Raw genomic sequence first — 70,559 nt, 5'->3', positions numbered from 1 at the left:
CTTTTGGGCCTCAGCGTATGCAAATGACCCAAAAGGAAAAGTTCTACTCAAGATGGTAATGATGAGTACGCAGAGCCCGTAAAACTATGTGGCCTGTGCCACCAAAATGAGTAAATAAAAGGAATACGCTTGTCCTGATGTGTTTCGCAACACTGCTGGCCGGAGGACAACTATTTTTTGTTTAATGATTTATATTTCATAAAGCGGTTTTAGCCAGCAAGGACTCCGCTGACTAGGCTGGGCGATGCTGACAATAAATGTGAATAAAAACGTACGACGGCTGACGTATGGGGACCTTGCGCTTTCGGTGGATATCACTGTTCACTGTTTGTGCACTCGACCAAGCATCCTGTGCTGTTTCTCCAAAACGTACTGCAAACCTCTTGCTTAAACCATGACAGTTCTCAATGAAGCACGCTGTACCTATGATAGTCTGAGTCGTCACGCGCTCGTGGGGCCGATTTGGTCTGATTTGGTGTAAGCCATCGCGTGGTGCTCACTGCATCTGTTCTCGTCGGAGCCATCCGGACAGTCCTGTCGCCCATCGCAGATGTAGTCCGCGTTGATGCAGGTGCCGTCCCCGCACGTGGCCTCGTCTAGACCGCAGCGCCGACTGGGCCGACCATCTGCCGGCAACCGAAGGTCACGCTGCTGACAGAAGGCTAGGTATGTACACAAATGTGAGTCGGCGCTTAACGGCCAGATGACATGGTGTAAGCCGCTCAAACCTGTGCTGAAAACACTGACAACACGAAAGCAGCTGTCGCATGCTAATTCTGCATAAATGTCAAACTTAGAATATGTTTAACCATTCGCTCAACTGATAGTTGTAATTTTTCGGGCAGAGGTTTTGAAATACACAGCACATAGTTGAGGTGGATGATGAGGTTTTTTGGACTAAAATGAATAGGGGCATCTCAGAGCACGGTGTTTGCATAAATCCCAGTTACCCTATTGGTCTCAGATTTATTGTTATTGGACTAGCAATCTCGCCGCATGCTAGATGGGTTTGGACGGCATTTACGCATGGCGTGGCTGGCTTTCGGGGCGCCTTTTCACCTGTCGTGGTAAAATAATGCTCGATTATTTGACAAGAAGGCGGTGACTTACGTTCCGTTAGCGGCAACCAATTCTGCCATGCTGCTTATGAGCAGACCAGAATGGCTGGTCGGGCTGTCAGATATGAGCACAAGTCTGCTTTAATGGACAGGGTAGTTGCCGGATGTGATCCATTGGAAGGGCATGGACATGTCACAGAGATATGTACTTATAACCTCAGAAATCCATTGGTTAGGTAGCAGGAACGGAGGGGTCACGGCTGGTCTAAAGTCAATAATCGTAACCAATAGGTATGAAACATGTGCCAACATGTGCCAACTATTACATTTAGATGCGCCCATAGGTGTAAAATGTAGCCAGATATGTGACTTCACTGCTCCTCAGAAACAGCTAATTATTCACTTCCGGTAATATTTAATTTTGTGTTGTAAGGCGAAATCATGTGTGTTTCACCCACAGTAATGGAAAAGTGAGGCACTAACGCTGATGCATAGTAACTATTTGCATCATCAAAAGTGAACAAATGAGTTGCACTGCATCTAAAGCCGACATCACCTAGGGTATCACACATCCACGACCGCCCGGATGGTTAAAAGTAACCCGCTGGTATCTTAAGATCCATTCATTGGACCGGAAGAACTAAAACGGCGATCGAAAGCTCTGGTTATCTGCGCTCCGGAACACTGTATTACAACATGGACAAAAATTAACAAAATCTTTGAATAAAACATTCAGGTCACGTACTGTCGCTCTCAGAGCTTTGCACAGGACACAAAAAGGCATGGTTTGTCTAGCAAAATCTTGCCGTGCCGTGTAGAATCGTGCCGTCCCGTGTAGAAGCGTGCCGTGTGGTGCAGAATCGTTCCGTGTCGTGCAGAATCGTGCCGTGTCGTGCAAAATCGTGCTGTCGTGCGGAATCGTGTCATGTCGTGTAGAATCGTGCCTGTAGAATCGTGCCAGCTCACCAACCCATGTCTAGGCCGGCGATAGCCCTTAGGCACCCCAGTAACTATATGGAGTGTCGATGAAGGCTGTTTTGCTTTACCGCGTTGAGGGTATTTGTTTATTGTGCGTCGGTGTGTTTTATCTGCGATTTCCCAAAACGCTTCAGCGCATTATTTGGTTTAGAGCCATCCCGTCGCTTTCCAGTTACATTCACGCAACGGTGAAGTGTGTGCGGTATTAGGCCGTCCGTAAGTCGATGTGTGACAACATCAGAGCAGGAGCATGTTTAATAAGCGTTGGCACTGAAGTCCATCGCCGTCAGGCACGGTAGTTTCTGCTTTGCCAAGAATAAACACCGACCTGACTGGTCGTGATTTCATCGGGTGATTTCACGAGGCTCGTGTGACGTCCCCCGCTGGAGCACACGTCAGACGACCGGGATCGTCTGCGGCGTACCCAGCCGTTCGGCAGCCCAGTGCGGCGTCGAACGGTGCGAGCTCCTCTGATGACTGGACATCGCCAACGTGTTTGTCGGCGTGACGCATCACAGGCTGGATTCCCACCAGGAAACCAGATAAAACTGTGGCAATCGTTAGTGTTGCCGTCATGTGCGTGAAATATTCATTTCAGTCAGGAGCTCAGCCTGGTTCTGTATAACCCATTTAAGATACGCTCTGATGGAAGATCTGGTTGTAGCGCTGGTGCTTTCCTGTTCGTATTGTACGTCCTACCCGATGACTGGTCACAGCGCATGTACCGGCCCGTTTATGTTTTATCACGTCGCTTTAGGCCCTGCTTGTAGCGGACATCACACCTACCCTAGGCGCGTGTCGTGCCAAGTCGTTCGTTGGTCCTGGTTGAGGTGGTCTGACCAAGCAGCCGAACCGACTTTAGTTCCTACTCCAGACTAATAGCACCAAAATCCGCTGGTCGCCTACTACCATATGCCAGGAACCTGCTGGGTTCGCGAGCCATCACGGCGAAAGGAACCTGATTGGTTCGCGAGCCATCACGGCGAGATGAGCCTGACTGGTTCCCGAGGCATCACGGCGGAATGAACCTGATTGGTTCGCAAGCCATCACGGCGGAATGAACATGATTGGTTCGCGAGCCATCACGGCGAAAGGAACCTGCTGGGTTCGCGAGCCATCACGGCGAAATGAACCTGATTGGTTCCCGAGGCATGATGGCGAAAGACAATCGATTGCCATTACTCAGTACAGTCAATAACTGCTCCCACGTTGTCAGCAGCTCTAGTGGCTTGTAGAGTACCGTGACGTATGAAAAAAGAATATTGCCTTGTGAGGGGACTCTTGCCTTATTAAAAGAGAATCTTGCCTTATGGAAGGACGATCTTGCCTTATGAAATGAGAATCTGGTCTCATGAAAAGAAAATCTTGCATTATGAAAAGACAGTCTTGCCTTTTTAGTGGGTCAGCCCCTCGTCAGACGTAGCGCAGGGTCGAATCGAGATTTTGGTAGGTTTCCATGCAACGCCAGAGGAACAATGGCAAATTCGGCAAAAGTTGGGGATTTATCTGTTGTGCCCCATTTACAAAGCTAATGCAGTGCATGCCTACTGTGGTTGTGTGTTAAGCCCCTCGAACTTGGTCCTACCACCCGAACCAGCGCTTTCTTAACGCTTGTATCAGCAGAATATCCTGTTTGTTGATAGCCAATTTGTATGCATTCAACAGTAAAACTTGAGGCTGTTCATTCGACTTCATGTTTTGGGGTCAAATGAACGATACGAGCTTTGCAGGGGGTGTTCCACATTTATATGGGGGCTTGAACTGAAATAACCGTCTTGAAGACCTTTCAGTGCTCTCCCCAATCTTGCTCTACTTAAGACCTAAGCGTCTGTAGTTTCTGAGCTATACGCCCGCGAAAATCGGGAAAGGTATATCGGAGAGAGTATTTCAAAGTCACCTTGGCATTCACAACGTCGTAATAATGTCATTCAAACCCTACCATTCCATAAGCCATGCAGCGATCAAGGCCAAAAAGTGTAATCGTCGAAGCGTTCATATTTGGCTTTCGTGAACGCCATTGCCAGGTATGACGGCCGTCAGTTGGCTTTCAATCAATGTCGTACAAGGTAGGACGATGCAATAAAAAACATAGCGCATTGAGGAGCATATGCACTACACAAAGAACTGTGCTGCCTAGAGTAGTCTTTTCCATTTAAAAAGTATACCAATAATTACCATAGTTATGAGTATACCAGTATATAAGCGAGCTTGTTGCATCATATCTGACACTTGCTTCAGCATCTTCAAATGTGAAACATTCCCTTTAAATTCAATTATTCGCTACAACTGCTATCGCCACCATACTGGCGCCATCCTAGATGCACAGGCTACAGGGGAGAGGCAAGTTGGCGGATGTCGGCAAATGTGCCAGCTTTCATTTTATCCAAAACAGGAAAGTAACAGGCCACCGGGGAGATGCAAGTCGGCGGATGTCGGTAAATGTACCAGCTTTCATTATGTCCAAACAGGCAAGTATTTACCCTTAAATGTGCTTCTAGCTTTACGGCGTTCTACTGCAGACACTGCTCGGGTAGCGCCAGTCATGGGTGGTGGAATACGGTCATGGAATAAGGATGTCCTGTATTGGATCAAAAATTCCCCGATCAAATCAAGCGCTGCTGTTATGGATTACGAATACGATTTTTGTTCTAAGAAGCCCTTTTTGGACTCGAGGCCTTTTTGAGGTGCGAAGGCCCTTTGAAAGGTCGTGAGGACCCTTATCTACATTAAGACACCGCATTTATAGATCAGCGGCCCTTTAATTGATTAGGAGGCTCATGGTTTCAAGTACAAGGTTCTTTATCAGGAAAAGCAAGTCGTTTGCAAAGTCGGGCAAAAGGAGGTCGTTTGCAAAAGCAGTGCCTCCTTTGCGAATTAGGAGGCCCTGCTTTCGACCAGGAGCACCATTTCTCTTCCCTGTGAAATTACTGAAAGTATTTAAGATCACTGACGATTCCTCGGCTGAATTGTAAAAAGGTTCCTGCACCCCAGAACATTCTTCGACAAAATGGCCAAATGGATCCTAGATTCCAGAAAGTACTGAATCCAGAGCTAAGGGAACTGGTCCCAGGATCCTGTTTATCCAAATCAGGCACATGTGTGCTTTTTGGGCACGGAGTCCCTTCTTTAGGAACCGATATGACTAGCGTGCACGGTTTGAACGACTTGGTGTGAGCTGTCCATCTCCACCGATGCCTGTAGGGTGTCACTGGCCCTCCACACCGCGCTCGCCTGACGGTACAGGATTATTCAACCTGTCGGTGCCGGCTTCCGATTCGTGTCGGTTCCACCTGCCCGTCACCCGCTGCGCCTGTCCACCCACCTGCCGCCTGCTGCGCGCCAGCCACCACCGCCAGCACCAGCACCGCCAGCACCGACCTCATGATGGGTCTGCGCGCGAGCACCGCGTCCAGCCGGCTCCGGGGGGCACACGGACGGCGAGTGGGGGAGGGCGTCCGGCTGCGCAGGGCGTGGGCAGCGCTCGAGGCTGCTCGTCCCGCTCCCGGCATACCGGCCGACATAAATAAACACATTGATATGGTTATAGGGTGCCGGACCACTGCAGCACCCGCCCTGACGAGATCGATCCAGTCAAGCCTGAGAAACAGGCACGCTGGCTCCAGGCCGGCGGCGGCTGTCATCGCACGGCTTACTGGTGGTCTCAAAACGCGGCAAACTATCGCCGCACGAAACGCAAAATGTGAAGATGTTCTTTATTGCTGGCATGACCACTGCTGCTGCTGAGAACAACACCCTTGCTGAGACTAGATGCGTTGTTGAAAACGAAGCCGCTGCTGTTGACAGACATTCATGAGAATGACACTGCTGATGACAAAAACTTTAGCCATGGCACTATGCCACAATAATGCGCTTTGCTGATGCCATTAAGCCGTCGCTGATGACAAAATATTGCAACTGCTGAAGACGATACCCAATGATGACGTCTATGGACCGGAGCTGTGGTCCTACGTCGGCCGGCGGGCAAGCACCGTCTCCTGGGCCGACGGGGTGGGGCTGTGGGGGGGACCAGTGGTCCTGCGCCGGCCGGCGGGCTGGCACCGTCTCCTGGGCCGACGGGGTGGGCCTGTGGGGGGGACCAGTGGTCCTGCGCCGGCCGGTGAGGCGGGCTGACGCCCTCTCCTGGGCCGACGGGGTGGGCCTGTGGGCAGGAGCAGCGGTCCTGCGCCGGCCGGTGAGGCGGGCTGGCGCCGTCTCTGCAGCGCCAGCGTCGGGCCGCGCGGCGCCGGGAGACGCAGGCCGTCGACACGGTCCGCCGCCGACCTGATGCCGTCCAGCCGGCCGGCGGGCACCGGTCCTGGCACAGCCCTGGAGGCCGCAGATAGCCGCTGCATTCCGGTCCGGCTGCAGCCAGCTGGAACGACACGTCGGGCGGACCCGGCGCACGCCAGCGATCATCAGCTGAACGGTATATACCTATCTGAAGGGAGATAAAAGTAGGGGCTGAAAGACTTTACCAAATGATTGCTATGAGAGGATTTTTGAGACAGGGCGAACTTTTAGGTGTTCCTATGAGATCATGCATGCTTGATTGCCTTTCAAATAAGCGACGCAAAAGAAGTCGCCGAAGTTCGCGTTTGTCAAAGCTTAGATTCAAGAGACCGGGATGTTTTACAAGGGGCACAAATGTGAGCTGCAGGAAATGATGTTAAACATGATTATCTCCTCTCAAAAGCTAATAAATGTGGTACAGTCCCTTCAGTCTCCATGTTGCAGCTTCTGCGGACGATTTATGTTGCGCATTACGGCTTACATTCATTGAAGCACACAATATCATAAAAACCCATGCTGCCCCTCACTGGTGTTTGTTCCATCTGGTTTCGGTTTTTCAGTTTGATCATCGCAGCAAATTGATTTGCGACTTCAGGGAATAGACAGGTTGTTCATATCCATGAGGCCGCTCAGGATATTAGCCAGGGTGTGGCATGGAACAGGTGCCTACAAGATGATTGAACGAAGCGGGTTTCGTGATTTATGCATTTCGAACCTGTTTTGTATGGAGCCTGGACAAGCCACTAAAGACGTCTTGCACTTTGGGCAGGCATTTACTAGGATTGAACACTGACAAGTTGGATGCGTTATGTACTCATCGGATAATGTCTAGATCTTCTCTAATTCATTGGGGGCTTTGCTTATGCTTGGCGCAATGTGACTGCTGCTGTCGCTTCCGCTCCACATAATACTCACTGCCTGTAGCTACTTGGAAAGAAAGACTTGTCCCGACTCGTCACCATCCTTCGTAAATCTCTCGTAAAGTTTGTACGAATGCCTTTGTTTGGTCAGGATCGCTATGACCGGCTCGTTGTAAACGAAAAAAGTCGTACACTTGTGTGATATTTACATGCATTTTGAACACACACACACACACACACACACACACACACACACACACACACACACACACACACACACACACCACACACACACACACACACACACACACACACACACACACACACACACACACACACACACACACACACACACACACACACACACACACACACACACACACACACACACACACACACACACACACACACACACACACACACACACACACACACACACACACACACACACACACACATTTCAGGAGCGTTTGTACTCTACAATGAACCGGTCATGGCCATCCTGGCCAAACAAAGACACCCGTATAAACTTTATGAAGGATTTATGTTGCGACGAGTCGCCAGTGTGAAATGGTGTGACGGTGTGAATCTCTACTTCTCCACCCATTACGGTGGTGTCAATTTTACTGCATTCAAAACTCTTGCATGCGTACTACACAGTCCTTAAACCATGTTCTTTAGATTGCAACAGAAGCTTCAGTACGTTATGCATTATAGTCGAGTACCTCGTGTAGTTTCGAAATAGTGGCCCTGAGTTAGCTCAAATATTTCCAGTTTCGTCAAGTTTCCAACACCTTGCCGTAAACAACTATTTTGCCGTACAGTGGTCACAAAACCTTAACGCTCGATCATCGTAGTTTATTCCATTCTGCATTTCAAAAAATTAAAGTTACGACACTAGGGTGGACTAAAAACCGTAAGTCTTGTCAAATTCTAAACGTTTTATCTGAAGACAGTACAGTTTTCACGACCGACCCTTGCGATTATCACAAGATCAATAACAATGGATGCACCGATAGCCTTGAATGCAGCCCATAATTATCTGAAACGTCGTCGTTTTATATCCTTTGGGAGGGGGTGGGCGGTCTGATCCCACCGATACTGTCTTTTACCTCTTCCACAATGCTGCTCTGAGCCCCCGCAATACAGGTGGGCACAAATAAGGTGCCCGATTGAATGCTAAACTGCCAAACAAATGCAGAAAATTTCCCAACTATTGATGCACTATATGCCTAGGCTCATCACGATTAGTATCATTCTCATTTTTTTATAAATATTATATTGTAGGTACCCAATATTTCATTATGCGAACACCTTCCTTGGTAAGACCAGTCTGTCTGCAGATGTTTGGTCATTGCTAAATAACCTGTTTTGAGATAACGAGCAATGTAATCCGTGAGCGGCAGTTTTTAAAGATGATTGGCGACAGCAATAGTCGATGTTCGCGCACACTTCAAATCGTGAAAACGAAAGGTGTTCCAGATGGGCCTCCGAGTGGTCCAAGATGCGCAACAGCTGAGGCTGCGGTAGGTACTAGATTGTCCGGTCGATTGCACACGGTGATGCTTTCCATTTGAAATCTGAAGGTGGCGTTAAGTTGTTACGGCATGAAATCCAGGGCCAATAGGTCCGGTGAGTGAGATGCCACAGTACGACAGCCTAAAGCTGATGTGAATTCCAGGGAAATGGTTATTGAATCATTCCATTGAAACCCGTGGCGTATGCGGTGTCGCCCTTCCTGCTGGAGCCACTCCTCATCCCGATGGAGCCCGTGAGGTCGCACCAGCTCAGCTGAGCTGAGGTCCCCTCTAAAAGGATATGAGAAGGGTAACAAAACATACTTCAGGTTCAGTGTTCTTGAGTTGCAATTGACCATCTGATACGTGTTCATCGAAATGGGAATTCGTTGATAGATGCATCTCTGAATATCCGGAGTCAACCGTCGCCAACTTCATGAGCGTCGGCAGTTTCAAAAGTGGTGCACCCAGGAAGAGCCAAAGCTGAACAGTTTCACGTCATTCCAGAATGCGGACAATTAAGCGCTGAAATCCACCGGTGAAATTGTCACAAAACTATCAATACCCGATTCCCCATGGTCGATTATCTCGTTGATTTGCTGTTTTTGGGGGCTCCTTGTTGTTTCATAGGGTAAGCAGTCAGGGGCGGTAAATGGGGTGGGGGGGGGGGAACTCCGGATAACAATTATCATAGGTACGGTATATGAAAAAAGTAAGCGTCACGTTTCGCCACTTCCTACCGTCACAAAGGCTCGGACTACTGCCGGGCCCTAGTCAAGTCAAAGGAAGTCAATTTCACCGAGTTGTGATATTCTTGTTGATCGGAATGTGGTGAAGTTGACGACCTTCGAGTTGACCAAAGGTCAGCATTTATGGAGCGACGCTTGGACCTAACCAAACCGTTCCGAACGGTGAGAGTTCCCTGACAATAACACGGATGAATTGTGAGGACAAAGCCTAGATCGAAAACTGATTTACAAGTTCCCTGTCGTACTTAAGTCCGTATCTTCAACGCCAGGGACCACGGAAAAGTGTGATACAATGAAATAATTCCAAGAAGGAGAATCTTCGTCATCGGACCCTCCAGTGAATTTGGCAAAGGAAATATTTTGAGTCAAAGCAACAGTGTAGCGGTAAATTGGATTCTAGCCTGGGTCTGCAATTGCACTTGAAATATTGCTTTTGGCGCTTTTAACGCATCTTAACTTATATCAAGAAACTATGTAGCCACCGTTCAATCAACTTATTAAAGTCGAGCATTGATTGACGGTTAAGGACAATCAGCGGTATGGTTTTTAGTATATGTATGTCATTTACTAATATCAGTATTTTAGTCCCTCTCCTTGTGACGCGTCATACCGTAAATACTGCGCCATGTAGGCCGCAGTTTATGTAGCCACTTAAGCTCTGATTCCCTACTGGTTGCCGGCTGGGATCCCGCCTAGTGATTTGCCGTGGAAGGGGCGCTGAGCGTGGTGTTTGTTCAGAGTGGATTTTGGATGGTCAAGACTGTTGGGAGGGGCCAGTGTTCAGTATTTGTATTGAACTGAATATAGGCGACTGGTTCGTCGTGAAATAGGCTCCCAGTTGAGTGCCCATCATCTCTTAATCGAGGCCAACATTTGCATCTTGGTTGTTAGTTGTGAACTCAACTAACTTTCAAGATGCGGACTGGACTGCTGGTAAGATTTTTGCGTAGTTATAGTAGTGATAAAATAATTTCCTTGCCGTACATGAGCACGTTGTACTGTACACGGATTGGCAACAACATGCATATTGTGTCTAACTTACATAAACATATTGTACATCAATTGCCCTCTTTAAGACAGAAAACTGCAGCACAGATTAACAGTAATGACTTCAGCAATGGTTTTTGCACTTTTGTCTAGCATATTTTCATCCAACACTAATTTGCTGATGGTTGTTTGGCTTTAAGGGTAACTGGTCCATGTGGTCCTGGCTGTACAAACCTTCATGCACATACAGTTTGATATCTGGGTTGTGTGTGTGTGACATGTGTGCATATTTGTGTGCATGATTGGAGTTTTATTGCGCCTAGCTGTGGATGCTTTACGGTATCACCTGCTTCTCACCCTAGTGGGAGTCAGCCTGTAGTGGATGAAAAATGGATCCACTGTGCAAGATGCCTGCATAACATCAATGTTATTATTGCGTGCACCAAACTCAGGCCAGGATACATTGCACAGAATTTTGGGATTACTTAAGTATGATGTTTTTTGCTCAATTTCATGTAGAATTTCCTCAGCATCACAATTCCTTGAAATATTGATTCTATGTCCAGAAGCTGAAATTGGTGGCTGAACAAGGTGTGTCAAGCTCCCAAGCTCTGAGTGTTGTGTACCTGCACACCTGCACTGAAATGTTGGTTTAATTTGCCCTGCTGAACATGTTCATGTTGGACATGGGACATGTTATGTTTGTTTGGGGTAACATGTTTTGCAGTCCAGGCAGGAAGGGTGGGCACTGAAGGAAATTGACTCTCATACCAGTCATAGTCTCACACCAGTCAATTCAATACCCCTGGTTTCCCAGGCAAGCAGCTTGACATCTGTTGTTTGAGTAGTATGGTAGCCTCAAAGTTCCATGTTTATTATTGCCCATGATTATGATGCACCTGTTTGAGGAAGATGTTCTTGCAAATGCTGGCTGGGTCGTTCAATGACAATTTGCTTGATCGGGGCATTTAAGCCATAGGGTTCCTCCCCATTCAAAGCCTTCATTAAAGCCATGACAAGTGTGGTTGTTCTTATTTGGGATAGGTGCATGTCAATGTGTACATATCCACATCCAGCTATTATTGGGGTCACTTGTATGTGACTGTATAGGAGCATTTCTTCTCAGCTTTGCTAGCTATGACTTGTGGAACAACCTTTATTGAGGTGCCATTTTTCTACTGTGTTCATAAATCAACAGTAAAAAAGTTCACTTCTATTAGCCCTAGCATAGTGTCATTGTCAACAATGGCTGCCAGAAAGTATCATTAAATTGAGACCCTGGATTAAGTGGCCTGATATGAACCCCTTGTGTGAGTGAAGAAAATATGTTGTTTTATGCTAAGATGAATCCCTTTTCCAGGAGCCATCTTTATACAGTGTGAAGGGCATGGCAATTCTGGATAATGATGGCAACAGAATTTTGACAAGATACTATGATACAGAAACATTTCCAAGTGCCAAAGAACAAAAGATGTTTGAAAAGAATCTATTCAACAAGACACACAGAGCAAGTGCTGAAATAATAATGCTGGATGGTCTTACTTGTGTGTACAAAAGCAATGTGGACCTTTTCTTTTATGTGATGGGAAGTTCACATGAAAATGAAGTGAGTACAGTCTTTGGTTATGTGCACTGTTAGATGTATGCTGTATGCTGACTACTCTGTAGTTTGTTTGTTTTCTCAAAAAGACTCATATGAGTGGACTTGGTGTGCTGATTATGTTACTGCTTTGGCAGTGTCCGACTTCCCAGCCATGGGAAAAATGTAAATCAGATTCCGCCATTTCGCCACTATTTGTAACTGGATTGTGGACTGAAGCTGTCTGTGCACCCACAGCTGATTCTGATGTCCGTCCTCAACTGCCTGTACGAGTCTGTCAGCATGATCCTGCGGAAGAACATCGAGAAGCGTGCTCTACTGGACAACATGGACGTCGTCATGCTGGCAATGGACGAGATCTGTGACAATGGGTCCGTAGATGGAGGCTTCTGTTTTTCTGTATTCCTAAAACCCTAAATGGCTGGGCAGGAACCGCTCATCTCGTGTAGCGCGCCACACCCGCACAATCGACCTTGAACGCCGTCCGCCGTCGCGACCTGCGGCCATGCCATGGTGGTTGGATTGAGGGAGAGTAAATGATGGGTTATCCGCCTCTGTCGCGACCCGAGCGTTATCGTTGAGGGCGTTATCTTTCTTACGTACGGTACGTGCGTAACAAGGTATAGTGAGGTACGGCGCGCAGGAGGCACGCCTGCGATCGACTAACATGTGCATGCACTCTGTTTTGCGGCTTCGAGATGACGAGTGAAGCCCATTCGTGTGCTCCGAGATCACAGCTGCCAGGAGCCGTGTTAGTGACCGAGCGCTGGCTGACCGCAGCATCATCATGGAGTCGGACTCTGCGGCCGTGATGCAGCGGGTGGCCGTGCGCACTGACGACATCCCGCTGGGCGAGCAGACGGTGGCGCAGGTGAGACGCGCACGCGCCCCGCACTCTCCCTCAACGGCTGAGTGCGCGCCGAACGGCCGGCGGTCATCCCGATGGGGACGAGCCGGCCTGTGGCTGCCATGTTTTGGTCGCAATATCTAGCCACTTCGTGATGGAAACACTAGGTGATGGAAACTTAAATCGTGTAGAATTGATGTTAACATTTTTCGATTATGCGTGTGCATTTTGTGGTCATGGTTATGAGGCAGCCTTCGTGTATGCCCATGGGCGTAGGCAGGTTTTCGCGATATGGAGAGGCAATGTCTCAAAATTTTCCACTGAAGACCTGTAAGCATGCTGCAGGTGCCTGAACTTTGTTACATGGTGCTCTATGTTAGATGTTAGTAACATCATATTAGATGCATTGACATGTAACAATGTTAGATGATATCAGACATTCTTGATCTCCTTGTTTTAATTGTACCCAGAATTTGTTGGTGTTATTTATTCATGCTCATATGAATGCATGCAATGCATTTTATAAGGGGGGATGTGCCAGTGAGGGTCTCTATGTCCATATGTCCCAGATGGGGGTAATTGTGCTCGTGGACTGTGGTGGCTCTCAAACAGCTGGAGATAGTGTTTAATCGAGGCTTCGCTTGATTTGATCGTTGCCCCTACCGAGACCGCATTGCTCTTTCCCAGCATGACACGGGCTGCAGCAACCCACCCTCTCCTCTGTTATTCATCTGTTTGTGAGGTATCCCTCGAGCTGTTCGTTGCATCGTAATGCAGCTTAGACTAGTTAATGGTGTTCAGTTCCTTGTTACCGCAGCAGCAGTGATCAGTGCAAATCTTTTCTCAGGACCTGGCAGTTTTATTTCTTTTCTAACTGATCTACTGACCTATTACCTTCCTTCCAAGTTGTGCACGGCAATGATACGGAAAAGAACATTCCGAAACGCTTTCTAAGCTGCGCAGGAACCAAATATTGTTGTCAATGGAGGAGAAATGAAGCAAGCGTCATGATGACCTTCGTCAGTCTCGTTACTGTTTCTAAGATAGTTGTAAGTCAATGTTTCTTAATGCCAAATATTGGGATTGGTCGTGGATTTGGACCTGAGCGACGACTGATGCGATAGGTTAGCGTTTCACAAGGTCAAGGTCATGTATGTACGTGTGTCAAGTCGGTGGCACGTTCGTCGCCCCGTCGTCGGCGGTCGTGCGCCGTGGTGTGCGTGTGCGGAGCTGGTGCCGCGGCGGCGCTGACTGGACCCGTCTGCACGCCGCAGGTGAAGGCTAGGGTGTCGGGCCTGACGGGAAGCGTAAGTGGCCGGCGGGACTGGGTGTCTGTGGCCGCGCCGGCTTGTGCGGTGGCGGTGAGGGGCGCGCGCCGGCGGCCAGCCGCTCTCCCTGCACGCTCTGGCCAAGTAGGCCGGAGTCGGGAACGAATCGGTAGCCCCCGCGCAGATGCGACAGACGGCGATCTGGTCTAATTGCTTGGGCCGACAGGGCATGGACAGCGTAACGGGCTGCAGCCGGGAGGCGTCACTAAGTCATCCTGATCCGGTGCGCCGGGTGCGCTGCCGTCGCGGGCTGAGCTGAACAGTACCGTCCCGTGGGCTTGCTTAACAGACGCTGACGACACCAGGGCCTTGGCAGGCACCAGATTAGCAGCAGCGCATCAGCTGCTGAACAGGTTGACTGATACTGAACATGTGTCGCCAAAAGCCGATGCGCATGCTCCATCATCAGTGGGAACCACTGCTTCAGGAATTGGCCGTATCGTTTTACACATCAGTATGGGCAGGGGAGTTTCATGCTGACGTCCGGCGGTCCGTCTTCAGCCAGTCAGTTCGCACAGCCCGTTTGACAAGGTGGCTGCCATTCCGTCTGTGACAGATGAACGACGAAAGGATTGTCAGTTGGGACCTAGTAAATGTATAACCTTGCCGAAACGGACAGTTGTGTAGTGTGTTCCGCACGCTATATAACCCGAAATTGTCAATATGTTTTGCAACCGGGCTGTGAATTGTGATGGGTCGTCTAAGGGCATTTACTGGTGTGCCTCGCACTCGTAAGCTCTCCAGAAGTATTTGCACAAGGATCTTGGTGTTGTCTTGGTCGCTGGCAGAATTTACAGTGATTCGGGCCATGCTGATGTCTGCGACCACGCCTTTTATGTGGGATGAGTTGCGAGTAATTCGTCGAACCGTGCGTTCATGGAAAAGCTCTCCTAAGTGTCCCGTACTAACCCGAATCTTCGAAAAAACAAGTAAATCACTGAAATCACATAGTTTCCAAACGCAGTTTCAAACAGGCTTTCAGAAGTCGCTTTGTTCGCTGGTTACATACCAAACAGCGGTTATCTTTACTGAGCTGTTATTTCCTGTATTTCTCTGTTGGCGTGCCGTACGTAATTCTTTGTTGGCTGCACGCCATGGGTGGGAGCTTCTGGCGTGCCGTGGTCAAGCGTGCACGCGCGTTACAACCGATCGTGACTCACGCCATGGCCAGCAATGAGCACGAGTGGGAGTGTACCCTGTGAGCGCGCGTGCTGTGGCTGCGGTGGCGGCGGGGAGCATGCGGCATGCAGACACTTGCGTTTGTTTGTTGTGTGTATTTGTACAGCTGGGTCACAAGAAACCTTACACTTCTTGAGGTCTTGCGTGTGGTCGGGTTCTAACAAAGAGATGCGGCGGCTTTACCGAAAAAAACTATCGACGCAAAGGCGTTTTGTACAGGATGTGTTGGTATTATATTGTGGGTGGTCATGCTGCTTAAAAGTGGTGCGTGTGCGCAAAATAGAGGAGTTTTGTTATCTTTATCGGAAGCCAACTAAAATATTACTTATTTCGTCTTCACTTTCGTCCCGTTTTCGGCATGAATATGTTGTTTGCCACCAGATGTTAAGCCATGACTGAGTTTGAAATGATACTGGTAGTTGCGTGCTTACCTACGTAGAGCAATTATGAGTATTGTCTTCCATCGCGGTGCTTAGTGGTTCGTTCCATTAACTGGAAAGTAAACAATCAGGCTTAGCAAACCTCGTGAAATCACCCATGTTAGCGTGATAACCGCACAACAGAAATCTCGATTCTTATCACGCTGTGCCAACAGGAACGCAAAGCCCCTCCCCTGTCCCGCTTTGTGTTGGAGTGGCACGAATCTCACGTTTGTCAACTGACTGGGCTAACTGGTACCAGTTTGGGCATTTCTGCGCATGACTTGGCGAAGCTGTGCAGCTCGGCAGCTAAACAGGGTTGAATATACGGGTATATTTGCCCGCTCCTAACGGGTTCGCACACTGTACTGTTGTCGCGGGTGCAATACCTCATGAGTACGTTATTTCAAAGCTGTACTATGCCGGTGCATTTTGCTTTTGAAACTTGCGCTGGTCTTAATTCGATCATACCACCGGTCGCCCGGTAGTCAGAGAGCAGGTGGCGATATTCTCATCCTCTTCTCAAAAACAGTTCGCTCGTAGCCCGAACAATTTGCCCCAGAAAAGGACGTGACCTTTTAGCCCAGTTCCAGTTGGCTGATATCTAACTGGCTGATATCTACTTGTTGCAGGCGTTTTGATTTGTTTTCCCATAAATATGATGACCGGGGAGTGCCACATGTTTACTTGATGTAGATATTTTATTGAATTTAGTGAATCGCTGACCAGTTAGGCTATCCAACTGGGTGGGGCGGGGGAGGGGGAAAATGCGTTTAGTTCTGACTGGCCAGGGCCCAGACGCGTGGCAATCCCCACAAATCGAAAGGTTTTTTTTGCTAGGACGGCGTACACGTCTTGGGGTTTGGCCACCGCGTATTTCGAATGGTCAGTTTTGATGTGGCCTTCCCTCAAATCTATGCGGGTTTGAGTACGCATTACTTGTGAACCCCCATGCATGTTTCCAGCTCGTGCAAAGTATAAAGGCTAACTTTCACGACGTGGTCTCTGCCAGTGTTACGGTGCTGCTGGCTTTTCTACCCCATACGCCTCCTTGCGGCCGTTTTCTTAAGCCGTTATTGCGCAAGTTGTGGGCGGGACCCTGCTGGCCCTCCAGATTTTGTTGCACAAGCTAATGAGCCGCCCATGGCCGATGACAGGTGTTGCAGTCGGCCAAGGAGCAGCTGAAGTGGAGCCTGCTCAAGTAGCGATGATGCTCGTGACAAATCTGGAAGCCGACGGCCGCGATAGGTGGCGCTCTCGACCACCCGCTCGAGTTCACCCCAACGATGACGGCGGACAACGGCGGAGCTGCGGGGGAATGGAGAGGCCCTGCCATTGTGGGGTTGACTGCGGCGCTTTTACGCGCAGTCTTTGAGCGGGCCCCTATTCCGTTTGGCTTGTGATCGTGTTTTGCGCATGTGCACCTGTTTGTTATGGGTCGGATATATTTAACGTAAAGTGGCGAGGGAGGTGAAGCATATGGAAGAAAAATGTCATCGCGAGATTTTGTCTTTTTGTGGTTCAAAATCGATGCTATCGAAATAAATATCGTGCATTGGCCATCGTGTACATAGTTTCTGTTGAAAAGCAGACGTACAAAAATAAATGCTGAGAAATGACAAGAAACCTCACGCCCTCTCAAGAACTGCGGTAAACCCGCCAAGTGGTCGTGTTTCGTTTAGAGATGGTGTGAGTAAAATTAGATGTATATTTTACGCTAGATACGTAAGTGGCCAGCCTTTAATAATTTGGTTTGCTCATGATAATACAGTTCTACTTGAAGTCTGGGTGTGGCAACTGACAGTGACGTTGCTATTCGCCGGATAGCCTAATAGCTGTCACGGTACATTGCGTACACGACACCACCGTACACGGATATCGCGTGCACGGCCCCTCGAAGGCGATGCCACGATACATTTTTGGTGTAAGCATTTTGAAGTTTTTATGACGCTCTGAATGGTATCTTCAATGTGCGATTTTTATAACCGCGCATCCAGCAAGCATGCTCATCACCTTACTAATTTCGTTTCAGCGCGATTGCTTATAATCTGGTGTTGCGTCACTGTCTGCACAAAGTGAATCGAGAACCCATTTCCAGCTGTCGTTTTGAGAACATTTTCCCCAGTCTATGGCTGCCACAATTAAGGCTATCATCTGGTACAAGATTTGGGCCGTCACCTTGACCAGGAAATCTTTAGTTGGGTGCGGCACGAGACATGAATTGAAATGTACGGATGTGTTAAGCGTTTCGGCAAAATCAGAATACCACGAGTTCTTATGCGCACCAATATGGCGCCTTAAGAGAAAATACAAACATCGCGTTTCGTTTAGCCCACATTTCAATTCAGTGAAACGTTCGGATTGACTTAAGGGGCATGAGCAGTTCACCACGAGCAGTCGCGGTCGTTATGCGCGATTCGACACCACTCTAGTCTCGTTGCCTTGGACTGTGTCGGCGTGCCGCTTGAACGCGACGCAAGGTGGTAAACCTGTAGCTAAACTCTGGTTCTGCTGTCTGAGAACCGACCCACGATGGAGCTGAGTGCAGGACGGAGCCGCCGCAGCTCCGTGGTAGCCGGTGGATACGATGAGTTCTTCACGGTAAGACTTGGTGCATGCAGCGCAGCGTACTTCGGTGACTGAGAGCGTCACCAGGCTAGCTTTAACGTTTTCAGGTATGGCTGAGTGCGTGCCAGATCTCTCGGATTGCTCATGACCGGCGTGTTACCAGATCGTCACTAACAACTTTGTATGCAAGGGCTTAATGTGTGAACTTAGTGGTCACTGTGCTCATTATTGCGTGGTGTTTGCGAGGCACAACAGACGCCTAGCGAATGTACTAATATCGTGAGCCCTGGCCGAGTTGATCCCTACTTCCGCTCACTCAGACATGTGCCTAGACCCCAAAGTTGAATCGTAAAGGGTTCCATGTTAATGAGATCCCGGGACCTTTTTTGGGGGGAAGGGTAGGGCATTTTTCAGTGGTCAACACAATCAACTCTTGCTTGGTCCCGGTTCATGCAATTTTGGCTCGCATCGCAACATTCTTTGATGCATTTACGACATCAGCCGACAGATGGCATCACCTCCCAGCCGGATGGTGAGCGCTCGCCAGCCGCCAAACGTCGCGGCTCCGGCAGGGCCACGGAGTTTCGGAACGAGTGAGTCAACAGCGACCCGCTGATCCCGACCCGACTGTCATTCTATCGGGAACGAGATTCGCCTGGTGTGCAGATATCCGGGAGCATATGAGGGCACACATAGCCCGCTTCGTTATCAAACGTCTGGCTTTTTTTTACAGTACAATTTGTCTGGAACCGATCTCGTTGAGATCTCTTGAACAGCATGGACGTAGGAACAGGGGGCCAGGGGGCCATGGTCCCCCACTTTTCAAGGTGCGGGTGGGACAGCAGTGTTAACTGCCCCCCTCCTCCACACACACCATTTATATTAAGGTTGCGTTTAGCTTAATTTTGCACCACATTAAACATACGTGCCAATTTGTCTAGTTCACCAGCCATCTTCCTCTAGGTGCGTCATCTTTTTCGTTTGCTTATTGGTCATCGTTCAGTGTCACAGCCACAGGCCGAAGCCGCGCAGACTATGAAGACTGCAACGCCGGGCGTCGAGGCCGTTGACTTGCGAGCGCGCGTGTTCAAAACCATGTTGCATAGATTTTATCAGCAATCAATTCTAACTGAATGTTGAACATTTTAAGACGAAGATGAATTGGCCATGTAAATACAAACTTGGGGCCCATCTCATCTATCTACGTCCAGGGCGTCCCAAATGTCTCTGAAGAACACAGAAAAACATGAGCCTGTAGTCTATGTGACAATTATTGGACGACCTTCAGCGATCAGGCATGTTGTTGCGTCAATGAGGGTTCCTATGCTGATCCGGAGCCAACTGCGAGGGTCAGAAGACCTCCCGTTTCAGGAAGGGCAACAATATGATATGATATATCCTTCTCATGTCCTCCGGATCGACCAGGAGACCCCACCCCGTTTGGCCAGAATGACAGGCAGAAGACACTTCGCGATGGGACGGAGTGGCCCTTCAGCCCCTGACCGGAACCGGTAATGTGCCTCTAGTGTTCTACTCAAGGGGCCCCTTGCCCGGAAGGAAATAAGGGGTCTCATTATTATTGAGTAGAGTGGGGTTCTCATTATTGTTGAAAAGAGTGGGTCAAAATGAATTTTTTTTTTTTAAACCAACAAGGGCATCCCATGTTTTCCCGAGGAGGCTCATTTTTCATGATGGATGAGTGAAAAATTACATTCAGAAGTTTGAACATGCCCTCCTGCAGTCTCGAGAGCAAGGACAGCGATGGTCTGGGTTGCAGCTTCCGTAAAACCGAACGGCGTCGGCCATTGCAAGTGTCACCAGACGGCGGGAGACACGTTAATCTGTCTTCTGGACAGATTAATAGTTACGGAAACACGAAAAATAGAAAATCTACCTTTACTCTTCCAGTTCCACCACCAGATTTTAGCACCACTTCGCGGTGCTTTAAGAGCGCATCTGCAATCAAAATGTTCACCCTCAATTTTGATCAAACATATGGATCTACAATCTACCTTCGCGATCTCCTTAATGTTTGTAGAACGCAGATAAAATATAATGAAAAAGCTTCTGAGTTATATCTGTTAAGAAGGAGTCCACTAAGTCATGGCAAGTTAAGGACACCGGTAATTAATTCTATGCGGTCGTTAAACGCCTGAGTTCTGCAGTTTATTGACCTTAACATACGCTCGGGTTGGGGGTCAAATTGACTCGCCCCGAAGGGTTTTCCAGAATGGTTTTCGAACGGCGCGGTACAGTCGCGCCATGTTTTGCATAGCCGTAGAAAATTGAATAGCGGATCGCTTAGCATAACACAATTTAGATGTACTTTGTAAGGTCGCTAGCCTATGGCAGGTCAAAGTCAGGGCATGGTTTCAGCGAAGTCAACTTCTAGGGAATCGTTCAATATGATGCAACAATGGAGTGTTAGACGAAGCCATGCATCTCTAAGATGCTTTCTTAGGCAACACAAATATTGCATGAGCAAATTACGTTGACTTGAGGCCAGGTATAGAGGTCAGACCAGGGTCAAAACCAGCTTGTTTTGTTACTCTAGCGCTTGCTGCATGAGATGGCTTCTGGTGCTCATTTCAAATTTATTGATAGCAGCAACCGCATTATACATCTTCCATGAACCTCTTAGAGGTCAGAATAGGTCATTGACCTAGGTCAACATTTTGTTTTTAGAAATACACTGACTGGCGTAATCTTTGTCGCTTATTTAAATGCAAAACTCAGGGCGGTCTTGTATGGATTTGGTCACCATGACCTTCAAAAGGTCAAACAGGTCGCTGATCTTAAATGAAGATGTGATGTTTTGCTTACACACAGTTATCCAGGTTCTGGGTGCAATTTGGCGACCAACCTGGAATTAGACCTTGTTTGACTTTATTTGACCCAAAAGTCGTGACCTAGGAACCTCAAACTTTAACCTAAGTGAGTTCACGTACAGGTCAACACGCCATGTGAATTTGGTGTATCTAGCTTTCTTAGGTCTCGCGATCTCAGGGAAGTCAAATTGACCCCCGACCGAGAGAAGGGTATCTAGCCGGCCACCCGGGCGAGTGTTAAAAATGTAAACAGAATTGATTTCACGGTAACTGCTGGCTTCCGTTCTGGTTGAAACGTAAAAATAACAACGAAACGAAGAAAACTGTATCCTTTGTTAACAAGCAAACTATATCCGGAGATATCTTTTGTGGGGGGCTTTTTCAACATAAAGGGACCTTTTGTCAACCCTGTGTTCCTCTTAGCAAGGCTCCGTCTACCCCCTGCCTACACACAAAAACGGATCAAGTCATCTACGTTGAATGATGGGCAAATGAATGTTCGCTGGGCCAATTCTTACCTAAAGTAGACAGCTTCCCGGCGGCATTTTACTGGGGCGATGTGGTGTTAGGGAAGACAATTCGGAAAAAGGTACTGCCGCAGGTGTCCAACGCATGCTTTGCACCCCAATTAGTAGCAATGCTGATCCAGAAATTGCAACAAAGCAGCCATGACATCAGTTCGCGGTCAGTCATTCGGAGGCAGCCGGGCCAGGACAGTGACCACCGACGGTGGACGGGAGCAGAGCTCAGACAAAGAATATATGACAGAATGGTCTTCATTCTGTGGCTTGGTTTTCGAAGGAGAATCTCCAGCTCTATGGCTTTTGTCACATCGTGTTTGGCAGTTTCATGCTTCCGAATTTGTTTTCGCCTAAAATACCGCGACAAGTCTTATCTCTTGAATAGCAGTCAGTGAAATGAAAGCTCATGTAAAACCTGTTGTTCGGTGAGCCATCGATTTACTTTCAAAATTCTCACCAGGCTAGGCTCAGGCCATATTTTGGCATCCACCCTGTGGAGACAGACGCCTCCTCAACGATCCAAAATGCCTACCCGCTCGTGGAATTTCGGTTCCCCAGGACAGGCAACGTTGAAACGGACGAATTACCTTGGGAAGCTGGAAAGCCTTATTTCTCGAATGACATAGATAAGTCGGATAGGCAAGAGTGTGCACCAATGAGAAACAGCTCTAGGTGCATATCCAGAATAGCAGTCATTATAATAAAGAGCAGTAACCTCCATCTCTACTCCTCCCCCGCCCCCGGTCGTCGGGCTTTTTTCCAGAAAAGAAGTTCCTGAGGTACGCCCTGAACTTGGCCCCCCACTTTTTGAGACGCTCCTACCCCTATGATTACAGAGCAAAAAATATAAGCATATTGCTATGACACTTGTGGTATAAGCCTGTAGTGAAACATCGATGGTCGATCATCGATTTTTGATGGAGGCTTGCACCCTAGATATCATAATATACCTATTTTCATCCAGTCATTCTTCAACGAGGAATAAGGCTTATAGCACTGTTCTATGTTAATGCACTTTGCGGTGCGTACACGGTGTTCTGGCACTTATCGCGGTGAGTTGGTTAACGGGGCTTCATTGAATAAGCTTAGAGCGAGAAATGGGATTTACCCTTGGGACAACTTATAAGTTGTGGGTAAAATATGTGATCCAGGGTGTGAGAATGCAACCTGGGGAACGAGATCTACGGGATGGCATGCTCACCCCACGGTCAGCCCCGCAACCCACCCCCAAAAAAGAAGAAAACGCCCAAAACCCGACACGCAGTGCATCTTAACGAGCGGAACACACTAGTCCCCAAGTGCCTGAGAAATGTAGAAGTTAATTTATTGCCAGATCAGTACCCAATTAAGCACGTGATAGGCTCGCCTGAATCCTCTTGGGTCTGTTTAAGTCAATTATGTGTGTGCCGAATTTCCTCGAAAATGTATGCGAGAATCGGGAGCAGCAGCATCAGGACGCTGCGGCTGTCGAGACGCGCCCCGAGCGTCGGCAGGGAGACTGTGCTTCCGCCAACCCGAGTTACACACTAGGCTGTCGAGGCGCGCCCCGAGCGTCGGCAGGGAGACTGTGCTTCCGCCACCCCTGAGTTACGCACTATTTTGTTCCCACTGCTCCGTGCGCGCCGTTAGTCCGTGTAATCGCAATCCATGCAGGAGACATCAAATGAACACATCCTGTCAACGAAGACTTCTTTGAAAAGGCTGTTTTAAGGAATCTATTGAGGGAGGATCGCCGGGAAATCGATCTATCGAGAAATAGCTTCCAGTGGGATGATATTTTGGGGGCGAGTGGCGAGGTTTTCGAGGGCCTAGAACTATAAAATATCAAGGCAGCCGGTTTGCAGTGTTCTGCTCTGCCGGCTGGCTAGCAGCCGATTCAGCCGCGGCCTGCTCGCTGGGGACTTTCATTGTAGACTTCAGACAGGGCTCCTCCACCCCTGGGAGAAGCGTCAGACTCAACAAAGGCTTGTAAGCTGGAAGTTGTTATTCTGGCAATAATCTAACCTCATTATAGCAGAATATGCTCGTTAAACGACGTTATAAAACAAGTGTTGATTAAATTGACAAAGCTCGACGCTTCCAGATGTGCTTGTGGTCACGCGTGAACAAAGTTAGGCAAAAAATACATTTAAGAACTAAGACGTTGGGCACAGAAAATGGTTTGAATCTGAGCAGACACTACCATTAAATAATCAAAGTAATGCATCATTCGAGGTCCCGCATCCCACCACCCGATTCAAGGTACTACGATAAGGACTGCATGTGGGGAGGAGGATTACAGCGATTCATATGGCTCGATGCGACAACCCATGAGCTCAAAGTTATCATGACGCATAGGCTCAGGGCCTTGCTTGCTTATCTGAACAAGCGATTGTTTGCGGCCAACCGGGACCCAACGCCGGCGGTCCGCACGGTGGGTACGTGGCCGGGGTTGTCGGCCCGTTAGTCCTGAGATTGACGAAGTATAATGAGGACAAGGATTGGGTGGCGCGCGATTGAGAAGGGATCCGAAATCCACCCCCTTCAATCTCCTTCACGCGCTGAGTACCAGCCACAGTATCCTCGGTATCCGTACGGGTGCCCGGCCCGCCGGCCGACAGCTGAAAATGAGCTCTGTGATAGTGAGGAGGCCGCACGGAGAGTCCCGGCGGCGGTAGCACTTCTCCCCTTGATCATTCTCTGGGTCCACGAATTATCGCACTGGGGTCTTTCATTTGTGCAAGCATTTGTGAGAACTACCATCAAGAGCAGCGTCCACGTTTCAGGACCGAATCTAAAACTGTTCTGCAACTACAGGCCGGCTACACAAAAACACTTTTCTGCTATGCTAAACGCAGAGACGGGGCGGCGCCGATGGGTCGCCAGGGGTTAAATCAATCAAAACAATCGCTGGCCTTTTGAGCCGGGCGCCACTTCGCGGACTGAATGGGGCTATTTCCTTCATGATTCTGATTTGTGACAACTTATTTCCAATCAGGGGGCCATAATTTTACAAATAACGTGAACAAACCATGGCGTGTTGGTGCCGAGGCTATTGTTCAGCCCGATGTGGGCAGCAGGCAACGTGCTTAATGCTCTGCAACTCGTAAGCGAAAACCAGCGAAGTTGTGGGTCGTTCCAAATGGTCACCGACGTCTGCCACCTTAATCCCGACGGGGGCTCGCGCTTTACGTGAAAAGACTGCTGCGCTTGTAACTAAACAACAAAATTAAAAGAGTAAGGCACGTTTTGCGTCATTCAGAGGCAAGCCATTGTTAAGGGGATGCTCCACATTTGAAGGCATTGGAGCAAGCATTCTTGTCCGAAGTCAACCCTTGTTTACTTGGGAACGTTCATTCTTTTGTGGGATCAACTAGCACAACAAATTACATCAAAAAGTTTTGAGCCTGTGCGCTCCCAGTCTCAGGAGCGAGAAAAGCGATGGCCGCGGCTGCAGCTTCCGTAAAGCGATGGCCGCGGCTGCAGTTTCCGTAAAGCCGGACGACGCTGGTCACTTTAAATAACACCAGACGGCAGGCGCCGTGTGCGCGAGATCGTCCGTTGTGAAAATTGTTCTGAGAGACTCAAAATATTTATGAACTGTTCAAACATTAGACCGGCGCGTGTCTTTTTATTCTGAGCATGTCGTTTGGACGAACTAATTGCTACAAAAACGCAACAAATGGGGATTTTTCCTCCACTCTCCCAGTTTCACCACCAAGTTTGCTTTCCTGCTTACCGACACTGAAGTTCGCCGCGGGACTAACGCCGAACACCTACAAAGACTGCAACGCCTGGAGTCAAGGTTTCTGTCGCTAAGGTTTGCGAGCATGCATGTTCAGAGCTGCCCTACAAGGCTGGCTGTATCCGGAGATTTTTCTTTTTTGGGGGTCACCATTAGGGGTCCTTTCTCAAACCTGTGCCCCCCCCCCCCCTGCCAAGGCTCTGGCTGAACCCCTGGTCCACGCCAGTGTTCGGGTCATTACGACATATCGCACACCTGGTCTGGGGCGTCTCTGGAGAGATTGCGCTTGTGGGTTGGCCGTGGTCTGAGCGTGGGTTGTCCAGACAGCCAATGTGCCAGGACAGCGGCACGGGTTGTCTTGACAGCCGGTGTGCCAGGACAGCGGTATGGGTTGTCCAGACAGTCAAAATGCCAGGACAGCGGCACGGGTCGTCTTGACAGCCGGTGTGCCAGGACAGCGGCACGGGTCGTCTTGACAGCCGGTGTGCCAGGACAGCGGCACGGGTCGTCTTGACAGCCGGTGTGCCAGGACAGCGGCACGGGTCGTCTTGACAGCCGGTGTGCCAGGACAGCGGCACGGGTCGTCTTGACAGACGGTGTGCCAGGACAGCGGCACGGGTTGTCTTGACAGCCAATGTGCCAGGACAGCGGCACGGGTCGTCTTGACAGCCGGTGTGCCAGGACAGCGGCACGGGTCGTCTTGACAGCCAATGTGCCAGGACAGCGGCACGGGTCGTCTTGACAGCCGGTGTGCCAGGACAGCGGCACGGGTCGTCTTGACAGCCGGTGTGCCAGGACAGCGGCACGGGTCTTGACAGCCGGTGTGCCAGAGCAGGGGCATGGAGCCTGTCTGGCCGCTCTGCGCCGCTGCCCGGCTACCGGGCGTCGTGCTCGACGCATTGTGAGGAACATTGGGGACAGCATTAGGGACAAAGTGTGAACCGCGCACTATTAACTGCGAGCCATGAATGACGCAGTGATTGATGAAGTGTGGCTCCTTTCGTTTTGCAGTGCGGAAAACGGCATTGTGACGGTGGGTGGACAGCGGTGAGGAGCGTTTCAGTTGCCGGGCGTCCCGTTCAGCAAATCTCAAAAAGGACCGATGATCAGGCTGGGATAAAAACAATCTTAAACCCATTAATGAGACGACGCATGATAAGAGATTAGCTTGTTTCGCCAGTTTCTCACGATAAGATAAGGTTCGTTTCATCAGACGCCTTAGGCAGATTAGTGGTGGAATTATTCCGCTACAGTTTGTGTACAAAAATGTATTTGTATGGTCTTTGGCTCGTTAACTAATGCGCAAGATTCTGTGATTAGCGACGTACAGAGCAACACATCGCCCATCAAGGAATGTTTCGTACTCCAGTGATATTGGCCGGGGCCGGATGGAAGCTCTTGTGCTGACACGACCGCGCCATTTTTCCTTTTTCGTACAATGCCAGCGGACTGATAAAACTTTTCTTTTATTGGATACAGCGTTGTGCCCTACAGAGCACAACGAAGAAAAATGGGAGGCGATGATATTCATGGGATGGTCATAGGATATCCGGGAAGAGAACTATGCCTCCGCCGCCATATCTCACCTCACTCTTCTCTCAAGCACGGGTACTGACGTTATTTTCCTCTATTATTTTCTAGTGTGGATGGTACTGGATCCAAAAAGGGCAGTAGAAGAACGAGCAATGATCGGACGATGTCAGTTCGGCGGAAGGCCTCGGCACACGGAAGAGACATCAGGAGGCTGGTACCTGCTGTTAGTCATCACTCACGAATGGCTAGATCGGCACCCAGTGTAACTTATCGCCGACATGGGCAGCTAGATGTTCTTGTACAACATATGGCCGCACCGTATGGCCAACGGCCGGCTGCAATGTGACTCACGAGTGATAAAGTTCCCCGTTCATCGACTGAGTCGTCGCCGTTGCAGTCAGTAGAGCACCGGAGACCTGGCCATCCCCAGTCAGTTGAGCACAGCACACTTGACCACTCTCAGTGAGTAAAGCACCGGACACCTGACCACCCTCAGTCAGTAGAGCACAGCACACCTGACCACCCTCAATCAGTAGAGCACAGGACAACTGATCATGACCACCCTCATTGAGTAGAGCACCGGACACCTGACCACCCTCAGTCAGTAGAGCACAGCACACCTGACCACCCTCATTCAGTAAAGCACCGGACACCTGACCACCCTCAGTCAGTAGAGCACAGGACACCTGACCACCCTCAGTCAGTAGAGCACAGGACAACTGACCATGACCACCCTCATTGAGTAGATCACCGGACACCTGACCGGACACCGGACACCGGACACCTGGGCACCAGATTATGTGAGTTCGCGTAGCAACAAACTACACTGGACTATTGGACTCGTCAAGGGTCAACTGGCTGCTAGTCATGAGCGAATCAGAATGGGGCATGGCGGCCGTGTCGTGACATCACGCGGAACGCTAATTACATCAGCCAAAGCTACCTTTGTACTGGAACGTGCTCGCTGCCTTGTCGGTGTGGCAGAGTCGGGGTAAATGTATCGAGGCATTCTTAGCAGACTCCGACTACAAAGACCTCCCCCCTCCAATTAATCTGCTCGTTCAAATTATTAAATGTATGGCCTATATGTGCGAAGTTACATGCTCCATTCGCACTCTAGATGTGTGCTACACTTCATCTCTCCTGAGGCTAAGCTTATTCTCTTGTGCTGTGTTTTATTTTGCACAAAGCCCTTACCCCGTGTAGTGCAGTAAGATCCATGCAGTATTTGGGTGGTCTTCATCTTCCATAACGTCGGGAGCGTTCCCCTGCAGCAGATGGTCACGTGTATTCCATTCGTGTCATAGAAGCCTAGTCGGCGGCGTTGTGCTGGCTCTGGGACGTCGGAGCGCTCTGCAGAGCGGCCAGTCCGGCCAGTGGCGCTGCGACTGCTGCCCTCCCACAGAGTGGCGCTGGCTCGGCGGACAGCGCGCCGCTGGGCGTCAGGAGCACCGTCAGCGGCTTCCTCGACGGAAACTACTACACGTCCAACGACTCCGTGCCCCTGGTGAGCTCCGCGACTACGAAACTTATTGTCTGGATGAAATCAGTCAGGGCAATCATGTCACTCAATCATTGACAGCAAACCCGTCTGCAACATCAATGTCGGTATATTGTACACTGATTCAACATGCCCCATGCACAGCTGATACAACATGTACCACCTGACACCTTGAAAGAATGTTTGTGACATCCCGAAATCCTTCGCAAGCAGACACTTTTTTGGCATATGTCACACAAGTACTTCCCACAAGTTGATATGGTATTCTGATCATTCTGATGCGTCGTTAGACTTTAAACACATATTTCCATCGGTCGCTAGAGTTCTGAGTGATGTGCAAAAAAAAATATTTACCACGCTCACCTCGAAACGTGTGCACGCGTTTCGAGGTGAGCGTGGCGAATACATATGCAGGCGCTGACAGGTAGCGGGCGCTACCGCACGTCAGTCAAGTGACTCAAAGCCGGCATCTGTCTTGCAGATTTGGAGTAAATGGTCCTGAAACTACGTGGGAATAACGCAATTCATCCCACTCTCCCTTAAATCGCAGTCCGTGGAGATGTCATTTATCATTTAACTTCAACTGGCGAAGCTAAGATGATGGTTAGCAGAAAATTACAGCTTAGAAGTCAAGTTTCATTATTATACATCACAAGGCTTAGAATGTACCGCCAAAAACAATGGACACCCTGTTTGTATGTACTCGTGAAAAGCCGCGAGAGGGGTTTAAGACGATCTGTTGAATGGGCCCAGAATTGGTGTGGAATGCCATTGAGGTGTATGTGAGGCCATTTCAGTAAGTGTCCTTATGCTTTCGTCTGTCAAGACACTGATTTCGGTGTTCGCATAAATGCACTAAATCCAGACGCTTGCTAGAGTAATCGAATATTGCAATTACTTATGCGCCCCCCCCCCCCCCCCCCCCATTCGTCCACGCCGCTCGCGATCTTGGGCTGCGCGGCGGCTGCAGCTAGCCGCAGTCGCGCCAATCACGGACGGAAAAGAGTCCAGCTGGAGCTTTGGCCTCCTGTGATGCGGGGGTCTATACTTGGCCTTTTCATCCGAATCTTGCGACGCGGCAGGTGCATGTGTCGGAGAGCTTCAGCCGGCTGTTCCAACACACGTCCGATGAGGACACGGACAGCGAGGTGGAGGAGTTCATGGATAAGAAGTACGGCACCGAGGCCAAAAACCTCCGGGACGCGCTGAAGCTGAACTTTAATATCCGTAAAACCGCCACTGGTATTCCGCGTATGGAAGGCCACATGCGGGTAAGTCGTCTTGGCCGCCATGAACTACTTTCTTAACGTGGTTCTGTACACAGTACACACAGCAGGCGCGGCCTGACAATCACTATAATTTTGAAAAGTGGTTTTGATTTAGTATGTTTGTTGTAACATGGCATGCAATGCGGCAGATTCTTCTCTGAAACGACGAAGCAAGAACTATATGAAATGTTTCGCATGCTTGTGATGAATGATAAACTCATATGCATATATCCTAAGCACCTGCAAGCTGCAATCACGATCTTCTAGTCTCTTTACTTTCAAATATCGACCTTCTAACTTCGATACAATAGCAACATAGCGCGGAAGAGAGCTGTAAAACTTTGCTGGTGTTGAGAACAAATTGTGATCGATTTCCACTTCTCGTTTTCTCATTTAGGTCATGCTCAATTTCAAATAAGATCACCTTTCTTGTTTGTAGTTTACATGTCATTTACCCTAAAAGCAGTGTTGATAACAATCCTGGAAAAGGTAATAAAGATGATAAAGGTTTATACGTAGGTCGTAAGTAATAAATAGACAATAAATAGGTCCATGGGTAATACAGGTGTGTGCCTACATGGGTTCACAGAGGACTACATAGGATTTAAATATGCAAGATAATTTGATGCTCTCCAAGAATAGCGAACTTCAATATGCCGTCTATGCCATTATTCCTTAAAGTGAATAGTCACTAGCAATCTAACAGTTGTCCACATCATCATGATCATCATCGCCATCATCTATTTATTTATTTTCACATCCATGTGAATTGCTCTCTCCGGCCAAGCCTCAGTCGTATTTGTGCACAAATACAACAAACAACAAAATTAGCAAGCGAAAAATTTGACCGTGGGCATCGATTAGCCACCGCGAGGCGTCAGCATTATGCCAGCACGCGTCATTCGTACTCGTCAACGAGCTGCCCCAGCCATGGCCACGCCTGCCTTCGATGTACGCGCAGTATCCCTGATTCGGCAGACAGCAGGACGCTCAGACAGCTCAGGCGACAGTAGAATATTCGCGAAAATCGGAATGGTCTTATCGTACTGGCGAAAGGAGGTTTGATCAGTTCGCACAGTGGCACGAACCGTATCACTTTAAAGTATTCGGATTATCATCATATGTCCTATAATTCCTGTCAAACTATCCACATCTCCACATGACGAGGGCGTCCTGGAAGAATCAATCAGTAATGGCTGGGATCGGAACGTTACCAAATAAGTTAAGTTTTGTTAACCTCTGGGCCTCACATACAGCGCAAGGTGTGATGTAACTCTCCCGGCGCAGTTAACTCGTTCCCTTGACATATGTGCGAAACAGTACACAGCATACTGCGCTGCAATACCTGTGTACTTCTGACCGGTGGCCAGCTCCCAGACCGTAAGACGGCTCAGTCGGACGCCAAGGACCTGTTGTACCGGGGCACTAGTTACCTGGTTGAGGCGCCGCTGCGCCTGGAGAGGTCGACGCGCGCCCTCACCCGCACCGCCATCGCCAGAGCCGTGGACGGGTAGGTCACCGGCGTACTGGCGCTGCTGCCGGGGGGTTCACACGCGCTCCGTCCAAACTGGCCGGCACGCGGTCTGCCTCAGTGCTTTGCATTATAGCATACTTGGTCATACAGTTACTTTGGTTTTTGTTACTTTGTCATACAGTCGGCTATAAACCGTTTAAGAGAATGTTCCACATTTAAAGATATCGAAGCAACCATCAGATCTTATGAAATAAGCTCACTCATAACTATTGGCATACTTTTAAGTGGAAAGGCTGCTCTAAACACAATCTGTCTACTTGGTAAAAATATTCCTCAATACATCATTAGTTGATTGCGCCATTGTGCCTTGCACAGCATTGATTGATAATCAATTAACAACTGTTATAAACGCCCCGACATGAACCATTGGACAATTATATTTTCTTGGCCTTGACCACCGCAGACTAATGGAATGGCAGACTTTGAATGAAGTTTTTATGACATCATGAATGCCTAGGTGATCTTGAAATAGTTCGCACAAAATGACCTGCACGAAATAATCTGCTCATAACAGTCTGCACGAAAAAGTCTGCAAATCTTCGCGGGTGTTAAGCCCAGAAGCTGGAAGGGTTTAGGTCTTAAGCAAGGCAGGGCTGTGAACTCCACTGAGTGATCTTCAAGATGGCTCTTTCAGTTCGACAACCCACACAAATGTGGAACACTCCCTTAAAATTCGATGGAAACTGCCTGTCATCAAAACTGAAGGTCAGCCTGGTGCTATGCTGACAATGCCTATGCATCTCCTGCACGACAAGGCTTGCGTTTGGTCTGGAGCAGTCTCCTTACTCAACTCACACATCTTTGGCCCGCAAACTTTGCATCGGGATGCCCGACACCTCAAGGCCGGTCCAGTGCTGCGGCGCCGTCACTGTCCGCCTCTCCAGCGCTGCGACGCCGTCACTGTCTGTCTCTCTAGTGCTGCGGCGCCGTCACTGTCTGCCTCTCTAGCGCTGCGGCGCCGTCACTGTCTGTCTCTCTAGTGCTGCGGCGCCGTCACTGTCTGCCTCTCTAGCGCTGCGGCGCCGTCACTGTCTGTCTCTCTAGCGCTGCGGCGCCGTCACTGTCTGCCTCTCTAGCGCTGCGGCGCCGTCACTGTCTGCCTCTCCAGCGCTGCGGCGCCGTCACTGTCTGCCTCTAGCGCTGCGGCGCCGTCACTGTCTGTCTCTCTAGTGCTGCGGCGCCGTCACTGTCTGTCTCTCTAGCGCTGCGGCGCCGTCACTGTCCGCCTCTCTAGCGTTGCGGCGCCGTCACTGTCTGCCTCTCTAGCGTTGCGGCGCCGTCACTGTCTGCCTCTAGCGCTGCGGCGCCGTCACTGTCTGTCTCTCTAGCGCTGCGGCGCCGTCACTGTCCGCCTCTCCAGCGCTGCGTCATCGTCACTGCCTGCCTCTCTAGCGCTGCGGCGCCGTCACTGTCCGCCTTCCCTCGCTGCGTCACCGTCGCTGTCCACCTCCGCCAGGGAGCGCTCGCGCTGTCACTGTTCGCCTCCGTCAGGGAGCGCTCGCGCCGCATGTCCGAGATCCAGTCGCGGGGCGCAGCCGTATCGTCCGGCTGGCTGGAGGTGCAGCGACAGCTGAAGCAGGTGGCGCGCCTGGCCGAGGAGGAGGAGAACGAGGCAACCATCGCTGCTACGCAGGCCACCGAGGGGCAGATGGACCTGGTGCGAGAGCAGCTGGTACGGGAGGTGCACCGCAAGACCGTTCGTGAGGAGGTGACAGAGGCGCAACAGTGGAAACAGATGTTCTTCAAGGGTATCGCCAAAAACAAGGTGCGCAGTGGTCATCGGAACGGGGTCACGCCATTTTGCAGAGATCATGGTCAGGCTTGAGTGTTGCGTGATGGTTGAGTAGGAGCGTGAGGATGTGGAGCTTCCTGATTAACTTCTGAAGGAGTAATCACTCCGAAAGAAACTGCGTCTGGATGTTGAATTTTACGGGTGCTTGCAATCACCACGTGACTTCACGTTGAATTGACTCGAATCAACCCGACTTCTAGCATAAGCTATCATTAGTATCAAATTGACTTCTAACATAATGACTTGACGTCCCCACGAAATCCTCGTTTCTGTTCAATCTGAATAGCGCTAGCCAGTTTTTCCTAGATGTGCCGTTTCGCTTCCTCCCCGTAATGTTCAGTTTGTACTACACCACATTTTCCCGCCTGGTGACCTCACGAGGCGGTCTTCAGGAGTGGTCTTCTCACTGGCCGTCCGAGCATGCTGTTTCAGCTGTCTCCGGAGGCCATGGAGGCGGTGGCGTCGACAAGCGAGCACATGTCCTCGGTGCTGAGCGAGCTGTCTGAGGCCTTCTCGTGCAGTGAGCTGGACGAGGGCTCGCGGGAGGAGGTGGCGGTGGAGCGCTCACTGGACCTGATGGACGCTTGCCTCAACGAGCTGTTACGCTGTGTCCTCATACAAACTATCAATATCGAGGTCAGCCTGGAAGACGTGGTTGGGAACGCATTGTCGTGTCCGAGGCGAGCGTAGCAAAACTGCTTGAAACTGCTGTGAATGGCATCGGAAGTTATGGGTCGTATTCCCTGGGGACTTACCAGCTCAGGACTTGCCCGTTCATATATTTTGTCTGTACACAGACACGCAGTTTTGCTAAGATACCCTGTGAACTGAACAGGGCTTTGTTTCTTAGGCAATGACTGTGACGTAGACGTCACGGTAAAACACACTCATTAGCGCACCTGTGGGCCTGTGACGATATCCCTCAATATCAGGTCACCATAGAGAGGGAGCGTCAGATGCAGGAGTTCAAGCGGGGGCGTCCGGCGGCTGCGCGGAAGAGCCAGTCGGACGACGGGCCTGACGTGGGCTCGACCAAGCAGGAAATCGGCAACTCGGTCGCCAAGATCTTCAAGCGTGTCAACGACCGAGAGATAAGGCGGGAGGAGCGCGTAATCGACAGGGCGTCTGAGTACAAATGCCTCGTTCAGGAGGACCTTATCAGAAAGTGAGGCCAACGATGACACCATAAAGTTATACCGTGCTTTCTTGCTCATCTTTTGTCAAACCGTTTACAAAACGTACAGGTAAAGGAGCGGTACATAGCTTTGCGATCAATGCCGACACCTTTTCCGTGCACACGCACACACTATTTGTTATAGGATCCAGGTCAAGTTATTTTTTTTCGAAACACAAATAGCCAGTGGGTTATAACGCCATTGAGGTTGTGCGCGTGTTGTATGTGCTCTTTAAGAGGTCTATTACACGCGCCTGGATTAGGTGCTGGCCTTCTTCTTGCTGTTGCAAGACAGCAGGGTGACAGGGCAGCCTATCCAAACTGGTGCCCATCGCTGCGGACCCTGGCCGTCTGGCGTTTCGCGTGCATACCGTTTGTGTGCATCACTGTCATCGTTGTTTGTTGGTGATCCATACCCTAAATTTGACGAGGCGGGCCCTCGTGGATTTTGATCTGACCGATGTTCGTGTTGCGTCCGAGCGGTGCGGTGCTTGGGTTGATAGCCCTACGTGCAGAGCTATCTCCACTCACACCTTAGCCGTTTTCACGACGCATCAATGCACTGCAAGTTTTTCAAGGATGACATTCACCGCATGCTTTCCTATCTCTGTTCAAATGCGACCGCGCACTCCATCTGAACTGACGCGTAGAACAAAGTGCAATGCTTATGGCGCTGCGCTAGTTGTTGGCGTGCTTGTTTTAACTTCTCCGAAATGATTACGGTCAATTCCAATGTCGCGAAACTTTTCAACAGGAACTTGTTAATGTTACTGACTAAAGCCCGGAATGGGTGGCTTGTACAGTTGTCCATCTGAATCTAGTTTTACAGTCAAAATCCTTAACTTCTCAGCAGCTTTCTTGACGACTTCCAGATCCCAGTTGTCCGTTGATGCGTCGGCTGAAAAGAAGCTGTGCTGGGTCCTTGCCTCTCGGCGTCGCGCCGTTCAGTGCGCTCTGCTGGCTGGGGTAACCTGACCCGTGCCCCATCTGGCCGCCTTGCCAGGGTCTGGCAGCGTCGCGTGACGAGACTATGCAGTCATGAGAAGGCGCGCCGCATCATCGAGGCCGAGGACCCGGCCACCATGGAGGACCCGACGCGCATCGCCGTCAGCGACCACTGGGTCCGCGTGCAGGCCCAGATGGTCATCGACAAGTTCAGGGCCAAGAAGGTGACGCATCCGCAGATGGTTGAGACAGTATTGTGACGAAAAGCACGGTGGCAACAGCATGATGAGCTTGGGAGATGTCAGCGATTTTTTGGTGCTGTCACGCATTTCGCTACCGGTTCGCTTCGAACATGTAATTTCATGCTTAGCTGATCTCATTGGTATTGGAGCCGGTCTACGTCACACACACACACACACACACACACACACACACACACACACACACACACACACACACACACACACACACACACACACACACACACACACACACATATCGCCATATGACCTAAAGCAGCTGGAGCGCCGGCGGACGGGGTTATACGGGAATGCGCGGTGGCCGGTTGCGGAGAAGGTCAGCATACGCGTCAGTAGTAGCACGCACTGACGATGACCAAAACTAGTTTCGCACGGTCACGGCCGAATTTCTGCCGTGGGTCGTCACAAAGATTGACCGCGTCACGCGTTCAAAGCTCTTGGCTTTTCATCCGGCAGTGGGCGCGCTTGCGTGCCCTAAAGCATGGTTTAAATCATTGTAAATCTTATCTAAAACATTATTGTTGAGTTGTCGACCTTCAGTATACCAGGCGGAGTTGTCGACCTTCAGTATACCAGGCGGTACTGGCTAAACGAAGTCATAGTGCAAACATAGGGGACATCGACAGCACTCGACGTTTCAAGTTGGCTCATGACCGCGGGTGATCATAAGCCCTATGATCACTCGTGATCACAGGGCTATGACCACGGAATCAAAGACCTTATAAGTGATCATAAGTTCTTTTGATTACGCACGGTTTTCTTCCGACCGCACAGTTCAAACACTGATTATTCCTTCCATTTCAGAAATATGTATCACTAAGAATTTGTAGACCGTGAAAGGCTCCGCATCACTAAAAATGATTTGCGATATTTGTATCTCTGTCCACCAACTGCTACCCCCGTCTTTGCACGTACTGGAGCCGCTCTCCATGGTGGACAGCTGTGAATTTGGATCGTGGGACGTCCCGAACGTGGACTCGGTAATTTGTGGGAGTCTCACTATTATCCGTGTAGCTGCTTGTGGTCTGTACGCGGTTACAAAAAGGAGGACACGTAGAAATGCGGATTGGATGTATGCACCGAGACCAGCATTAAGTTATGATTGTACCATGCTATGCATACACGCCGGTCTCGGTGCTGGTCACATACCCATGGTCACTATGGGGACCTATTTCTCATTTGATAACATGAAGACGTACTTCCGACATCGACTTTTGGCTAGGAAAAGCAATCCTGCAAAACACTGATTAGAGAGCAGCACGATCGGAGAACACCTGACTCTGACGAATCAAAACTGGACCTGTCCCGGACGGTCATTTTTGGCACCCAAAGCTAAACATGGTGTGCAAAATTGAGTCAACAAGTTTGCATAACTCCCTCGCCTTGAATGGAGAAGTTTCTAAGATGGTGTCAGCGGGGCTGGAAGAGGGGGAGAGGGGAGGCTGGATATCGGCTCCGCATGCAAAAAGGTTCAGTAGTTGTGCCGCAATAGTGAAAACAAGCTTTCACGCAAGCGTTTTCCCGGAAATGGCTTGTCGCGACCACGTCATAATCACTGTGGACTGTCTGGAAAGAGCATTCTTTCACCGAATTATCGCTTTCAGATGCCTTGGTTTTTCCATCTAAAAATGACTACGTAGCATTTCGTTTTGATACTATGAAACACCGAAATATGTTTTGATCAGCAGTGGCACCAATCCATTTCCGATCTCGAAGTTATAAATGTAACATGTGATCGCTTTTGATAGCGCACCACCATCACCATTCCACGCCTTTCCGTTGTGCGTTGCCAATATTGTCCTTCTCCGGTCGTTAGCCAATGAACCGATCGCTGAAGGAGGTGTTGCACACGGAAGGCGGCGAGCAGACCTCGGTGGGCAGCGCACTGGATCGGCGCCTGCGCGCCGTCAGAAACCGCTTCAGGCGCCCGGCCGTCTACGTCTGGTGCGTGCCACCCGGGCGTCGGGAGCCCGCCAGACCCGAACACGCCCTGAAGGTCGTCACGATCCCCAGCTGTCGAGTCCGTTTGATGTGCTGAGTACTCACCTACGTCACATTTTCTCTCAAAAGGGATGCTAGGTAATGTTTTTCTCTGTATGACACCGCCGAGTGAGATCCAGGAGAACTTCCACTGAGGGCGCGGGGCAGGGACCATCGCCTCCGTTGGGGCTTTGCGTGGCCCTTCCTGGCGGTTGTTAGGTTCGATTGCTTCATCCACGACCCATCGGTCTCCCTTTCCCCCCCCCCCCCCCCCCCCCCCCCCCAGGATCAGCTTGGCGATCACTACTGACCGACGCACTGAATGCTTTAAATGGGTGTTACGCTGAAGCTCACTGACAGCGGGCTGCTTCCTTTGTTTTCGGTAGTGACGAGGACGACACGTTTATCGTGGAGCGGGCCCGGCAGCGGACCAGACTGACATCTCCGGTGCAGGGCCGTCCCGGCAGCCGCAGCTCTCTCAGGAGTCAGCCCTCGGCCCGGTCGCGACGGCCGTCCTCCTCCAGCACCTCCCGCAGCCCGTCCCCGCAACGCAAACGGAGGACGACACGAGCACCGGCGGCGCATAAGCCTGGTCGCAAGGCACCAACAGCACGCAGACCTGATCGTCAGCCGTCGGCAGCGCACAGCTCAAACTACAAGATACCGACGGTCCGTAGTTCCATTCGTCAGGAGTCCGCAGCACGCAGCCCGAGTCGTCAGTCCACTGCAACTGCACGAAGCGCTGGTCAACAGTCCTCCTCCGGCCAGCGCAGTCAAAGCCGTCAGTCGTCCTCGGCTCAGCGCGGCGCGAGCCGTCAGCAGTCCACGCCGCGAAGCGGCCAGTCGGCGTCGGCCGGCGGCGCGCGTCGGCGGTCGGGCGGAGCTGCGCCGCCGGCGGCGGCCGCCCCGCAGCGCCAGCTACGTCACGGCGCGCAGCGCCAGCCCGGAGCCGGGCCGGCGCGGCTCCGGCGCGGCGAGGCGGCACAAGTCGCCGTCGCCGGCCGGCATCCTCAAGAACACCGGCGAGGACAGCCCGCGTCGCGGCCGGCCGGCGGCCACCTCGGCCGGCTCGCAGCGGGAGCGCGCGGCAGGGGACGCGCCGCAGTCGAAGCAGCGGCGGAGCGCATCCGGCGCGCCATCAGCGCGCCGCGCAGCGAGCCGAACGCATCGCGCGCAGACGGGCGACGGTTTTGTGGAGGTGGTGTCGCCCCGGCGCATGGCGCCAGACGGGCCGATGTCGGCGTCCAGTCGGGCCCAGCGCCACAAAAGCAGCAAGGCGGGCGGGTCCCGGGAGGAACGCCGGCAGGTCGCAGACCAGCGCGAGCAAGACCGCAACAAGCGACCGGAGAAGAAACGGAGCAGGAGCCACAGCCAGGTCGAGGGCCAGTACAGGTCACACTGGACGGCTCGCATTCGGAAGTGATCAGCGCAGCGAACCTAGCTCGGGGCTGATAAAGACGACTGAGGCATCCCCAGGACCATATCGGTCATTTAACCATGCTGCATGTAAACGGGGCATATGAGCGAACAAACGTGTATGACTTAAGAGTATACGCAGTTGGTGAAAACCTCAATAAGGTGAGTTTGCTGACCGAGCCAACTTGTTGCCGTTTTATATTGTGATTCATCTGACGTAGTGTTTGCACGAGCGATGCCCTATACCTGTCAGCCAGCCACCAGTATTTCTCTTACTCAGCGAGAATGGGCTCACATGCACTAACGAAGGGTCCGACGGCGACCGAATTAAGACACAGTGACGACCCCGCGCGGGCCAGCCCCGCTCGCGTCACTTGTCACGTCGCGGGCAGGTCCTTCCGCGTCACTCGTCACGTCGCGGGCAGGTCCTTCCGCGTCACTCGTCACGTCGCGGGCAGGTCCTTCCGCGTCACTTATCGCGTCGCGGGCAGGTCTTCCCGCGTCACTTGTCGCGTCGCGGGCAGGTCTTTCCGCGTCACCTGTCACGTCGCGAGCAGGTCCTTCCGCGTCACTCGTCACGTCGCGGGCAGGTCCTTCCGCGTCACTTATCGCGTCGCGGGCAGGTCTTCCCGCGTCACTCGTCACGTCGCGGGCAGGTCCTTCCGCGTCACTTATCGCGTCGCGGGCAGGTCCTTCCGCGTCACTCGTCACGTCGCGGGCAGGTCCTTCCGCGTCACTTATCGCGTCGCGGGCAGGTCCTTCCGCGTCACTCGTCACGTCGCGGGCAGGTCCTTCCGCGTCACCTGTCACGTCGCGGGCAGGTCTTCGCGCGTCCCATCGGGGCCTCCCTCAACGCTTGTGGAGGCACACGCTGGCACACTTTGAGAGTTGTAATGAAAATTATTACTTGGCTGCCGCAATTAACTGATTTATGGTAATTGATCATCAGGTGCCGTTTGCCGCTGCTGCCTCTGGGACAGCTGTGGCGGATTTTATCATCTGAGCTAAGCAACCACTCCAACATGGAGAGTGGCATTCCTGTGAAAACCTTGAAATTTGGCCTCCGAGACGTCTTGCTTCATATCAATAACACTAGTTTCTGTCACGGAAGCGTTGCACTCCTCTTGGAAGTGCGCCAGTGTGATTCCCATTTACAAGCACGATCCATTAAAAGCCTGAAATTTTCGGCCACTTTCTACAAGGCATCTGTAAAATAGTCGATAAAATGGTTTATCGTCTGCTCATCTTTAGCTCACACACCATCATTTTTCAGTTCTGACCAGTACGGCTTCATGGAAAATCACTCAACTTGTAATGCACTTTTATTGATCTCCCGTGGTGTTACGGGTCATGGGCCGATCAGAAGTGACCCTTTGGAATTCGATCAACTTGAGCAGCTGTTTGAATTCGTGGACCACTCGATATTGCTATCAAAGCTACGGCAGCTTCAAATACCCACAGGATGGATCCAAAGCCACCTGGAGGGACACATGCAGCGTGTGAGGGTTCACCAGACGCTGTCAGAAGCGATCAAAGGGTGTTTTCTCGAGCCATCGCTATGCATCTTCAGCATCGATATCGCGTGTTTTATAGCACATATAAGGCTTCCGTGTACCAGTAGCCCTTCGTCGCCATCGTCATTGGGGCTTTTCGACGCACTCAGCTGCTGCGGCTCTAGTGTGTCGCCCGCGTCTCATCCAGGCAGGAAAAGCGGGCACCGCGGGGTAGCGAACCCCGCGCCTCCTGTTTCCAAGACGCGCGGCATTCAGCGCAGACGCGCTAACCATTACACTACTACACTCATGAGACCACCCAACCTCTCATGCGCTCACAATAGTCCGGTAAACTAATGACGCGCAACTGGTCACTACAGGCCCTCGAGTCAGTGTAGCAAAGATGCGGCAGTCACTTATCAGTGCTGGACGTGGCGCGCACGTGGTTTTTGCAGCGCGGGGTGATGGTAAATACCGCCAAAACCGAGACGTTATTGTGTGACGACCGCTGACAGCTCAACCAAACCAGAGAGTATCCGGCTGTAGTGTGGATCACGTGTTAGTGTTCAGCTGCGCAAAACCTCAGGTTCGTAATGGATCCATTGTGTCATACAGCCGACACATTATCAGGTGGCAAACAAAGGGGTTGACATCCTTATAACCATTCTAAATAATAAGCACGCACTTCTTCTAACCGGGTTACTTGAACCACTGATGCCTTGCTCCTGTCCCACGTACGTTACCGTGTACAAGCCTAAGGTAGTGCGTCGTTCGAACATTCGAAAACTGCGGAAAGCCTTCAGCTTTACCGCCAGGGTCATCCCAGGCCGACTAGTGTTATAAAAAACGCTATGAGGCATACCTAATATTGAAGGGCTGCCGCGGACAGCCATAGCATTGATACAGCGTCCGGAGTGGGCGGCATCACCCCGTTGGCACTCAATATCACATACACACGTTTCACGAAATGTCCACAGTTCCAACTGCAGCAATATGCCCGTCGGCTGTTGAACAGGAACGGGCGCGTCAGGAGCGGACGTCTCAGGGGTGGACGTCCTCATGGGTGGATGCACTCAGAGGCGCACGTGCATCGCCGTGCTCAACCCATTGCACATTTTGTACATCACCCAGCATTCGCGTTAAGCTAACTGTCGCATTCGCACTCTTGTACTGGCAAATCCAAATCATGCGCGCGTTTGGGTACTTGGCTGGCTCACGTCTACCACTTGACGATCGACTCGCCTTGGCTCACCTACCATACTATCTGAGCATCTGGCGTGTGTTCGCCATCTGGTGGCCCGTGCCTAGACTAATGCACCCATCCCATGGGTTAATGGCAATTCGACGTACTTTGTTTTCGCCGTCAGCCAGTGCTAGTGCAGCCGCGGCTGTGTACCCTGCATGTACTATGTTGTATATACTTACCCGTACGACTGTATCAATCACGGATATCAACGTTTGCCTGAAAGCGAACCTGAAGCTCACGAGTCGCTCAACTCCCACTTGCCGTGATCCGAGGATTCTGATGTCTCCGTCCTCTCAGCAGAAGTCTCCGCAGACTTTCTCATTCAACGATGGCAGTCGAAACACCTCATGTTTCACAGGTAATGGTGTATTGGGTCCGTCCTGCGACAGGCGGACACACTGCGCGGCGCCGCCAGAGGAGGAGCGGCTGGTCCGGGCTCGCCGCCTCCGGCCAGGCCTCGACCACGCGGCACCGAGCCCACGGTTTGCCCACGCGACGCTCATAGAGGCCGGGGGCGGCGGCGCGACCGGGCGCCCTCCCCGGTCGGTCGCTCACCACAGCTCGCCGTCCTTCTCCTTCGCCGGCACCTCGATCAGCCGCGGCTTGTCGATGATGCGCGCCGTACGGTTGCCCTTCTCCACGATGCCTATGATCCAGGCCTGGTAGCCTTCGGTCTTCTCGATGTCCTTGCAGTAGGCGGCCGCCTGCTCCCGGGGCAGACAGATCAGCAGGCCGCCTGTGGGCACGTCCAGCGGCGGTTATAGCGCGTCCGCTCGGCTGGCGTCCACCGGCGGCTCCGACGCTTGACGCCCAAGCGGGGACGTGGTCCTCCTCTTGTGTTCCAGCTGATCAGATCCCCCCCCCCCCCCCCCAATGACACCGTGGAGGCCGTTAAATGATCAGACCAGTAGGGTCACCTGACGAAATGCGTAACACAAAGGGCTTTGCCCCACACGCAATTCCTGATCGTTCAAATGGCATGGACCACATAAGCCGATGTGACGGATGATCTGCTACTCATGCGTCCCGCCTGCTTCACAACTTGTGTTCAGATTACACCTTACTTCGCTGAACAAGGCACAAGTAATCCCGTGAACTACCGATCGCATGCCAGTCAAATTCGCCACGACCGGTGCTTCGCAGTCGGTAAGCGTGCCGACCGTGTAATTCCCAGTGTCATTCGATAACGCCGCCGACCGAGCCCCGCCATACCGGAGGTCTCCGCCGAGTTGCCCTGCAGCAGCTGGAACATGTTGCCGCACGCCTTGGCCACGGCACCCATCTTGGCGATGACAGGCAGGTTGTGGATGACGAAGGACACCGCGTTCTTCTGATTGCGCGCCAGGTTCTGGGCGTGGCCCAGCAGGCCGAAGCCCGTCACGTCTGTGGCGCCGTGCGCGTTGTACTTGTGCATCAGCCTGGCTGTGATGCGGTTGAGACGCGCCATCGAGTCCATGGCGCGCGCATACGCCTGTCGCAGGCAGGGGTCATCAACACTGCGCTCGGGCCGTCACACAGCACAACAGTCAGGCGACGTCACACACTAAGCCGACACAGTGCGGCGGTCCGTATCGCACACTCGCCGTCAGCAGGACGCCCGTCGCCGAACACTTCCGGCGTCAGGAGTAGCTGTTGAGATGTCCGAAGACAAGAAATTTCCAGTAGCTGGCTGGAACCGCCGACCTCCGGCCAATTTGTTGACGCCAGGTCCCCTCCCCCTCCCCCCGCTGCGCGGTCAGATAGCGGTGGGATTATCGGTTCGTACCAAACCGCTCCCCGCTTCTCACCAACTAGGCGATAGTGATCCACTTTACCTCGCGTACTATCTCGTCACTTACCCGAGGAACTGTAGGCAATTCGCTTTTCTTTGAACTCATCTGGCGACTCCTGAATATTTTGCTCTCAGGTGGTCTAGACGGAGCGGGAACTCAGACATTTGGATTCAGGGTTGGAGTACTTTTACCCCACATTTTCCTTTCCTTCTCCCACATCATAGGCGAACACTTTTTCGCTCATATGTACAAGGTCGAGTTAAAAGAAAATGCCCGTATTTTGATATTGGTGTCTCTTGGCAAAATTGACTGTGCCTAGTTTTTTTATATTTTGCGTATCACCAACTGCTTCAACTAGCTCTGTTTGCCACCTAACTTTTGCCGCGTTCATGCTTTCCAAGCGAATGTGTTGATCTAACTCATTTAAGAAAGCGTTGAATTTAATACATGCCACAAACATTACAAAATTGCTGACCCTTCTTACCATCCAACTATGTCAAGACCACTCAACATGCTGCTATGCTGCCCGGTTAAAACAGAGAGCCTGGGAAGATTATCCTCTTGGCCTGCATACTACTTGAATAATAAACCTTCTTTTACTGTGATCGTCACCCCAAAACAGGAAGGTAATGGGTACAATCGAAGGGAGGCTGGGGGAACATGTTCACCTAAATCTTGTCCGAGCTTTTGTTCTTCCAAGTTAGTTTCCATCCCCTATCTCAGCTTGGACCAAATCTAAATAACAAAAAAAGGTGCAATACCAATTGCCGATTGTTGGCTCTAAGAACCTGATGCACGTAAAAACGACTTCAGTTGATGAGAACGTGTTCCACTCAGGTGTGGGCCAACCTCCCATCCCATATTCTGAAACGTCTGACAACTGAATAGCCATGCAGCATCCCTTTAACTTATAAATCTGGACTTGCGGGATTTAAATGGAGCTCCAAATTTGAATATCAAAAGCCGGAATGTTAATAAGAAAGATTCAAATAATGACTGCTAGGTTTAAAACTGCATGGCCAACTGCAATTAATTGTGACAGCTACAAAGTAAATGAGGATATTGTATTTAAAATACTTTCTAGGCCAATATAGCCTTCCATTAACTCAAACACATACGCATGGATTGGTGCCCCATCAGATTAGGTTACATACCTTTGCTTTATTGGTATATCAGTGTCATTTGAAGACTTAAATGCGAAAATTTGAAGGTATTAAACTATACCAAGAATGATCCATTTCCGGTCAAAATCCAGACCAACATCCCCATACGCCAGGACTTGCACAAAAGCACAAAATGCTGGGAATCATCAGCTCCGACCAGCTTTCCTATCCTGGCCTAATGCAAACCCATTTTGACACAAAATGTAATACCTCTGAATTTCGAAACCTTTCAGCATGTCTGCATGAAATTATTCAGTAGCCCATTTCTCAGTGAAACGAGCAGTACAACGAAACACTTCAGCTCATTGAACTTAGGATGACGTCTTCTCTGTTCAGTCAACTTCCCACATGTTGTGGGGTCTAGGCGTTCTACGCATCGAGAACTATCTAGTGCCCGAAGTACCCGACGTTTCTTCTTGCAATCTGCCCAAAATGTTCATCCATGTACACAAATGAACAAAACACCGACCATAGGAGAACTGCACTGATCCTAACGCATCTTCTCGTCCTACACCTTGAGGTCTGAAATACTTCACCTCTAAGAAACTAACCATTAGCATCGGTTTCGCGTTTCTTCTTTTCCTCCCTGCATCGCTTTCAATGAGTCGGCGAAACCTGGGCTGATGCACATTATCAATGCCCACTATCCGCTTTCGTATACAATTTTTCTTCTTCAAAACACATGGACAATCCACTAACGACGCAGCCATGGGCGCCGTTCACGCCATGCAATGGCCGATCACGCGCCGAAGAGCCCGGAGAGCGGAGACGACTCCGAGAGAGGCGGAAAATTTTCACAGACAGCGTGACCGTCTGTGGGGGGTCTCAGGGAATCCCCCAGGGTCGTCCCCTGCCCTAATCCGGCACCCGGAGACCGAATGCAGAAAAAATTGGCGCGGATCGGCCGTCCGTAATATTGTGCAGTGCGAGCACAGACAAGAGTTGGCCCGGTGGAAGGTTTAACGATTGGAGTGTGGGTGACAACCAATGGAGTGGACGTTTGCAAAAAAATCATTTGAGATGGTTTGCTGCACGACACTGAGTAGCGCGACGTGTACGTGCCCGGCATTCCTTGCTTAGTGTGGGTCATGTGTGGTTTTGTGCGAGGAGAGCTTCGCGGGCTATTCTATCTAGTATAAAACCCGGCAGTGTTGGAAAACTTGACTTTTCCTAGTATGATGTACACCAGGAGATTTTGTACTCCCGGATTATGACTAGGTAAAATTAAATATTTTATACTCCATCATGATGCAACAAGAACAGCTTTTGGAGAAAAAAACTAATTTTACCTCTCTGTGTCAGGATAAAATAAAACCAGAAATGCGCAACGGCTTGATACTTGCTGCTTCCATCAGGAGCCATGTACCGATATCTGCAAGAGCGCAAGTCTTGCACCCACCAGACTAAGATGCCCAATAGCAAGCAGCCTGTGTTGCCAACTAGGTATATGATAAACCATGTATGAAAATGTGAAACATAAAGCGTGTGAATGTTGAATGGAATCGCCTTTGAACAATACCGGGAAATGAGAAAAGAGTACCGGAATCGCACCGGTCTCTAGATAAGCAAAGCTCTCACTTCCTATGTCCTACGCAGACCAACTCAAACTTGAACATGACTTAACCTACCACTGACGACGAACCGCATCAATTGCAAAGGATGCAACGAACATTCATAGAAAACCGCACGCCCAATCACCTACCGCATACGGCCGCCTACCCGCGCGCCACCAGTGTCATGGCAATACAAATATGAGAATCACTCGCAATTCCGCGTCGGAAACGTCTCAACCATTCAGCGGCTTGTGCCCGCCTCCCAGCTCAGGTTGGAGGTTGAACATACAAAACTCTCCAATTGGTTTTAATAATTCGCCTCCTTGTGACTGATTTGTCAAAAGCATAAATATTCTGCTCGCGCTCATGCCTTGTACAGATTTGTTAACATTTGGAGGGAAGCTATATAGAAATGGGCATCACGATTATGAAGAACTTATTTGTATTCATCCAGAACTGCCATCTGGTTGGATTTTTGGCCACTTCCTGGTATCCGGAGTACAAAAATGTTACGACAGCTGTGGACTTAAACCAGGTTAAATTTGTCACTTAACGGTGTGAAATTAAAGCTGGTAATTCAGGCTTTACAAAGTACCCTTTTAAGTCGAGAAGCGTTGCCGTAAATAGCAAAACACAAAATCGTTCGGGGACAGCCATCTCACCCCGGCAAAAACACCAGGACACCAGAGTAACATGAACTCACAACTTTGGCCCGGCAAATTAAGGACATCTGGCCTTATTTGGCCAAAATCATCAATTAATTGTAACATAAATTATCATATTTCGCAATGATATTGGTTGAAGCGCATCAAAATCCATTAATACATTGCATTATCAGCCGCAGTCAGCGGAGTGACCGACTCCGATCCCTTTTGGCCGGCCTGTACGGATCTACCAGGCATTGTACTTGCGCTGGCTCGGTAAATCGGTTAAGAGTGCTGCCTGTCTCTATTGTTCGGGTGGGACGTGCAGGGTCTCGTGTGTTGACCGGGAGTGGGAAGGTGGGGGGCATGACTGTTTAGCTCTTTTCAAAACCAGTTAGCTGGTGGGGCGTGAGTAGCGTGACCGTGGTGAGGCGTGAGTAGCGTGATCGTGGCGAAGCATGAGCAGGTGGCCGTCTGTGGCATGTTCATTTGCATTTTTGGGGTACCATTTTTGTCTGGTTGTGCGTATCGTACCCACTCTCCATTTTGGAGGGTGTATAAGCTCGGTGTGTAGCCACCCCCCATTTTGAAGAGTGTATAAGCCCGATGCGTAATTACTCTCCGTTTTGGAGGGTGTATACACAGAGCCTTTCATAAATTGCAAACCAATGTATATGCACATGTGTTTCATATTACAAAGTACCAGACTGTGTTGTTTCAGTGTGTCATGTTTAATAATAATGTCCTTTCATTTCGAGTGCTTTTACATGTATTGCTTACATGAAAAGTGTCGCTTTTGTTGAGTGTCGCTCACTGTACTATTATCTCTCCTAAGATGACCTAAATAAAGCTGCTATGACCCGCAGCACTTGGATAATTTTGTACTCCACTATATACAAAAATTGTACTCCGCTACCAGGAAAACTTCTCGAATTTCCAACGTGGAAATCCGGAGTATAAATTTCATCAGAATTGAATCCCCGACGAAGTGCCATATGCCAACACCGCTGCCAGACATTTGAGACGACGCTTGGGCTTAAGAAGCTGAAGATGTTCTGGAATGGTGTGGTCTCCGTCGACACGGAGCGCTAGCTGGGTGGCGGCTGAGGCAATGTACGCCTCTGGTCTGTCACAGAACTCATATCAATTACTGTCGGTGGCGACTTACTTGTCGGCTGGCCCGAAGTCGCCGGACTCCTTTGGAGCACTCAAAAATCCCAAGCAGAAAAGTTATTGAAGCTTGGATCACATCGTGAAACCGCATTCATCAAAATCACGCATGCTAGTTCATTTCTACACGCAGCGCGGCGAACTTTTCCATGAACCTACGTACCTTCTTGACGTCGTCCTCGGTGACCACCAGCTTGACGCGGTTCCAGCGTTCTGGCTGGTCCAGCCACTGATGGGCGTTGACGGCCACCTGTGTTCCGAGCGGCTTGGTGAGCACCAGCACGTCGCCCATGACAGCCGCATCCGGCAGGATGAACTCGTTGGGCTGGCAGACGGTGGTAGCCACGCCACCGATGGTCACCCAGGGGTTCATCACCGACTGGCCGCCGGTCACCGAGGTGCCCGCATCCGCCGCCGCATCCTGCCCAGCACAGCACGACCGCGTCACGTACGATTTAACGTTGCGCGCCGTGCACACCTCCTCACTAGCACACACAAGCATCTTATGGTACACAGTGCTTAAAGTAAGAAGTGCTTAACATGAGCTTAGGTTGTGCTGATTACCACTGTCACTGCATCTGGTAACCAGAACTTGATATTACTATTTCTTTAACAGGTTAAGCACTTATATTTACTATTAGACAAACAATGTTAAATATCTCACTTATGTTTTAGCTCTGAAACATGTGCTCAAATTCAAACTTAATGGAATTAAGCACAACGGATACCTCAACTATAAAATACTGGCCCCAGGCAACAATTTGAAACCAGCAGTTCCATGTCTGAGCCACAAATACAAAACTATACTTCACAGATATGTAGTGCCAAAAATACTACTGACCTTCAAAAGCAATTTTAACAAAAATATACAAACTTTCATGACTATCATTGCAAATGGGCAACTTAAAACATGTTAAGTAGCTAAGTCCTCCCATGTCTATTATTTATTGGGTAAAAGCTCAGAACACCAAGACACATATTGCAAAAAAATCACCATTGCATATTCTGTTACCAGAAGCCAAATATTTACATCAGAGGGTGTCAATCTACCAGCAGTAAAAAAAAATTGATAGAGCTATATGAAATACAAGCAACACCTCCTTGCATTAGTCTCAAATTTGATTTTTTGACTGGCATGTCAAATTCCTTTATCTTTGCCTAAGGACCTTGATGTAAACTAGCTCCAATTTTTAAGAACTTTCCCCTGAAGCAATGTGTCAGTGCAGTGGTCTCCCACAAAAATGAGGTGTCCAGCCTTTAACCTTTCTGTATCTGATTGGCAGCTTTCTTGACCAACAGCTCAAAATTAGAAAGTCAGATAAGCAGATACATAGCCAACATGGCCCACACAGGCAAGTTAGCCTCTTGTTTAAAAGCACAATGCACAGTATTCTGCTTAAATCTTAAAACATAACACAGGTATCACAACATGACAATGTACCTGAATCATCCTGCATCCAATGCAGAATTCCACAAACCAGACATGCAAAAAGCAATAACAATTGTCTGACCTTGAAACCACGCATCATCAAAGGGATGACGACATCACGCTCCTTCTCAGTCAGCTTGGTTGAGATGCCCAGCAACATCAGCATGTTGTCACAGTCTGTCACGCCCATGGCGTACATGTCCGAAAGCACATTGGAGCAGGCAATCTTGCCTGGATGGGTAAAAATGTTTTAGGTGAGAATCAGGTCATACATTTCAAACTGTGAGTAAAGCACATATCTGAATTGAAGTCCATTAACACTGACCCAGTGGTAAAGTTTCTAGATGTATGTTTGCAAACAACAAGAATGTGTAATCCAATGCACCCTGACATGTATATTCTGTGATTGTGATATAAAGTCAATATAACAAAAAAGCAAGCTATACCAGATGAATGATACATATGACATATTCTACAATCTTTTTACAAAATACCTCATGGACACTAGCCTGACACTTGTTTTACACGCTTGTCTAAGTTTTTAACACTTCTTTAAGCCTGACACTTGTTTTACCCATCATATATGGATCTTCCACTAGTGGGTAGAAGAAATCTGTTGTTTGAACCAGCGACAGCCCTCCATGCCTCAGCGGGGTAATTGACGCATCCATTCCTATACCTGGAAAACATGTTGCAATGTTAAAAGCTGGAAGTCAAATCAAACAGCATCAAACAACTTAAATTCGAAGACATTTTCACTTCTATGGCTAGCCAGGTCAAACATCTCAAAGGAAAATCATTAGAGCACTGAAATCAAACATTGAAATGAACTGTTCTAGCACAAAAGCCTTCAATATTCTGAACAACCAACAAATGGTCATGTAGAAATTATTGTAGCATGCAATTCTCATAACAGTAATGATTTCTTACCAACTCTTGGTATTTGAAGGTGCATAAAATGGGCATGTTCCTGATCCTGGGCACTCGCGTCATCCTGAAGTCCCTCCAAGAGTTTCAGAAGAATCTCTTGAGGGACCTTACACCCTCATCCTTTCAGATCAGCGAAACGCGTGAGCCGGAAGTTTGCATCCAACTCATGTGCCAACGGATCAAACGGTCGTCTGACCAGAACATTGCCCCCGAGCTCGAGCTGCGCAGCAGAAAGCGCGTCGTCGCTCGCTGTCGCGTTCTCCATCGGTGCAGCGCAAACAGCACGCTTCAAATTTACCGCAGCTCGGAAACACACAGGCCAACGCACCACCCATGCGCCTGCCCCGCTAGGAAATGACGGCGCCCCACAAAATGATGGCGTCCGGATCACGGGCTCTTCTGGGTCTGTGATTGGCTGAGACGATGCACAGCGCAGCACGGGGAGCGGTTCGTTTTCGATAAGGGAGCTCAGAGGCTGCTTAGAGTTCCACAACAACAATCGCACTCACTCATTTTGGCGCGGCAAGTCTAGAAGTTTGCCGCAGTCTTAAAGTAATGCTATATTTTACCGCACTTTTACCGAGGCGTGTTTTCCTTACACGTGGCTTTATTTTGCATGTATAAAACAATGGTTCAATGGGGTTTTAAGACTCAATATCCTTGGGACTTTGGGATATGTAGCGTCGTGAAGCAATCTTTGAATTTGGGACTCTTTTCAAGAATGAAAATAAGCCATTGGATACCGGTTCTCAAATTTTAAAACTTATGCGTATACCTGTGGCTATATGAGAATCCATCTTCCTGTGTGCAGCCCTAGAAAACTAGGCGTGCTACATGCACATATAGCGCTTATTGTCTTCACATCATGGTGGATTCTCACAGTTTGAGACTGGGTATTTCGGAAAATATATGAAGAAATGAATTAACATTGACTGGTAAATGACATCAAAACCAAGCACTGCTTTTGATTCCAATGTCATTTACTGATGGCCGGCAAGTCGATGCATGAGCTGATGGTTAATGATGACTAATTCAGAGTTTTTGCTTTGACTGTTGTGGATAAGAATAAAATATCTTAGCGTTCCAAACATGTTAAGAACGCGATACACAAGTATAATAGTATCGCGGCACTGGCCGTCCGCGATCTCCGGTAAACGACACAACCGGTGGATGCGCGATATATATGTATATTATGTGCAGGTGGCCGAGTTGACCTCGTATGAAGATCGCGCACGTGCTCCCGGCGTCGCAGCGTGGGACGTCAAGCTCGCCGCACCGTAACTAAAAACTATTAGATTGTGTTACATGATCGAGAACGACTACTGAGAGGACACTGTTAAATAACAATTGAACTTCACAACTAATAATAATAACATCCCTATCCACAATCGACACGAATTAAGTGGGTAATTACAAAGACAGAAAATAACCCACATGAAACATTTCACATACATTCAAGGTCTGGCGCAAACGAACTTGTATACAAACCCAACGCGGTAGGCACAGGCTTAAAACGCCACCGTGCGTTGACCGCCACAATAGGTGTCACGAAGTCAAATAAACGGAAATGACGCATTCCACGTCAGCGGCACGTAAGATGATGTTCGACAATTCGGCGTAAAAATTCATCGGTGCGTATCCGACTTGTTCTCTAAAGATAAGGCACCAAGGCCGGAATTTGAGCAAACATGGGACGGAATAACTAGACTGGAGCTGAACTTGAGCGACCATGGGCGCCGCGGCAGGCCAACAAAGAAGCCAAGGCCACCGTGGTGGACCCGTGAACGATGGGAGTGCCCCGGCAGGCTGACATATAACGCCCCGGCGGAGAACAGGGCCTTCTAAACAAAGGGAAACTACCCAAGACTAGTGTGCGAAAATCAATACCCCCGTGCGGTCGGGAGTGCCCGGGCAGGTTAACTGAAAGGGACCTGATTGGAGTGAAGCGTCCTTCGAAAACGAGATCAAAGTTAAAGGGCCCTAGATCAAAGAACAGGGCCCTTGATCATCGCGTGGCTCGGTGCCTTACGTTATATGGGCTCCAGCAACAGCACAAGACCCTCCAAGCGAGTGGAAAAAAACACGAGACTGTTATGGACGGCCCCCAAGCAACCAGGGGCGGATGCAGGATTTTGTGAAGGGGGACCATGCGGCATTGTGGAGACCCTTGAAGTTTGGAGACCCCTCAAAAAATATCACTGCATTTCGGTCATAACATTTTAAGACAAGTCATATTAATATATATATATATATATATATATATATATATATATATATATATATATATATATATAAGGGACATAACATTAATCATCTTCATAAATAGATAATAGCCAATGGAAATGACCAGATGTCGGCTGCACATAACATTACGTTCGGCAATCGCGTGTAAAAATTCATCGGCGCATATTCGACTGCTGCTCTTAGGCAAAGGCACCACGGCTAAAAGGGACAAAACGTGAGCGATCATGGGTGCCGCAGGAAGCCAACAAAGTGGCTCCCGTCAACAAGTATAGGCTTCTCAGAGCGAGCAAAAATAACCCAGGACCGACGTGGTGAGCTCCTAAACGATCGGTAGCGCCCCGGTGGCGTGACATATAAGGCCTCTGCCCGACCACAGAACTCTCCGAGCAAAGAGACTTACCTAAGACCATGAATTAATACTCTCTGTGCGATCAAGAGTGTGTGGACAGGTTAACACCACCAGCCTCGATAGCAGTGAGGGGCCCTCCGCAAATGAAACCATAAGTAGAGAGCCCTCGATCAAACTAGAGGTCTCCTGGGCAACGAGTTTCTCCTCGTCTTACCTTATAAGAGCCTGGCAACAGCACACAGCCCTCCAAGCAAGTGGAAAGAACCCGAGACTTATATGTATGGCCCCTGAGCAACTGAGTGCACCCTGGCGTATAGGGCCCCGGAAAAAAAAAAACGTATGGAGTCCTTCGGGCGAATGGGAAGAATCTGTGGAGGAAAACCTGATCGATCAACAGTGCTCAGGCGTGGAGGCAGATAGCGTCCCAACAGCACATTAGGCCTTACGAGATAATGCAAAGCGATCAAGGGCAACGTGGGAAGCTATTGGTGATCAGATTCACCCGGCAAGTGGACATATAGGACCGTGCAACCAACAGCGTAATACCTCTAGACAACGTAATGAGCCCCAAATTTTCCCCCAAGCAACACTCTCTCAATCAGCAAAGGATGAACTTTGTCCGTTGATGAACTCTTTACCTTTTGCTAACAATTATTCTTGGTCGTCTGTACGCCCTAGGGCGTCCAAATTTGTTGTTTTTTCTTGTAAGAAAACTGCTTCTGTCCCGGTGGTTATCAGCCCCTTCAGAGCCCTTACGTCCCCTCGGCATGGTTCATAGGGCATTGTCCCGTGTCTCCCCCCCCCCCCCCCCCCCCCTCTGCATCTGCCAACGGCCCGACCAGCTTAATAGAAGGGGCCGATAAGAAGATAGCGCCATCCATTCAAATAAGAAATACTCATGCCACAATGTGTAGAGCTCTGGACGATCGAATGCGCCCCAGCAGGTTAACAAATAGGGCACCCGTCAAGAGCAAGGGCCCTCCATTCAAAAAGGAAGGACCCAAAACCCAATGTAGAGCACCCCCGGATGATCGAGCGTACCCGAGCAGGTTAACAAATAGGGCTCCCAACAAGAGCGTAGGGCCCTCCATTCGAATGGGAAGCACCGGAGACCCTACGTAAATGGCACAAGAATGATGGAATGTGCCCAAACAGCTTATCAGAAGGGGCCCAACAAGAGCGTATGGCTCTCCATTCAAATTAGATGTACCCAAAACCCAGTAAGGAGGGCCCCGAAAGATGAAATATACCCGAGCAGATTATCAGGTGGCTCAGGCAGGAGTGTAGCGCGCTAAATTCAAACACCAAGACCGGGCCCCCGACAATCCAGTGTGGTGGAAGCAGCGAACAGATGGGGTGCTCAACAATTGCGTAGGCCATTGAGATAGGAAGCACCCAAGACACGATGTGGACACGAAGGCCCCGGATATTTAAGTGTTCCCCAGCATATTAACAGATGAGGCCCCGTCAAGAGCGTAGGGCCTTCCGTTCAAATATGAAATACCCACAACGCGATGTAGACGGTCACGAATAATCGAGTGCGCCCAAATAGGTTAACAGATGCGACCCCGAAAAGAGCGACGGGTCCTCCATTCAAAAAAGAAGTTCCCAAAATCAGATGTAGCGGTCCGCTACAATCGAATGGGCCCGAGTATCTTATCAGAAGGAGCCCCGACAGGAGCGTAAGCCCCTCCATTCAAATAAGAAGCATCTAAAACTCGGTGCGGAGGGCTCCAAAAGGTGGAGTGTACCCGGAAAGGTTATCAGATCACCGCGATAAGAGCAGAGGGTATTACATTCAAACACCAAGAACCAATGTGCAGTGCCCCCCAGCTTTCCGGTGTGGCCAAGGAAGCGAACGGAGGGGATCCCTGACAAGTGCGTAGGCCCCCGTTCAAATAGGACGCATCCAAAGCCCGACGTAGAAAGCCCCCGAAGGATCAAATGTGCTCGAGCAAGTTATCAAATAGCCCCCTTCCCCACAAGAGCGTAGGGCCTCCCAAAAGGAAGTACGGACTTCGGAAAAGAAGTACCCAGGATCCAGTGTGGCGGGTCCCCGAACGACTGAATGTGCCCAAGCAGTCTATCAGATGGCCCCCGACAAGAGTGTAGGGTGCTAAGCAAGTGACAGAGAATTGGAAGCGCCTTAGACTACTGTAAAGGGCCCAGAGCAAATCACCAATCTGTCGGTAGGCTAACCGAGATCCACGTAAAAGGCCCCTGAGCAACCGAGAATACCGCGGCAGGTTAAGGTATGGGAACCCGGCTATAACCCATACAGCCTTTCTGACGAATGGAAAGAATCCGTGGTAGGGCCCGTGATTGACAAGAGTGCCACTGTATACTAGCAGGAAGGGCCCCAACAACGCAGGGCCCTCCGAACAAATGCAAAGAAATGAAGGGCAACGTGGAAGCTCCTTAACGATCGGAATGATCCCGCAAGTGAGCACATAGGCCCACGGGAAACAGCATGGGCCCCTAGACAGTGTAATGGGTCCTACAATTTCCATTTCACAACTCTTTCAATCACTGATTTTTTTACTTCTCATACGCCCTTCACTTTCGCTTACAACTGTTCTTGGTCGCCTGGAAGTCCAGAGATATCCAGTTTTGTTACGTTTTGTGTTAAAAAAACTGCATCTGTTCGGCCGGCTATGAGTGTGCGAGTACCGAGTATAGCGCGCGAGTAGTAGTATCTAGACCGAACGGTAGATGGCAGAGCGTCTCGCGGAGTACGGAAATACAGTCTAGTTCCGACCGCCGACTCGTGTGGACCTTCGCGGAGGGAGACTCAAACAATGAGGGCCCTCTCGGAACCAATGGGCCCCTTCAGGCCCAAGGGGGCCATGACCCCGTGCCCACTCCCCCTCTGGATCCGCCCCTCAGCGTGGGGCCCTCAACTTAAATAATAAGTACCCGAGACACATGTGGTTATAACCCGAAAAATCGAGTATACTCGTGCAGACTTTCAGATGCCTTCCGCTCCCGACAGAAGCGTAGGGCACTACCTTCAAATACTAAGACCCAATGTGCAGGTTACCTGAATAATTTGTTTCGCCCGGGAAGGTGGGCAGACGGGATCCCCGACAAGTGCGTGGGACTCTCCATTAAAATAGGAAGTACTCAAGACTCAGTGTCCAAGGCCCCCAAACGATCTAGTGGGCCAGAGCAGGTTAAGAGATAGAGCCCTCGACAAAAAATGGGTCCCTCCACTCAAACAAAAGATACTACAACACAACTTGGAAGGCCCGAACGAACGAGTGGGCCGGAGTTTGTTAGCAGATAGGGCCCCCGACAAGCGCATAGGGCCCTCCATTCAAATAAGAGGTACCCAAGACCCAATGTAGAGGGCCCAAAACGATAGAATGTGCACAAACACACTATCTGATGGCCCCCGACAGAAGCGCAGAACCCTAAATTCAAACACCCAAACCCAATGTGCACGGCTCCCGAGCAATGCAGTGTGCACAAGTGGCTTAACTTGTAGCGCCCCGAACGACTACGTGTGTCCAAACAGGTTAAAACATGGGCCTCCGATAAGGGCGTAGGGCCCTAAGCAAGGGACAGAAAGTTGGAAGGGCCCTAGATCAATGGAGGGGGCCCGCGGGCATATCGGGGATGTACCGGTGGGTTAACCAATACCACCGTGAAGAGCCCTGAACAACCCAGAATACCTCGGCATGTTGATATGTGGGGTCCACGGCTATAGCTTTATGAGCCTTAAAACTTCCCATTCGCCACTCTCTAGATTAGTAAATAATTTTTTTTGTCTACTAGTGGTCCTTCATTTCCGCTTGTGGCTTTTTTAGTGGCCTGGAAGCCCAAAGACGTGCAGTTGTGTTTTGTGTAAAACAACCTGCGTCCGTTCGGCCGGCTGTGGGCCCTTTCAGAGCCTATGGGCCATTTCGCGGTCCAAAGGGACATAGTCCCGCGACCCTCCGCTCTGGATCCGCCCCTGGCATAATGACCTCCGCAGTTGGGTTGCAGCCGTGCTTGGTTCACCCCGGCTCAGCCGTAGGTGTGCGTCCAAGCGGTGGGACTTCCACGGCTGGGTTGCAGTGATGTTTGGGCCACCTCGACTCGGCCGCAGGCGTGTGTCCACCGTTGGGCCATACACCGCGGGATGAGCGGGACTGCAGGCATGGGTTGCTTTAGGAACGGCGACGGCCTTGGTTACAGCTGTTTACGGAACAAGTGGGTCGCCTCCTTTTCGTTGCGGCCTTGATCGCGGCGCGGCAGCCCAGAGTAGTGCGCGCATAGCCCCACCCTCAGTGGCATGTTCGGAAGCTTTCAGGCGTCCATAAGCGCTGCGATGCGCCGCTGACGTCCCGCACAACGTCCCGTTATGCTCAGTGAGATGCGCTGCTGAGTAGATCGACGGTTCCGCTGGGCCCTCTGCAGCCTCCGGAGCGTAATGTTCTCACATAGTCAAGGAGGTGCAAAAGGTGTCCAACTTGTTTCAACGGTGCCAACTAGTGCCAAAATAAGGATAAATCCGAGTAACGTTTGAGGCGTAGTTATGCCGATGAAATGCGGGTAGAGTGCAGAAAATTTGGAAACACGCGTCCGGCCTTTATTCAATTAACGGCGACAAATGCTGGAGTAAAACAGAAATGCGCGTCTTCGGTGCACCAACATATGTAACGAAAGACGAGTGTAATTTTCGTGCAAATGTTACTAGAGCGGTCTTCACGTTGATTTTTACAATAATCCCCAGTTCTTTTAAACTCGAGATCATTGGACCACTCACAATAGTGACCTAACACCGAGGCGTTCTAAACTTGGGGATGGGTTGGGCCGTGAGCGGGCCCTTTTGAGGTTAACAAGACCCCCAATGGTAAAGGGCCCCTGGATCCTGCCCCCCCCCCCCCCCCTCCATCTTCCGAGAGTGGTCTCCACCGCTGTTTTGATGGTTCCGTAACAGGGCTCACAAGTGTTTTATCTGGCTTATGTTATTATCAGCTGGCATCTGGACACCAAGGTAGGACTTTTGAGCAAGTGCGAGACGTAAAGCGACTGGATTGAGAGGGCGGCGTTCGGCGGCGCAGCAGGTAGCCTTTGCATGTGGCGTGTGTTTTGCACAAATAGCGGAGCAGGGTAGAATTTTGAGTGTGTTAGATTTGCTTTAATCAAACATCTGTGGGCTGCGTTCCGTGTGAGTACCTAACTCAGCTGGTTATTGAGTTGGTACGGCTCTTGAGCAACACTCCTCCGACGCAGCCTGACATGATTAGTATTGGGCGAACATGTACACTCAGTGATATGTCTTGATCGTGCTCCAAGCTTTAAAATCGGCTGCCACCCTACAGGACGGGTGGTTTTGAACACGTTTTACCTTATTTTTTTATTTAATAGGTTTGGTTTCTTTGTTTTGCCCCCATGCCAGCCCAGGCTGTTCCAGGTATGCCTTGCAAGAGAAACATGCTGTCAACATTTTCAGGACATGCATGTTGCACATCCAGAGATGTGGATTTTGGTGCCTGGTTGACATGAATTTCAATGAACAGATTTCAATTTGTCAAGAAATTTATGTTTATCAAAGATCATTCTAGGCTGAAATGCTCCAAAGACTCAAGTAGAGGTAGAGTGAAAGGTCTGTACAATAGGGTATGGCCTGAGTTTAGCACATGTGTACCTGGCTCAGTGCATCAGTGTGATGTTGGAATGGAAAATGCAGTGATTTTTACAGATTGCATAACCAATTTTGCATGAAGTGATTTGTTGTATCTCCAGTAATGCATGGAAACAACAAATGACAGTTTTGTTATAACCATGAAAGGAAATACAATAAGCAAGACCACTGATCAGTGGTGAATACCAGGGGTGGACAACTATTTGCTGGTATTCTGTGTGTGCTCTGAGTGGGCTTAAATCTGTGGTCTTCAAGAATGTTTAGGCCAGCTCGCAAGATATCTGCCCACTGCGCCAGAATGTTATTGCTGCCTTAGAGTGAAGGACATAAGACACATATGTCAGGCACAGGTTAGGAGAGTTCATACTAAATTTTCATCATATTTGGCTTGAATGATGTGTTAAAGTATTTTTGCTAGAACTCATCATAACATAATTCCTCATAACACTGGCTATCTATGCACCAAAGTCAATTCTGATCTTGTGCTAAGCCTAGGGCTCTCAGCTTACAGTACATGTGTGCCAAAATTGTTGCTGGGATATGAATTTTCTCTTGGACATGCAGGCACTGGTGTAGCATGTTTTTTATTCTGTCACTCAGGTAACAATGATATGAGCTTTAGGTCCCTGTAGAGTCTCTTTGTGATATGTCACAATCCTCATTTATTGGTTTACCCATGTTTGTCCATTTGCCCAGGCCTGAAAATATAATAACCACACTTGAACTTGAATAAAATGTCTGAACATGCTAGAATTACAGACCATCTCCTTGTTTCCCTCAGTTCCTCCCTGCTTGCCTACCTATCTATCTACCTGACTCCTGACCTATCAAGTCATGATGGGGTATCCTAATATCACATTTTTTGAAAAAAGTTATGGGTGCTTGGGTCTAGTGTAGTTGTCTGATTCAAGACATGTTCAGTGGCATCCCTTTTCTCCAAATTTGTGTATTTGTGATGTACAAGATTGGTAGGTTAAAGCTAATTTTTGGGGTTGTAGCACAGCAAGACATTATACAAATGTACATAACATCTACTTGAATGTGTAAATTGGAGCCTTTAGGCCTCCTACAATGCTAATGCTACATTATTGACCATTATGTCTTGCTGGCAGGTAATTCAAGAATTGGGGGGGGGGGGCGAGACAGCGACAGCAGCGCTTACAAATACCAATGTTTGAAATTGTGTCAAAATGAGTATCTTATGAATCCTGGCAGTGGAAGTAGCTCAGCAGTGTTTGTGCATATAACTATGGTATGAGCATATATGACCCCTCTTTAATGCCCTCTGACCTCAGTATTACCTTTACTACTTTACTTTACCTTATCCTGACCTCACTTTGCTATTGCTCACATTGTTGTCTAGAATATGTGAAGGTCCATGTGCTGGCTGCAGTTCTTCAGCCAGAATCTAAGCAGGTTTAGGCAATTTCAGGGGGAGTGATGTATGTAACAAATGAGTTGCAAGCCAGCAGACTTGCTGGCTGTAATCATGCTTTCCCTACATACCAGCTCTAATGTATCCAGGGGCATTGATCAGGAAATGCATTTCCTCAAGTGGAAAATAATTTAACAGCACTGGTGTTGAAGGTACAACTGCATCCATTGGGGATGCCATGATGTTTGACATCTGTATGCTTATTCTGAACACATTAATGTGTAACAGGAAAAATATCCTTCAAAAACACCTTGGAACATAAACTCCATACCTGAGCACCACACTTAACTGTCCCTTCCTGGCACCTTCAGGCCTTTGTACTGTTGCACACCTCACGACCCACGCTATCTCCTTAGCACGGAAAAATTGATTTCCACACAATGTTCTCTTGAGCTTTGGGAACAGGAAAAGGCTGATGATGTTAGATCTGGCAAAAAACGTGGGTACTGTTCACTGAGGCTTCATATTTTCTCAAGGAAATAGCTGTTTGGTGCGACGTACGGGGTCAATGATTGTCGTGATCGAGCCCGAATGTGTCGCCTCGCTTGTACAGTCGTTTCGTGCACTCAGCCAGCATCATCTCCAGAATTAACACACATATTTTGGGATTAAAGGTGTCCCTCCTGGCAAGGAAGTTGATACTGAGGATGGGATCTGTGTCAAAACTGTACACATGACCCTTGCGCCCAAACCTGGACGTAGGATGATAACCATGATGGGAAGGTGGCATTCATTGCCCCAGGCCCCTTACCAACAGTGATTATGGACTCCAGGAATGGTTGCCAGCCTGACTTGGTGACGAACAAGCACCCATGTGGGTGGGTCCTCCTCACTTGTATCCTTGTGATCTTGTGTGAGATAGTGGGGCATCCAGTTGGCAGCGCACTTAGTATTCAAGCTGCTTCGCCACCCAAAATTTCAATTTTCATGATCATTACTGTGGCCATGCTGGCGCTGAGGCGACTGCTGATGGTTTGAATGCCACACCGCCGGTCTCCGAGATCATCTGCTCAGAGGAGTGCAAAATCTACACACTGAGGTCCAAAAATTGGGTTAGGTGACTTTGCATTGGAGGGTGCATGCGAAAGCTGGCGATAATTCCACATAGGTGTTTTTGCCATGTGATAAGTTGATATCGTGTAGTTCACATGTTTCACGGTTTGGCAACTTTGCATAATCACATTTCTTGGAATGATTTCGCTCCGGAAAAACAAAGTTTTTCGAGTGTGGAAAATATGTTGGACATTTCTATAACATATTATTTTCATCCCATGCGTTGTGCACAGGAGATTGCAGTGATTTTGTTTATGAATCAGTATGGTACCTGTTGTTTTATAAATTTGATCCGAACCCTTGGAATAGATGGATTTCTGGGATCAGCGCTCACGCTATGCAGTGCTTGTTGCGTGAGCCCTGAACCCCACCATCCGATCGCGCAGTTCCGAGCAACGGCAGAATTTAGTGGCGAAAGCTAACGTGCCACAACGCTCGGCGCGGCCTGCCCTCTGACGTCAACTGACCTTTAGAGCGACCGCTGTCACCGGCCGCAGGCCATACCTGTCAAGGGCAAATAGCGAGCACCCTAAAATGACTCGAACCCACCCTGCCACGGGTGGGTGGATCGGAAGGCAGGCGCTCTAACCAACTGAGCCACCTTGACGGGCAATGTGCTGCAAGCTATTGCGCTAAACAGAAGTTTGGCTCACCTGAGCATTTTTAGCTTGCAAAGAAGTCCAACGCCATGGTTTTACACGGCAGCTCTCTCTGGGGCTGGACGCTAATCCTGCGCGCGCCTTAGCCCCTCCAGATGAGGTTTGTCCGAGGTGCCCGTTCGTCCCTCATCGAACTGGCTTATCCTGCGGCATATGGCCTGCAAGGACGTGGCACGGTGTCCGTTTACGTCGTTCTCAAAGGCGGGTGCACATTTACGGGAGCTTTCCCAGTCATGAAATTAATGCGAACGACCCCGCACAGGGAAGGGACGCCAACTGGCATGTGCCCAGCGTGTGCCGTGCGCTATTCTGTCTGGTGTCTAATTACCTGATGGTCTATGGAGGTCCGACTTTAACGTTTTGTGTGCAGTAAATTGTCTACAATGAAGGTTGTGTTTACTGAACTATATTGTTTATAAATGGCAGGAATGCGACCAGAAATGCAAGGCATTTTTGAAGGGCTGTCATGCGCCCAGTGTTCGGCCAGCCTTAGGCAGAAATAGGTCTGGAAATGGGTCGATACGCTCTTGTGCGCCTTGATAGGCATGGGTGATGATTAACGTCCACTACAGGCAGGGTGGATGTCGTTATCGGTAGGTGATGCCATTATCGGCAGGAGATGACATTATCGGTAGGAAATGGTTATTAGCTTTTTACGATAACTGGTTCAGCGAACACTTCCAACACCGTGCTGCCATCTCTTGGCGTGTTTGAAGGACTGGAAGTGAGCGCTAGGGTGGCAATTCCGCACGGCTTGTTTGGCAGCCACTTGACGTTATGCAAACGTTCCGTGGCGCAATCAACTGATGACATATTGAGGGGCATATTTACTAAATGGTGAAATTATGTTGTGTAGAGCAGTTGCTTGTACTTTCAAATACACCAATAGTCACAAGTGAGCATATTTTATCGTGTCTGATTCTTGCCTCAATATGATCAAACGAGGAACATCCCCTTCATTATTGCGTTCAATAGCCAAACGGTCGTAGCGCCCTAAAACCCAAATCAGTATCAACGAGCTCTTTGCTGAGTTTTTAACTTTCAGTATGCCTAGAGGTACTGTTAAAGCGCTGTCATAGACTACATATGTTTTTCCATGTTTGGCTTTTATTAAAAGCCTCACACAGCAGGACATGGGTGTTTAAAACGAGAAAAGCATCCAAAAACATACACAACAAACAAACGGTGTGTATTTATCCTGTTGGTATGCCGAGTGCGTTCGCATCTAGCCTGCCACGGCGTGCAGTCATGCAATATCCATCGCTAGCAGCACAAAGCAATTTTCAAGCAAATCAAGGACAAAACAAACATCGTCACGAAGCATGAAATATAGCATTCAAACAACGGAGGCCTTCAAAAGCAAGATCATTTTTGCAAAACATGTGCATTTCATCGGCCACCAACAGCAGTGTCCCGATCACCGTTTAGCTGAAGCAATCCTTTATAGCAGCACCACAAAAAGCAACACATGCTCAAGTCTTACGCAGCCACCCTGAGCGCTGCTGATGTATCCACCTCTGTCTGTGTCCATTTTCGCTCAACCCGCGGTAAAACCCCTCATATGTGTGCCACAGTTCCGTGCATCGTTTCGGCCGAGATCACAACCTTCGAAAAGTGTTCAAATGGATATTTTCTGTCGTTGAGTGGTTGCTTTTATGACATGATTAATGAGATCAGTTTGCCCAACACAGTCGTGACATTCACCTAAAATCTGTGACTTCCACGGCGTATTTTTCACGAGAGTCTCACCTGACCAAAACTGATGAGGAAGGATGGCATGAGCATTATTGTATCGATAACACATTTACGTGTTTGTCTCATCTTGCCCAGTATGACCTTTGCTACTGTAGTTCTTGTGATTATTGTGTAGTGCAAGCCTCGGTAGCGCATGTATTTCGTCGCCCTAAACGCATTTTGGCACGCGTGTGTCCAGCGTTCATTGCCATCCGGGCCCTCCATTTTGGCACGTGTGCGTCCAACGTACATAACCACCCGGGCCGTCCATTTGTGCTCGCATGCTTTGAGGTGTTTTTGTTTTTGTTTTTACATGCTTCGAGGATTATTTGATAAACATGCTTGACTTCCTTACTTTTCAACAGTATAAAGGGCATCGCCGGTTGTATTGAAGTGAGTGTTCCACATTTGTCTGGGATGTTGAACTGAAATAGCCGTCTTGAGAATTGTTCGGAACAATCCACAACTCTGCCCTTAAGACCTAAATCTGTAGTTTCTGGGCTACACACCCGCGAAAATGTGCATGCTTTGTCGTGCAGGCTTTTTCGGGGTTACGTAGGCATTCGTGACGCCATAATGACGTCATTCAAATGGTACCATTCCATTGGCCATGCGGCAATGAAAACCATTACAGATTTAAGTGCAGGGTCGTTCATATCTGGCGGTCATGAGCTCGGTTTTCAGATATAACGGCTGTCAATTTACCCTCAATCAATGTACAACTTGCGATGACGCAATCAAACAATGGCTTATTGAGGAGCAGTCTTCTCTACTGAAAAGTATACCAATAGCGATCAGTGAATATACTAACACTTGGCACCGGCACCTGGTATACTAGAGATCAGTAACTCAGCACGAGATGTGTTAACTCATAATACTGAAAAACCAGGAACTGTACGTCTTAATTGTTTATATCAAGGATTCTGCATGGATTATTTATATTCACTTATCACAAAAGCCATTGGTTCAGGATTGGCTAGCTGCCAACCGGAAAACCGGCAAGCTGCAGCCAGCGTCGATTCATTTTATCGTTTGTTTGCCAGGGGCTCTAAGTGCTAGGGAACTAGGTGTTACTAGTTACGATTAGTCCTTATTTCCCCCGGCTGCAGCTCATGCGGCGACGTATCCTTGACATCACTGGCATATCCGCTGCGTTGGTAAATATTGCTTGTCACCATCAGTTTATTTTTCAAAACAGGTGCTAGTGAAACATTGCATAATAAGAATGTGTGCGAATGGCAACGCTGTTAAAGAGACTGGGACCAAGAAAAGCATCGTCGATGTGCCAAATGTCTGGAAAGTTGTGTCAGCTGTCACTGTCTTGGCATTTGTTTTTGCCAGGCGGCAGTTATCCGCGTCGTATGTACCATATTGATTATACATAGTTTTCAGTTTAAACGGACCTCTGTGGAAAGTTACTGTGGATGATAAATATAGTGCACGTATTATGGTGCCATCAGGTACCGTAGAACTTTAGCTCGTGCTCCGACGGCGTTAGCTGTAAAAAAAAAAACAGCGAAAGTTACAATATTTCCGCTGTGGCGTCTGTTTGGGGTCAAAGGAAACTTTGTGGAATAGTTTGTTTGCTCCGTTTAAAAAAGTGAACCACTGGGGGATCTTCTTGGATGCATTTTGTAATTCTGTGTGCGTCTGCTCTACATGCAGGTGTACCGTAACAGGCTACCGCCGCATAGCACACGGCATATCACAGCAAGGACTTCTGACGCCATTAACGCCCTGGCTTGCGAGAATTGCTGGGCGGGGGTGCGTGATGTGAGAGGGCCTTGGCGCAGCCTCTGACTGAGGGCGCGGCTCGATCGGCAGCGAGGTCTCTGCTCGCGCTCGTGGTGCGGAACCCGCCAGTGGGCGCCGTTGACGACGGTGCAGCACCTATCTCAGGCGGCCGGTGACTGGTAGCGCGCGCTGCCGGGCACCTTCGACGTCTTCAGGGCTGGCCAGCCGGCCGGCGTCACCGGCACGCCGGCCACATCGCGTGTAGGGGACGCCGGCTTCTTTTTCGGGCACGACGGCGGCGCTACCCTGGTTAGGCAGGCCATGTGCAGAGCTTGGAGGCGCTGTCGCATCACCTTCAGCAGCATCTCGCTGGCCTGGACTATGCTGATGACGGAGACGCCCAACAGCAGGCTCATGTTGCCGCCCACGTCCGAAATGAGCCCACTCAGGCCGTAGGTCAACTCCTCGGTGGAGAGCTCCATCTGGTAGGGCCAGCGCGCCAGCATCTTGCAGGTGCCCCTGTTGGCCATGCCGGCCGCGTGCTGAGAAGAGCTCACCTGCACCTGGTACATCTCGGTGCAGCAGGAGGGCTCGCAGTGCGGGCACGCGACGGAGCCGCGTTTGACGGCCGGCGGACTCTGCATGTCCATCAGGTCGCGGGGAGTGCTGCAGAGAGGCGGCGCCGATGTCAGGCCGGCCATCCAGGGCGCGCGGCAGCCCACCTGGCCCGTTTCGTGCTGCCACATGCAGCGCTCCGTACACTTGGTCTCGGTGTAGCCACGCTGCGGCTGGCAGGGGCGACGCTTCAGCGACTTGAAGACGGCGCTCCGGCCGGTGACGTCCACGTTGGAGATGTCGCCGGGGAACAGCTTCACCTTGGGGTGGTCGGCCACGTTGAAGTAGCGCGACTGCATGATTGGCGGCTCGTTGCCATGGAAGTATACGTCTACAAATATCGAGGAAAATTTGTTTGAAGTAGTCGTTGATGTACAGGTTGAACGTGATGTCCAACTTCTCTTCGTTCTTCACCACCAGCGTGGTGTTGGGCGTGAAGGTGTAGCACATACCGTTGCGGGCGATGACCGGGGTCCAGCGGCCGGCGGGGGCCTCGCCGCCGGCCGGCCCCGGAGCCCCGCACGCTCCGCGGTTGCACCCGCTGATCAGTTCATCCAGGTGCGTGCCGGCCTCCAGCCAGAACGCCTCCACCGACTCGTTGGCCGGGAAGCGGTTCCAGTCGACGTTGGTGCCGCGCTTGTTGAGCAGCCCCATGGCCTGGACTCGACTGCGGCTGAACTTGCGCGAGGAGCAGACGGTGAAGGCCGGGAACAGCACCCTCTCGCCCTTCTGGATGGTGACGGTCATAGCGGCCGGCTCACTCCAGTACAGGTTGAACTGGGTGACGCACTGCAGGAGGCAGACGACGGCGCAGCCGGTGAGCATGGCCGCGTAGAAGACGGTGCGCAGCGGGCTGGAGTCCATCGCGGTAGCCGGCGGCGGGGGTGGCTGGACGGCACGGCGCTTCCGGGGGGGCGGCTGACGCTGAGAGGCTCGATGCGCACCGCTGGCGCCTCTCCGCCTGCTACTGCTTGCGCCGAATACGCCGTGTGCTGCTTATCGGGACGGAAGGAATGGGGTGTGCTGCTCTGGTTGGAGATATTGCAGGCCGCCTCATGCGACGAAATGGCTCGATGTTGTTTTTGTCTGTGCGGCAAGACCGGTGGCCAGTGGACTGGTGGCGGGTGTCGCCTTGCTGTCGTCCTCGGTATCGGCGTTGGCAACTGCCGGTGGACTCGCTGCGCCGCCCGCGGGCCACGGCGTCGGCGGAGGCCAGCGCACCACCGTAGCCTCGACCGCTGTCGGCACCCGACGTCCTCGCCGGTGCAGCGCTGGCGCCGTGAGACGTCCAGGGGTCGCCGCCACACTGCCCGGTCAGCCGGTGGAGTTCGGGATCAGGGGAGCCGGCCACCCGGTGGGGGTCGTCACCGGAGCTCGTCCCCAGTCGCCACCTCCCAGGGTTCACTGCGGAGTGTCGGTGGTGGTCGCGGACTGGCAAGCGTGTCGAGCCTGAGCGCGAGCGCGTCGACGGCCGTCCGCTGGCCGGCGCGCACCTGTGTGGGAACGCCGCAGATGTCACTCACCACGCCGCAGCGCGCCGCTTTGTTCGCATTGAGCGAGTAATGTGTTTAGCAGGTTGTTAGCATTCATTGCGTGCGACGAGCTGCTCCCCGTCGCAGGCCGAATGGGCCCCAGTGTCCCCACTCCCACCGAACTCGGCTCGGCTCTCAGGCGGAATGGGGCCCCAGTGGGCCGCACTCCCACCGAACTGGGCTCGGCCTTCAGGCGGTCGGCAGTTGCATGCGGACGGCGTGGTCACGCATTGTCACCGGTGTGTGGATACCAAAGCAGTCGACGCCACCACTTCATCACGTGTCCCTCATACGGAAGCGCGAGTCCGACGATTGCATGGCCGACAATGTAGCGTAATTGGCATAGTTCTCCGTGGGAACCCCGTCGTGGTAAGGGGGGTGCAGTTCTTTCAGAGCGGCTTACACGGGTGCAGCATTGGGAAATTGAGTGTTAAGCAAACGCCTCCCCCCGAATGAAATTGCCCTGGAGACCCGCCTCCCCGTGTCGGACTTCCTCCCCGGATGTTGGACGGATGTCGGCCTGCCGTCACGCTGGTCTGGGCCACCGGGCAGAGCGGGTTCCAACAAATGTTGGAGTTTTAATGGAGACATGCCTTCCTTTGAGAGATCAATCACACAATTAAATAACGAAGTGTGGGAGGTGAGATGGCCGTTAGAATTGGCTCGGCACTGCGTCGTCGTTTTTGGAGACAATTTTTTCCTTAAGTGGACATATTCCAGACCGGCTTATAACGTGACACGTTTGTGAAGGGTTTTCGAGTACAGGTAATGGGAGGATTGATGTGAGGTAATAGCATCGCAGACGTACTAATTGTTCCGACTATCTCTCCCATTTGGTGTATCAGTATGTACACGTTTTTGACGAGTCAACTCTCCGGTTGTTGTCAGGCGCTATGGAGTCCTCGGGACGGGATGATGTTTGACTTTCAGCCATGTACGTTCCACATCCTGAATTCTCTCCTTTGAATAGCTGAGATTCGAACCATGGTCTTCGGGTTGCGAGCCCAGTGCTCTACACTGGGATGATGTTTGACTTTTAGCCATGTACGTTCCACATCCTGAATCTCTCCCCTTTAAATAGCTGAGATTCAAACCATGGTCTTCGGATTGCGAGCCCAGTGCTCTACACGTTAAGCTGGATGGGATGGACAAAATATCCCTGAAGTGCTGTGAAATGTTCTTGCTGATTACATCAGTTGCTAGGGCACTGGGCTCGCAATCAGAAGACGTGATACGAACCCCAGCAATCCCAAGCAGAGACTGGGTTGTGTGGCGTACATTTTTGAAAGCCAAAAAGCATTATGCAGTCCCTTCAAATACTCTATAACACTTGACGGCCGAAGAATTTACTGGCCCAAAATGTTTTGCACATGCTAACATTATGTGAGGGCGATAGTCCGAAGTTATTCCAACCGGGATTTTTAGTGGTCAGATTGCCCCCCCCCCTTCCCTCCTTGAAATTTGAACAACTATTGAGCAAGCGCGATGCTGTGCCGTCGCAGATAATGTGTTGGAATGCTTGGGAAGAATGGAGTCGGCAGGGGTTCAAGGGCGCAGAAACTACGTACAATGCTGTGAAATGTGACTGGGCACGTTGGCATTGTGGCCGTACGAGCGCGAACCATTATCCGGAGTCACTAGGCCCCTTCAGTGTAAGGCCCTTACCGGTGAATGAGATGTGAACTGAATTTGTGTATGGCGCATGCCTCTGGCTCAGATCACGTCGCGCAAAATGGTTTAAGCGAAATTGGGAACCCAAATTCGGGTTGAGCAAAGTTCACTCACAAAACAGGCTGAAAAGATGAAAGATATCGCAACCGACTAGAAGGTAAAAAGCAGACATCGCTTCAGCCGGCAGTTGATTGAGACAGAAGAGGACGGAGATGGAGATGTGCGCGGGCAATGACGGAAGGGGACGGAAACAAGGACAGGGTGGGAAAGAAAACAGGTTGGGTTTAAGGCTGGGATTCGTGAAATACGGCTTGAGTTGGCCGGTGCGATGCAAACATTCCATATATCTGCTGAGATGTCCCTGTACGGCCAGAGCATTCCGTTGACACTCATCGTGCCACACATTGCGTGGCGCTTCTCTGCTGCCTACCCTGTTTGTTTTTATTTCGTCGCGTTCCGTCAATCTTCGACGTGTCCGTGCCCGGTCGCCGCGGGTGCGCCGCCTTAGTCACGCCGTTTTATCCCGACCCGCCGACGTGTTGATCATTTGTCCAGCCGCGGTAAACGCCTGTCCCCCAGTACGAGACCCGCTGTCGCAACCGGCTCCGGAGATAGCCCGCCCCATCGGCCGGACAGTGTGCCACACGTGGGCCTCAGGGAAGGACGCCGCTCGGCAGCACGGACGCGCTCCCTGTTGCTGTGCCGTTCCCTCGGACCGATTGCGTTGTCTGTGATCGGAGTTTTCGACGCGGGTAGCCCGAGCTGCGAGTGAGTTTGTGCGCACTACAGCTGCTTGTGTTCGCCTGGCTGGGCGCGAAAGAGGGACGTAGGAGTCGGTGAATGCGCTTTGCCGGATTCAGGTGCTGCCATTTGTGTCGATTTCTATCTTTGTGAGGGCCCTGCCCCCTCCCCCATGTGGGGTTGTCCCCCCCCCCATGTTGGCTTGCCCCCCCCCCCCCCCGATGTTTTTGGCTGGAATGCTGCGAAAGCGTGGTTAAAAGACGATTACAAGCAGAATGTCTTGTTTGATGTTTTTGCGCAGTGGCGTCTCGTACCGCTCAACAAAGTCATGGTTACTCTCACCATGAAATAAAAATCACAACAGCTGAGCGGATAAACGGTTTTTGCAATGAACTTCGCCATACGTTAGCGCCATAAGTCAGCCAATAGGTCGTGAGGTTGAGGTGAAAAGCTCTGGAATATGGGATTACCTAAGTCCTTCACGGCTAACCCCGTCCCGTCGCCAAAACCTAATACGGTCCGCCTCCCACGACCGTCATAGAAGAGCGCCATCGGCGCCCTAAGGTGGCCTCTAAAGGGTGCGTTCACGCGCCGACAGAAGGGACGCATGCCGTCCGGTGCCTGCTCCCTGGATCCACCCTTGCGTGACTCCTATACTGCTTAAATTAAAACTTTTTTAAATTATGAAAAATTAAAAACCGTGTTTTTAATCAAAGTAAAGTGGGCTTAATCAGGTAAGAAAAATGGGTAGGTTGTCGAGCCTTCGGTTCGGCCCCCGTTAAGTTACAAGAATTGACACCCATGGGTGCTGCCCGCCGAAGAAGCCGGCTTCATGCTTTGTTATGGCGCAGAAAGCCCCTTTACTGGCACGTGAAAACAGTCACAGTGACTCATATATGGTACT

The 70,559-nt window shown here is 50.3% G+C and overlaps 5 protein-coding genes across 6 annotated transcripts in view; 2 read left to right on the top strand and 3 right to left on the bottom strand.

Moving 5' to 3' along the window:
• The window catches only part of LOC119109825 (basement membrane-specific heparan sulfate proteoglycan core protein), a 20,586-nt gene extending 18,554 nt beyond the window's left edge, over nt 1-2,032 (bottom strand). The window contains exons 1-2 of the mRNA XM_037233578.1: nt 2,029-2,032; nt 501-626 (exon numbers count right to left, since the gene is read on the bottom strand). Of these exons, the coding sequence (XP_037089473.1) occupies nt 501-626; nt 2,029-2,032 (130 nt within the window). The remainder of the gene's footprint in view (nt 1-500; nt 627-2,028) is intronic.
• An 8,077-nt stretch (nt 2,033-10,109) lies between these two features.
• Nucleotides 10,110-17,379, top strand: LOC119110608 (coatomer subunit zeta-1). 2 transcript variants are annotated; one of them, XM_037234496.1, is made up of 6 exons: nt 10,110-10,385; nt 11,800-12,045; nt 12,277-12,410; nt 12,820-12,910; nt 14,161-14,193; nt 16,970-17,379. In XM_037234496.1, the coding sequence occupies exons 1-6, from the start codon at nt 10,368-10,370 to the stop codon at nt 17,015-17,017; spliced, it is 570 nt and encodes a 189-aa protein (XP_037090391.1). In that variant the 5' UTR covers nt 10,110-10,367; the 3' UTR covers nt 17,018-17,379. The 2 variants fall into 2 exon arrangements, with proteins under 2 accessions (XP_037090391.1, XP_037090392.1); XM_037234497.1 differs by lacking the exon at nt 14,161-14,193 and having other exon boundaries at nt 10,164-10,385.
• An 880-nt stretch (nt 17,380-18,259) lies between these two features.
• On the top strand, nt 18,260-38,863 carry LOC119109824 (uncharacterized). The gene is made up of 13 exons (XM_037233577.1): nt 18,260-18,413; nt 18,882-18,973; nt 27,095-27,209; nt 28,392-28,493; nt 29,570-29,758; nt 31,126-31,265; nt 32,781-33,054; nt 33,514-33,717; nt 34,014-34,246; nt 35,259-35,424; nt 37,277-37,404; nt 37,827-38,292; nt 38,429-38,863. Exons 1-13 carry the CDS (start codon nt 18,345-18,347, stop codon nt 38,861-38,863), a joined length of 2,613 nt encoding a protein of 870 aa, XP_037089472.1. The 5' UTR covers nt 18,260-18,344.
• Nucleotides 38,864-41,943: 3,080 nt separating this feature from the next.
• LOC119110610 (inactive selenide, water dikinase-like protein) lies at nt 41,944-50,630 on the bottom strand. The gene is made up of 6 exons (XM_037234498.1): nt 50,257-50,630; nt 49,901-50,005; nt 49,409-49,557; nt 48,061-48,318; nt 42,808-43,066; nt 41,944-42,331 (listed from the first exon to the last, which is right to left on the bottom strand). The coding sequence occupies exons 1-6, from the start codon at nt 50,519-50,521 to the stop codon at nt 42,147-42,149; spliced, it is 1,221 nt and encodes a 406-aa protein (XP_037090393.1). The 5' UTR covers nt 50,522-50,630; the 3' UTR covers nt 41,944-42,146.
• A 14,627-nt stretch (nt 50,631-65,257) lies between these two features.
• Nucleotides 65,258-66,575, bottom strand: LOC119109823 (uncharacterized). The gene is made up of 2 exons (XM_037233576.1): nt 66,254-66,575; nt 65,258-66,042 (listed from the first exon to the last, which is right to left on the bottom strand). Exons 1-2 carry the CDS (start codon nt 66,573-66,575, stop codon nt 65,258-65,260), a joined length of 1,107 nt encoding a protein of 368 aa, XP_037089471.1.
• Nucleotides 66,576-70,559: the final 3,984 nt, after the last annotated feature.

The sequence above is a fragment of the Pollicipes pollicipes genome, unplaced genomic scaffold (assembly GCF_011947565.3).
Source record: "Pollicipes pollicipes isolate AB1234 unplaced genomic scaffold, Ppol_2.1 Scaffold_7231;HRSCAF=8579_pilon_pilon_pilon, whole genome shotgun sequence".
Taxonomy (NCBI): Eukaryota; Metazoa; Arthropoda; class Thecostraca; order Pollicipedomorpha; family Pollicipedidae; genus Pollicipes; species Pollicipes pollicipes.
Note: the sequence above shows the minus strand (reverse complement) of the source record. Positions and strands in the feature narration are given on the sequence as shown.

What these genes read in the sequence shown, in the direction of transcription:
- LOC119109823 (XM_037233576.1), bottom strand. Translation starts at nt 66,575, where the DNA reads ATGGACTCCAGCCCGCTGCGCACCGTCTTCTACGCGGCCATGCTCACC. An exon ending in GCACCTGGATGAACTGATCA is followed by an intron (nt 66,043 to 66,253) that starts GCGGGTGCAACC and finishes CGATATTTGTAG; the next exon opens with ACGTATACTTCCATGGCAAC.
- LOC119109824 (XM_037233577.1), top strand. Translation starts at nt 18,345, where the DNA reads ATGGAGCTGAGTGCAGGACGGAGCCGCCGCAGCTCCGTGGTAGCCGGT. An exon ending in AGGGTATCGCCAAAAACAAG is followed by an intron (nt 33,055 to 33,513) that starts GTGCGCAGTGGT and finishes ATGCTGTTTCAG; the next exon opens with CTGTCTCCGGAGGCCATGGA. An exon ending in GAAGCGGCCAGTCGGCGTCG is followed by an intron (nt 38,293 to 38,428) that starts GCCGGCGGCGCG and finishes AGGCGGCACAAG; the next exon opens with TCGCCGTCGCCGGCCGGCAT.
- LOC119110608 (XM_037234496.1), top strand. An exon ending in GAAGTTCACATGAAAATGAA is followed by an intron (nt 12,046 to 12,276) that starts GTGAGTACAGTC and finishes GTGCACCCACAG; the next exon opens with CTGATTCTGATGTCCGTCCT. An exon ending in GACGAGATCTGTGACAATGG is followed by an intron (nt 12,411 to 12,819) that starts GTCCGTAGATGG and finishes GGCTGACCGCAG; the next exon opens with CATCATCATGGAGTCGGACT.